The 60,948-nt window shown below is 34.1% G+C and overlaps 8 protein-coding genes and 3 pseudogenes across 12 annotated transcripts; 4 read left to right on the forward strand and 7 right to left on the reverse strand.

Annotated features, from left to right (window-relative positions):
- Nucleotides 1-14,825: 14,825 nt before the first annotated feature.
- Nucleotides 14,826-21,702, reverse strand: LOC120203558 (annotated as a pseudogene).
- Nucleotides 21,703-21,750: 48 nt separating this feature from the next.
- On the reverse strand, nucleotides 21,751-22,646 carry LOC120203500. The gene is made up of 3 exons (XM_039203781.1): nucleotides 22,359-22,646; nucleotides 21,953-22,042; nucleotides 21,751-21,853 (listed from the first exon to the last, which is right to left on the reverse strand). Exons 1-3 carry the CDS (start codon nucleotides 22,556-22,558, stop codon nucleotides 21,766-21,768), a joined length of 378 nt encoding a protein of 125 aa, XP_039059712.1. The 5' UTR covers nucleotides 22,559-22,646; the 3' UTR covers nucleotides 21,751-21,765.
- A 199-nt stretch (nucleotides 22,647-22,845) lies between these two features.
- LOC120203499 (protein WHAT'S THIS FACTOR 9, mitochondrial-like) lies at nucleotides 22,846-25,015 on the forward strand. Its single transcript, XM_039203780.1, has 2 exons — nucleotides 22,846-24,688; nucleotides 24,949-25,015. The coding sequence occupies exon 1, from the start codon at nucleotides 22,891-22,893 to the stop codon at nucleotides 24,166-24,168; it is 1,278 nt and encodes a 425-aa protein (XP_039059711.1). The 5' UTR covers nucleotides 22,846-22,890; the 3' UTR covers nucleotides 24,169-24,688; nucleotides 24,949-25,015.
- A 2,139-nt stretch (nucleotides 25,016-27,154) lies between these two features.
- LOC120203501 (gibberellin-regulated protein 12-like) lies at nucleotides 27,155-27,667 on the reverse strand. Its single transcript, XM_039203782.1, has 3 exons — nucleotides 27,559-27,667; nucleotides 27,444-27,474; nucleotides 27,155-27,348 (listed from the first exon to the last, which is right to left on the reverse strand). Exons 1-3 carry the CDS (start codon nucleotides 27,634-27,636, stop codon nucleotides 27,167-27,169), a joined length of 291 nt encoding a protein of 96 aa, XP_039059713.1. The 5' UTR covers nucleotides 27,637-27,667; the 3' UTR covers nucleotides 27,155-27,166.
- An 822-nt stretch (nucleotides 27,668-28,489) lies between these two features.
- Nucleotides 28,490-29,825, reverse strand: LOC120203559 (annotated as a pseudogene).
- Nucleotides 29,826-34,569: 4,744 nt separating this feature from the next.
- Nucleotides 34,570-34,887, reverse strand: LOC120203560 (protein PELPK1-like). Its single transcript, XM_039203825.1, has one exon. It carries the CDS (start codon nucleotides 34,885-34,887, stop codon nucleotides 34,570-34,572), a length of 318 nt encoding a protein of 105 aa, XP_039059756.1.
- An 861-nt stretch (nucleotides 34,888-35,748) lies between these two features.
- LOC120203502 (60S ribosomal protein L3-like) lies at nucleotides 35,749-38,486 on the forward strand. Its single transcript, XM_039203783.1, has 7 exons — nucleotides 35,749-35,819; nucleotides 36,424-36,527; nucleotides 36,837-36,947; nucleotides 37,116-37,420; nucleotides 37,532-37,941; nucleotides 38,042-38,331; nucleotides 38,399-38,486. The coding sequence occupies exons 2-6, from the start codon at nucleotides 36,443-36,445 to the stop codon at nucleotides 38,298-38,300; spliced, it is 1,170 nt and encodes a 389-aa protein (XP_039059714.1). The 5' UTR covers nucleotides 35,749-35,819; nucleotides 36,424-36,442; the 3' UTR covers nucleotides 38,301-38,331; nucleotides 38,399-38,486.
- A 5,393-nt stretch (nucleotides 38,487-43,879) lies between these two features.
- LOC120203388 lies at nucleotides 43,880-46,218 on the forward strand. Of its 5 annotated transcripts, XR_005523813.1 has the most exons (5): nucleotides 43,892-43,931; nucleotides 44,490-44,540; nucleotides 44,733-44,839; nucleotides 45,320-45,659; nucleotides 45,977-46,218. XR_005523813.1 is itself a non-coding variant. In XM_039203691.1 (4 exons), exons 3-4 carry the CDS (start codon nucleotides 45,378-45,380, stop codon nucleotides 46,118-46,120), a joined length of 426 nt encoding a protein of 141 aa, XP_039059622.1. In that variant the 5' UTR covers nucleotides 43,887-43,931; nucleotides 44,733-44,839; nucleotides 45,320-45,377; the 3' UTR covers nucleotides 46,121-46,212. The 5 variants fall into 5 exon arrangements, 4 of the variants coding, with proteins under 4 accessions (XP_039059621.1, XP_039059622.1, XP_039059623.1 ...); XM_039203691.1 differs by lacking the exon at nucleotides 44,490-44,540 and having other exon boundaries at nucleotides 43,887-43,931; nucleotides 45,977-46,212; XM_039203692.1 differs by lacking the exon at nucleotides 43,892-43,931 and having other exon boundaries at nucleotides 44,483-44,540; nucleotides 45,977-46,212.
- A 519-nt stretch (nucleotides 46,219-46,737) lies between these two features.
- Nucleotides 46,738-50,605, reverse strand: LOC120203504 (MACPF domain-containing protein At4g24290-like). Its single transcript, XM_039203784.1, has 7 exons — nucleotides 50,327-50,605; nucleotides 49,968-50,206; nucleotides 49,435-49,636; nucleotides 48,704-48,772; nucleotides 48,413-48,599; nucleotides 47,738-47,904; nucleotides 46,738-47,483 (listed from the first exon to the last, which is right to left on the reverse strand). The coding sequence occupies exons 1-7, from the start codon at nucleotides 50,588-50,590 to the stop codon at nucleotides 46,797-46,799; spliced, it is 1,815 nt and encodes a 604-aa protein (XP_039059715.1). The 5' UTR covers nucleotides 50,591-50,605; the 3' UTR covers nucleotides 46,738-46,796.
- A 2,202-nt stretch (nucleotides 50,606-52,807) lies between these two features.
- On the reverse strand, nucleotides 52,808-56,511 carry LOC120203561 (annotated as a pseudogene).
- Nucleotides 56,512-59,033: 2,522 nt separating this feature from the next.
- Nucleotides 59,034-59,618, forward strand: LOC120203390 (WASH complex subunit 3-like). Its single transcript, XM_039203696.1, has 2 exons — nucleotides 59,034-59,258; nucleotides 59,487-59,618. Exons 1-2 carry the CDS (start codon nucleotides 59,043-59,045, stop codon nucleotides 59,544-59,546), a joined length of 276 nt encoding a protein of 91 aa, XP_039059627.1. The 5' UTR covers nucleotides 59,034-59,042; the 3' UTR covers nucleotides 59,547-59,618.
- The last annotated feature ends 1,330 nt before the right edge of the window (nucleotides 59,619-60,948 follow it).

Below are 60,948 nucleotides of genomic sequence, written 5' to 3' on the forward strand. Positions count from 1 at the left end.
ATAAATATATTATAGTAGTATGATCGTAGTAATATTAATCGAGGATGAAATTTGGTGTCTACAATCGGTAGAAGGCTTTTTTTAACATGATGTACAACATCAGTCGACGCTAAATGCAAACACCATTGCTCACCAGCTTGGGATGGAAGCAAATCATAATCAAACACAAAGCACTCAACATCATTTGTATACTCACAAAAGTTGAAATTATGATATTTTCGGTTAGGGACGGAGTAAAATTAAAATTTTATATTAGGGTAGGAATTTATAGAATTTTAAGAAGGTATATACTTATAAAATTTTAGGGGTAAAAATAAACACACTTGATTGGTTGATTAAGTTGTTCATATTTGTTCATTAATATTCATATTCCAATCATGAGCTTTATGTTCACTAGAAGCACTAATTTTTCTTCCCCTAAAGTTCACTATTCACCGTTCTAGATAAGATTAAAATTAAATTTAAAATTTGTAAAAAAAATTGGGTAAAGTATACAAATGGTTCTCCGACTATAGAATATTGCTTTATTGATAGCTATGCCTATTAAAAGTTATCAAATGCCTTAACTAATGGATGTTGTTTTTTTAGTCTCCTGACTATTAAAAAGTACAAATGGTGACTAGACTATTTGTATTCCAAACTTGTCTTTTTTTGTTAAGATAGTGATTTAAGCTGTATTTTAACCTCCTGACTGAGATATGATAGTCTTCTGAGATTATGAGATCAAATTATATCATATATTAATGAGCATGTTAATATCCAACTCAAATTGCCATAATTTTTTAACGAAAAAAGGATAAGTTTGGAACACAATTAATAGTCGAGTGACCATTTTGTTACTTTTAATAGTAAGACGACTAAAAAAAACATATAGTTGAGGGACCATCTTATAACTTTTTGTAATCATCAATTTTATCCTAAAAATTAATTTAAAAAATTAATCAGCCATACCCTGCAGCCTGCATCCACCTTACCCGTCGGTCACTGACCGCCACCAACCTGCCAACAGTAGCCCATCCTTCTGCTGCAACATAGTCATGCCAACTGCACCAAGCAAAGGACATTTTTATTCATTTTATATCTGTAAAAGGGTTATTATAAAACCTAAGGGTCATTGATTGTAATAAAAAGAGGACTGGGGAAATTGAAAGAAAAGAATTCAAGTAGTAAAGATTTTATCTTTTCCATTTTTATTTTTACCAACATTATTTCTTTTCTAAAATAGTAAATAATAGAGCAATGGGAGAAATGTTTACCTTAGGGGTCGGTCTCCTAGTCGGAACCGTGACCATTGGTGAGCGTCGTGAGGAGGGAAAGCTATTTAGGGTCTTAGTTAGGCAGTTTGGGGAGAGCCTGACCATCGTAGGGTGGTGGTTAGTCGATTTGCTTTTGGGTTTTAGGGGTGAGACCTTAGGCCAAGAGGTTAGAGAGAGGAGTAAGCTTAGTTTAGATTTCGTCATCCTAGTCTAGGTTGGGTTTGGTTCGAGAGCGGTCGTCAGAGCGAGTGGTCACCGAAGTACGGTGGCTGACTTAGGCTTGAGTTTGGCCGACGGTTGCTAGGGTTGGAGAGGAGAAGGAGTTAGAGTTTAGAGGAAAATGGGGAAAGTTGTTTTTTTGTTCATCGTGTTTATGGCATGAAAAAAAGGGGTTTCATTTTATTTTTTTGGGTAAACCATGCGTCAGGTTCTCGATTTCTGGGAGCTTCCTCCTTTGTTCACATATTTTAGGGGGTTAATGGCCAAATGGTCCCCATAATTGTAGCGTATTTTTAGTTTTAGTCACTAGTTTAAGGGTTAATTATCCTTAAGTCCTCATAGTTTAGGCATCTATTTACATCCTGGTCACTAATCCTGGGTTAAATCACCTTTAGGTCCTCCATTGTTTAAAGTCTCTTTGCATTCTAGCCACTTAAAATAGGGAAAATCATGAAATAATTCCTCTATGTTTAGCTTGTTTTAGCATATTGGTCAGTGAAGTTCTTTTATTTTATTTTGTTTTGAATTTGGATGCACTGTTTCGTTTATTTTATTTGGTCATTAATTTATTTTTTTTATTTTAAATTAATTGCTGACTTTTATTTTCTTCCATTTTTTAATTTGGGCACCTTAGTTCCTTTTATTTACATTTGAGTACCTTTTATTCATTGTAATTTACTTCTGGCTCCTTATTATTTAGCACTTTAACTTTTGCAATATTTTATTTAGTATTTATTTCTTGTTTGCTAATATTTTGTGATGTATATACATTTGGCTTAATAATTTTTATTTTAGTCCCAAATGTTTTTTGTGATTTCAATACCTACTTTTATGTTATTTATGTTTTGATTTTGGGTACCTTGTCATATTAGCATTAATACCCTACTTAAAAATGTTTGTTTATTGTGTACATACACTTGCATTACCATATATTATATTATGTGTGTGTGTGTGTTCCATATTTTTATCATATTTAATGCCTTATTTTGCTACCTTACATTGTGGGCCTTATGTTATTTATGATTTCATTTATGATTGTGTTTTATTTAAGCACTTATATTTGTGTGATATTTATTTTTGGGTCTTTGCTATTTATTGTGTTTATATTTTTGTCATTCTAGTTTAAACTTTCATCATCTAGCATGATTAATATAACTTGGATTAACTGGCTTAATTTTTTATTTGGTCGAATAAAATTATTTTAATCTCGAATTCTTGGGATAAATTATTATATTCTTTTTATTTCAGTTGGAAAGAGAAATATTCTTCCTAAAGTATTTTAGTGATTATTTTCTCTTCGATTGGAAATATTGGAATATTTTTTATTTCTCCTTAGAATATTCCTTTAAATAAAAATTGTATGGTTGAATTTAGAAGAATAGGATCGTAACTTAAATTTATATTCGAATTTGTTGAAAACATTTTGATGTTTCGATATAACAAATTAAGTTAAATGAATTTTAAGATTTTACAAATGATTTTTCTAAGTATATTAGATTTAATTACTCGAATATCAAAATATTACTTCAAGTCTTTCAAAGTTCAATTTCAATCCTTACTAATGTGTAAAATTGTGTTTTATACTTAAAATATTTTTCAAACAATTTTCACAAAATATTTCGAACCAAAAACGAGCCAAAAATCAAAATTGTAAAGGGATGCACCGATGCACTCATTGATGCATCGTTGCATTCGGGTTTTAAGAAAACATCGAATGCATTATATGAAACGATGCACTACCATGCATCGATGCACTCAGGGTTTTATGAAAATATTGAATGCATTTTATGCATCGATGCACAGACCATACATCGATGCACTCAGGCTTGTTTGAAACATCGAATGCATTTTATGCATCGATGCACTCTTAGTGCACCGATGCACTAAGGGTCCAACGGTCGAAATATTTGAATTTTACACATAGTGTACCGATGCACTAGCCTTATGAATTGATGCACCAGACGCTCCCACTGTTTTATTAATTGTTTTTCACACTTTAACGGCTCTATTGACTCCACTAATCATTCCCAACGTTTAGAATCAATTGAAGGAGTATTTAAACAATCTTAGAAGCCATTGATCAAAAATAAGAAACAACAAGAAACAAGAATCAAGAGAGAATCAAAGAGAAAACATCAAACTCATTGTTTGAGCACTTCAAGCTTATTTTTCATTCAATATTCATTTTCTTTCAAGAACACTACTTGTACTCAATTGTATTCATTCTTGAGTGTTCTTTCTTTGTTCTAGAATTGTGCAAACAATATACCTTGGGAGGTTTTCCTTGTAAGTTTGAAAATTTGTGTTTTTCTCTTTGAAAAAGAGTGTTCTCAAGAATTAGAGTATATTCTTGAGGGAGTTGTAAGGTTATCTCTTTGGACTTAAAAGAAAGAACAAATTAGTGATTTTGTTGGAACATCCTTAGTGTGGATAGCTAAGGCAGTGGACGTAGACTTTGGTTGAGGAAGTCGAACCACTCTAAATCGTTGTGCAATTACTTTCAATTTTCTGCAAAAGCTTCCACCAAAATTTTAATTGCCAATTCACCCCCCTCTTGGCCTATTTCATCGATCGATTAACTCAACAATTGGTATCAGAGCCTCACTCATTTGAAGGTTTAATCACCTTTTGAGTCGATTCGGGAAGAGTTACATCGATAATCAAGTCATCAATGGCCTCTACTTTAAACTCTGACTTCGGTCTTGATTCAGTGTCCGTCAACAAGTCTCATTTCTTCAATGGAGCTAACTATGTCTATTGGAAGAATATAATAATTTATTTCATTTAGGCAAGTGACATGGGAGCATGGAATACCATAGAAGACGGATACATCAAACCTTCCACTCATCCAAGATTGTGGAGTGAAGAAGAGACAAGAATGTTCCAGCTCAACTCCAAAGCTATCCATATTATCTTTTGTGCTCTTGGACCGGATGAATACGAGAGAGTTTCATCTTACACAACCTCCAATGAGATATGGGACAAATTACAAGTCACTCATGAAGGCACAAACGAGGTAAAAGAATCTAAAATTAGTCTTCTAACTAATAGCTGTGAAAATTTCAGGATAAAACCAGATGAAGATGTTAAAGCTATGACGAATAGATTCTCGACAATTTTCAATAGTCTTTAATCATATGGAGAAATCATTCCAAATGACAAGCTTATAAGAAAGTTAGTTTACTCTCTTCCAAAAGCTTGGCAATCAAAGAAGACGGCGATCATCGAGGCTAAGAACTTAAAATCCTTGACCTTCGATGAACTTATTGGCTCTCTCCTCACGCATGAAATGATGCTTAAAGAAGAGAAAACCCTTGAGAAAAGAGACGAGCCAAAGAAGGAGACGGAGAAAAAGAAGAACGTGGGAGTTGCTCTCAAATCAACAAAAGATGAGAGTGATTCAAATGAAGATGACGATGACGAGGAGATGGCACTGTTTGTCAAATGGTTCAGAAAAATGATGAGGCCAAACCGAGGAAGAAAATTCAAACTAAATAAAGGCTTCAAAAATGAACCAAAAGAGAAGGACTCGATCATTTGTTATGAATGCAAAACGTTAGGGCATGTCAAATATGATTGCCCACAATTGAAGAGAAATGGTCAATCTAAGAATAAGCACAAGGCTCACGTGGCTACATGGAGCGATGAAGAAAGTTCTGATGATGAGGAACAAGAAGTAGCAAACTTGTGCTTGATGGCATTCGGAGAAGATTCTAAGGTAACCTCTAACTCATTTAAATTAGATGATTTATCTTATGATGAGTTATTAGATGAATATAATGGGTTGGCTTCGGATTATGAGAAATTGTTTTTAAAATATAAAAATGATATTTCAAAATTAAAAAATGAAAATAAGCTCATATCCAAGACCAACAATGATCTTGAAAGTAAAATCAAAAATTTGCAAATAAAACTAGAAGAGTTTGAAAAGAAAATTTTTGATTTGCATAATTTACTTTCAAATGTCAATGATGATCATCAAAAGAAAATTGATGATCTTAAAGCTTCTTTTGATAAAGTTGGAACAAAATGTTTTGAAAATGGAGAAAATTCAAAATCCAACTTTGTTAGAAAAAATTTTAAAAACTACAATCATAGAGGTCCCCGAAGAACCTCTAATGGAAAAATTGTTAGAAGTATATGGGTTCCTAAAGAACTCATTACTACTAAAGATAAGGATATCCTACACAAATGGATACCTAAGGGGACTAGGATTTTGGAAACTAATGAATATGGACCCAAAAGAATTTGTGTACCAAAAATTAGAAATTAATCTACGTTTGTAGGAAAAGGAGCATTGCTACAAGGCAAGAGAAATAAATTCAAATTCATGGTACCTTGATAGTGGATGCTCAAGACACATGACCGGAGACAAAAACCGGTTCACTTTTGGTGATAATTCAAAAGGTCACATTGAAGGTATAGGTACAATAGGTAATACCTCTTCCATACAAATTAAAAATGTTTTATATGTGAATGGATTAAAGCATAATCTTTTGAGTATTAGTCAATTATGTGATAAGGGATTCAATGTCATGTTTAAAACTAATGGTTGTAAAGTTATTACCATTGCATCTAATCAGAATATGCTTGTTGGTCATAGAATAGGAAACATTTACATGGTGCATTTAGATTCCATAGATATGACTAATTTATGCCTAGGTTCTAAGGATGAGCATGATAGTTGGTTATGGCATAGGAGATTAGGACAAGCTAGTATGAGTGTTTTGCAATGATTAATTCAAGGAGATTTAGCTTGAGGGTTGCCTAAACTAAAATTTGATAATGACAAAATCTGTGATGCTTGTGCTAAAGGAAAACAAAAGCGAATTTCTTTTAAATCCATTAATAACGTATCCACTAGTAGAGTATTACAATTGATCCATTTAGATCTTTTTGGGTCATCTAGAACTACTAGCTTGAGTGGAAAACAATATGCATTTGTATTGGTAGATGACTATTCTAGATATACTAGGGTTCTATTCTTAAGTACTAAAGATGAAGCTTTAGAAAAACTCATCACATTTTCAAAAGTAATCCAAAACAAAAAAGGTTACTCTATAACTAGTGTTAGGAGTGATCATGGAACTGAATTTGAAAATCTTGGATTTACTGAATTTTATAATTCTAATGATATTAGCCATAATTTTTCAGCACCTAGAACCCCTCAACAAAATGGAGTTTTTGAGAGGAAAAATCGAACTTTAGAATAAATGGCTAGAATCATGCTTTGTGAAAACAATTTGCCAAAATATTTTTGGGCGGAAGCCACAAATACCGCTTGTTATGTTATTAATCGAGCAATGATTTGGCCTATTTTGAAGAAAACTCCATATGAACTTTTTAAAAATAAAAAGCCTAACATTAGCTATTTGAATCCTTTTGGATGTAAATGTTTTGTTTTAAACAACGGTAAAGATAATCTTGGCAAATTTGATGCTAAAAGTGATGAAGGAATTTTTCTGGGTTATTCCTTAAATTCTAAAGCTTATTGAGTATTTAATAAAAGAACTTTAATTGTAGAAGAGTCTATACATGTTGTTTTCGATGATAATCCCCTTCCGAGGAAGGATTCTTGTGTGAATGATGATGTAGGCATTATAAATATAAATGACTTTGGACATGACGTTGGAGAACCATCATCAAAGGAAGAAACGAAAGAGGAGGAAACTCAAGATCCTCTCGAGAATCCAACCATTGAAGAAAGGGAAGTATCTTACCCAATAGAGTACAACTATGTCAATGATGGTGAGATTATAGGTGATCCATCAAAAGGGGTAACAACTCGATCTTCTCTTAGGAATATTTGTAATTATATTGCATTTATCTCATGCATAGAGCCTAATAATATTAAAGAAGCATTAAATGATGAACATTGGATTATGGCTATGCAAGAAGAGTTAAATCAATTTGATAGGAGTAAAGTATGGACATTAATTGAAATGCCTAGTAATAAGTCTATTGTAGGTACTAGATGGGTATTTAGAAATAAGCTTGATGAGAGTGGTAATATAGTGAGAAACAAGGCTAGACTTGTTGCTCAAGGGTATACTCAAGAAGAGGGCATAGACTATGATGAAACAAACACTCCCGTAGCTAGGATGGAAGCAATTAGAATGTTATTAGCATTTACATGTTTTCATGAATTTAAATTATATCAAATGGATGTTAAAAGTGCATTTTTAAATCGTTTTATAAAAGAAGAAATGTATGTGGAACAACCTCCTGGTTTTGAAGATTCAAAATTTCCAAATCATGTTCTTAAATTGACAAAAGCTCTTTATGGTTTAAAACAAGCTTCTAGAGCTTGGTATGAAAGATTGTCAAGTCTTTTAATTGAAAAAGGTTTTTCAAAAGGTAAGGTTGACACTACATTGTTTTTAAAGCATAAAGGTAAAGATTTATTAGTAGTTCAAAATTATGTTGATGATATAATATTTGGTTCTACTAATGATGTTCTTTGCCAAGAATTTTCTAAGATAATGCAAAGTGAATTCGAGATGAGCATGATGGGAGAGCTCTCATTTTTCTTGGGACTCCAAATCAAGCAAAGAAAAGATGGCATCTTCATCAATCAAGCTAAGTACATCAAATATATGCTCAAGAAGATTGGACTGGAAAATGGGAAACCTCAAGACACTCCAATGAGCTCATCAACAAGACTTGACATAGATGAAGGAGGTAAATGTGTGGATGTTAAATTGTATAGGTCAATGATTGGCTCTTTGCTTTATCTAACTGCAAGTAGACCGAACATTATGTTTAGTGTTTGCTTATGTGCTAGATTTCAATCATGCCCTAAGGAATCACATTTACTTGCTATTAAGAGAATCTTTAGATACCTTAAAGACACTCATAGTTTATGACTTTGGTATCCTAGAGACTCTAGCTTTAGCTTGCATGCCTTCTCAGATGCGGATTTTGGAGGATGCAAATTAGATAGGAAAAACACCTCCGATACTTGTCAATTCCTTGGAAATATGTTGATTTCTTGGTTTTCAAAGAAACAAAATTGTGTTGCATTATCTACCACTGAAGCGAAATACATTTCAACTGGTAGTTGTTGTGCATAAGTTTTATGGATTAAACAACAACTTTTTGATTATGTAATTGAAGTAGGTACCATTCCTATCAAGTGTGACAATACTAGTGTTATTTGTCTCACTAAAAATCCCATCCAACACTCTAGAACTAAGCATATTGAAATTAGACATCACTTCATTAGAGACCATGTCGCTAAGGAAGATATAGTTGTAGAATTTGTTAATACTTTGCAACAATTAGCGAATATCTTTACAAAATCTTTAGACAAAGAAAGATTTTGGACACTTAGGAGAGAATTAGGTTTAACTTGCCTATATTCACTTAGTGTTTAAAATAATTTTAGCACTTTCAAGAATAAATGAAAAATGCTTATAATAATAATTTTTGATTGCATTCTTTGCTATTAGTTAGGGGGAGTTTATGTTCTTTGGTGAAAATTAATTTTATGTTCAAATGTAGTTGAAGAATTAAATTGATTGATTGAACATGATTAATTTTCAATATATGAGTTGCCAATACCACTAGAGCTAATTAATTTAGCATTTTGAGTGTTTAAAACGGATTTTTGACATTTTTGTGCATAATGCATCGATACACTGAACAATGCATTGATGCATCCCTTTGAATGTGCATCGATACATCTTGAAGATGCACCGATGCACTCCTTGAATGTGCATCGATGCACACTGCCATGCATCGATACATACATCGGGTTTTGGGTTTAAAAGCCTGATTTCTTTTATTTTTCTCAAACCCTTAACCTCTCACTTTCTCTGCCGCCGCTCCTTCCCTCTCCTCACTCTCAAAATTGCTCCAAATCCTTCGTTTTTTGATCGAAAATCATTCATACTTCAACTCCTAATCCTGCTTTTATCATCAAATCGTGCAAAACAACATCACATTCCTCTCAATTCAAAATTTTCAAGGTAATATTTTAAAACCTCTGTTTTATTAATTTTTGAACTTAGAACTAGTTTTGATTAGTTCTAGGATGAATATTATATCGGGCATTGATTATATTAAAGTTTTAAACTAGATTTTACAATCAATTTCATCAAAAACAAACAATTTTTCAACATTGTCTTTGAATTTTCGAAATAAAAAAAATATTGCTATTTTCGAAAATTATTGTTTTTGATTTGATTGTATTGTTTTCATGAAAACTATATGAATTATGATATTTCTAATGTTATTTTCAAATAGTTTAAAAAACTTTGCACATTAGGATTTGGTTTAGAGAACCTTGAATTATTGCGGACTCAATTGAGTTTTGGGATTGATTATTTTGCATACATATGTTTCAAAATTGTAGGTTACATTCCTTATTCCGTTTCCTAAATCATGTCAAACCCTAAACTCCCTAAGACTTCTTCTAATAGTTCTAACCGACCTCTTAATTATATTCCTCCTCAAGCTCCAAATCCAAACGAGCCTAATATGACCATCCTCAACTCTTGTTTTAATATGCTTGAGCGTCGTAGAGATGAACTCTACCATAGGTACATAAATTCCTTCCAATCTTACAAAATCCGGGAAGAACATATTCCCTCTATTCAAGCCATGGTAGATATCAACTTTCAATACCTATCAACTCTCAAGTCCTGGAAGTTTGATAAATTATTTCATCTTAAACCTATTGTCTATCATCAGCTGGTCCGTATTTTCTACTCTAATGCGGTATGTATTCAAAACGAGAGTCAATGTAGGACTATAGGAATTAGATCCTATCTTTTAGGACAATATATTCATATTGACTCCGAAACCATAGCTAGACAATTTGGGTTAGATGACAATGGTTTATATAATGAGAAAGAAATTATGGCATATATTTATATTCCTAATGCTAGTGTTAGTACCCTACGTACTCATCATGATCGTTTTCTACATTTAATGATCTCTTGGTGGTTTCGACCATTCGGAGGTAGGTACTCCACTCTTCGTGTCAGGGATTTATGGTGGATGCATTGCATCCAACATAATAGAAAGATCAATTTGCCACATATTATCTTTAGTGAACTAGTAGATACCATAAATGTTGTCCCTTCTAAACATGTAGAAACTTTAGTTTATGGATGTCTACTTAGTAATCTTTTTATTAAACTCGGCCTTAGAGTTTCGCTAGAAAATCCAATCCCTCTTCAAAACCAAATCAATCTCAATTCCTTGAAGAAAGCTGATTGAAAATAGGATGAGGAAACTGGTCAATGGGTCTTTCGACCCAATAAGCAAACTCCGGGAGCCAGTTCTTCACGTTCTGCTCCTAGCTCTTCTCGTGCTCCTCCTCCTCCGGCACCGGTTGTAGACAATGATCCAGAACTTCAGCAGCTCATGCAAGATATTGATGAGGAAGTACCTGACAATAATCCTCCGGCACCGGAACCAGCACAACAAGAAGATCAAACGCCACCATATTTTCGATCTTTCTTAGAGTCGTTTGATCTGAGGTTTGCTTCCATGGAGTCTTAGATAACTGAGTTTCAACGGGAGATGTGTGAATGTATGGACGCTCTCACTCTTGACGTACGAGCTCATTATCCTCCTCCTCCCGATCCTCTGATGGAGTAGCTCTCTTTCCATGCTTTCTTGAACTTAAACTTGGATTGATAAACATTTTGATGTTTTTGGATTGTTTTAATTTGGTTGTTGAATGTTTGAATTTGTTTGGATTTATAATTTGGATGATTGGATGTTTGAACTTCGTATATATATATTTGGTTTGGTTTTAACTTTCTTTTTGAGCTTAATGTTTATTAATTTTTGCATCATTTACATATTAGTTGCATTCTAACCAATTACATCATTTCACATTTGTTTATGAATATTGATTATGCAACTAATGGCTAACCTTTCTCTTGATCTTTGATCTTAGCAGCTTAAGCTATATTTATAATCAATTGGCTATGCTTTTCAAAACCTTGTTTAAAACGTTTTAGAGTCTTTTTTTATTTAAAAAAAAGGGAGAAGTGTTAATGTGTTAAAGGGGGAGAAATGTTAAAGTAAGGGGGAGTAATTTTTCAAAATTGATTTCAAAAAATCTTAAAATTACTAAAATGTTTTGTTATATCAAAAAGGGGAGATTGTTGAAAACATTTTGATGTTTCGATATAACAAATTAAGTTAAATGAATTTTAAGATTTTACAAATGATTTTTCTAAGTATATTCGATTTAATTACTCGAATATCAAAATATTACTCCAAGTCTTTCAAAGTTCAATTTCAATCCTTACTAATGTGTAAAATTGTGTTTTATACTTAAAATATTTTTGAAACAATTTTCACAAAGTATTTCGAACAAAAATAAAAATTGTGAAGGGATGCACCGATGCACTCATTGATGCATCGATGCACTTGGGTTTTAAGAAAACATCGAATGCATTATATGCATCAATGCACTACCATGCATCGATGCAGTCAGGGTTTTATGAAAACATTGAATGTATTTTATGCATCGATGCACATACCATGCATCGATGCACTCAAGCTTGTTTGAAACATCGAATGCATTTTATGCATCGATGCACTCTTAGTGCACCGATGCACTGAGGGTCCAACGGTCGAAATATTTGAATTTTACACATAGTGTACCGATGCACTAGCCTTATGCATCGATGCACCAGACGCTCCCACTGTTTTATTAATTGTTTTTGACACTTAAATGACTCTATTGACTCCACTAATCATTCCCAACGTTTAGAATCAATTGAAGGAGTATTTAAACAAGCTTAGAAGCCATTGATCAAAAACAAGAAATAAGAATCAAGAGAGAATCAAAGAGAAAGCATCAAACTCATTGTTTGAGCACTTCAAGACTATTTTTCATTCAATATTCATTTTGCTTTCAAGAACACTACTTGTACTCAATTGTATTCATTCTTGAGTGTTCTTTCTTTGTTCTAGAATTGTGCAAACAATCTACCTTGGGAGGTTTTCCTTGTAAGTTTGCAAATTTTTGTTTTTCTCTTTGAAAAAGAGTGTTCTCAAGAATTGGGGTATATTCTTGAGGGAGATGTAATGTTATCTCTTTGGCCTTAAAAGAAAGAACAAATTAGTGAATTTGTTGGAAAATCCTTAGTGTGGATAGCTAAGGTAGTGGACGTAGACTTTGGTTGAGAAAGTCGAACCACTCTAAATCGCTGTGCAATTACTTTCAATTTTCTGCAAAAGCTTCCACCAAAATTTTAATTGCCAATTCACCCCCCTCTTGGCCTATTCCATCGATCGATTAACTCAGCAGGATTATTAGATTTCCACTATTAATGACAATTTATAATTGATGGGGTGCCAATTTTGGGCGTTGTGGGGTGTTTATCCTTACCCACTCATAAATGATGTTTTATTACTAAAAGAATTAATTTCTGGTTACACGTAGATTGGTGCATCCTTTAAAATGATGTTTTCTTAAAAACTCTTTTAAAAGGAGGTTTATAGGTATTCGACCTACCTAACCCAAAAGGTTGATGGCAACTCCAAAACATTTCTTTTACAAAAATCGAATTTTTCACAAAATAAGTCAAGACACATTGTATTGCCGAAAATCGGTTACGAAAGCTTGGCGACTCCGCTGGAGACTTAGTGGATCAAGCCCTAAATCGATTATATATTATCTTTATAGTTGAAATTTGAGAATTCAATTTTATTTAATTTACGATTCTTTTGATTACTTTTAATTTTATTTATTTTATTTTATATCCTTGTATATTAATGTTTGTATTTGATTGATTTTCTGATATTGAAATTTTGGATTCGTTTTAGTTCGATTTTTGTGTGGTTGTTTGTCAAAGGTTTGAGAATTTCTCCTCACACACGACACTTGCAGTGCATAACATAAGCTTTATACTCGAGCTTTTTCCCATTTAAGTGAGAGTGAAAGTGACGTCTTCGTGAGAATTTATTCTCCGTGTCAAACCTAGCTAGTAGCATCTGTGGTTCATATGCCCTATGTCTTCATGAGGATTTATTCTTTGTGTCAGACATAGGGAAATGTGCCATCTCGAATTGAACTCGATCCGCTTAAGCCTATAATAGGTGAGGATTGAAGGTCTGGCTTACCTAAGGGGGCACCAACAAGGACAATTCGAGTACCTTTACTCCTATAACCGAAACTCTGCATAAAATAAACTGTAGAAACCCACACGATCTAAGACCATGTCGAAATTGTCCATAGATACCCAAATAAGTATACACAAAGGAGAAATGAACTCTAATCTTCGTCTTTTAATTTATTTGATAGATTATTTTTTAATAAATGCATGTAAACTAGAAATTATGTGGTTAAGGTATTTCCTTTATGTGTTTTATTCATTGTATTTTATGGTTCAGTTACCATTTGAATTTAATCTTTTCATATTTCACTAACATACATTTCCTTTCTTTGATTATTATTTTTACTAACATATTTTCCTTGTCTTATTGCTTCATTTTGTGCATAAACCTGGTGTTAATTCCCAGGTAATTATCAAATTAGAAGGCTTTTAAAACAACAATGCCACACAAATGGGTAGATATTTTTTATCTGCTTTGACATATTGGGACGTTGTGAGTTCTTTGAAAGTTGTTCTAAGATAATTACCTTAAAATTAACACATGTTTCATACATATCATTATCATCAAATATATTGATCCCTAAAATAGTTGTTAGCATTAGAAGGTACTCAAAATGACAATGTCTCCCAATGAGTTAGATAGAATTTTAGAGATTGATCAGTGGTCAGAATATAAGCAATTTCAATCAAGCAACAGTCTATCTACTAAAGAAACTGTCTGAGCTCAACATGATTCAATGCTAAGGGGAGAAGCTGAAGACCGCGAGCTTGCTTAATTAATCTGTGATATGGATTTTAATGATGCCAAAGCTTAATGAAGAATGATGTGTTATCCGACTACTCACAAGAGTTGAAAAGATAGAAGATAGAGCTAGATTTCTTTCCATAAATCTTTTGTTTTCGTTTTGCCACTATATATAGACATTGTCAGTTCTTTAAGAATTGTTTTATGAACAATTATTTTTGGGATCAATGTCTTTTGCATACATTCATTTTGCATTACATTTGTATTGCTTAATACATTTCCAAAACATGCATTAAAACATTTATTCATTAAAATAATAATAATAATAAGATAAGGCTTCCGATTGCAGTGATTCTGGATCCTTCTAGTAGCAAGAATACACAGCACCTGCACGACACAAGAAAATGCCTAAAGAAACAGAGGATAGGCTAGTCGAAATTGAGAAAAAGCATAAAGATATGCAAGAAGAAGTGAGAAGCAAGCTAGCTAAAATTGAGACTGATATAGAAAACTCTAATCTTAATCTACTGAACAAGATGGAAGAAATGTTTAGGAGGCATATGATTGCTGGAAAGAGTTTTGTTGAAGACCCCAGGCATCCTCTGAGTTTTGCACCCGTTCACATTCCTAAGCACATCTCTGCACATCAGGAAATCTGACCACCAGTTTGCTTCACTGTTGAGAACACACAATATCAGGCTGGAGCTTCATTCCCCACTGACTGTCTTGCTACTTCTAGGTTGAAGTCAGGTGATTTCTGTACTATTAATGATGTCACTGGCCTGAATGAATTAGTTGAGAAGAAAAAATTCACCTAACGACTGAAAAGTATGGAATAGATGATAAAATCTTGGGAGAGTCGAGTCATTCTATGGGTTTGGCGCCAAAGAGCTAAGTTTGGTCCCCGACCTGGTTCTCTCACCAAAGTTCAAGGTTCCAGATTTCGAGAAGTATAATGGGACCACATGCTCTTCATCCCATATCACCATGTACTATCGCCGGATGGTTGACTATGTGGAGAATGAGAAGTTGTTGATCCGCTGTTTTCAAGGCAGTTTATCTAGACCTGCTTCCAAATGGTATAACCAACTAAAACGTACTCAAATCCGTTCTTGGAAAGACTTAGCTCAAGCCCTTTTGGGTCAAAACAATCACATCACTGGTGCACATTGGATCATCCAACGTACTTACACAGAGGAGAGGCACTGTCACATTCTCTACATAATTAGTACCGCTAGATCGCCTATAAAACGTATCAATAGTCTGGAACACATGTTGGCCTTTATTAGATTGGAAGTATGGAAAGCAAATAGAATAATAATTTTTTTACCTCAAATTTTCCAAGAATTCGAGTAGCATGGTTGTCAAAGTCCCTAAGAGAACTTGACTGTGAAAACACAATCAGAACAGAATTACAAGATTTTTCATTAGGGAAAATAGCAAATTGAATGTTTCTTTCAAACAGTTGGAACTAAAAAAATATGAAATAATATGAGATGAGACATTTGATTTGGTGCAAGAGATTATCACCATTTGAGGATCTAATAAATCTATTTTCAAATCAGAGCTACTGTGCCAAAGAAGGTATCTATTTCGCTCCAACTTATTGTATTATCCCTCTAAAATGCTTCACCTATGTGATTGGCATGCTTGCTTTCACATACAGCAGGAAACGATTACCTTTTCAACTCCTTCCCAATTTACAAGTGGGACAAGATAGACCGATGCCTGCATGAAAGCATAAAGTATATTATGTAAAAGTAACTTTTTTAAGTAAATATACTGATTCTGCATAATGAAGTAAAGAAGACATACAATTGTGCATAACCTTGCAGGCCGACTGTTAGCACTCTGTCATATACTTTGTGGATAGGTCGACGGTTGATGAACCTATCACATACCTGCAAGAAAAAGATTACATAACGTTACTAAAACAGGAAGAAGTGGCAGCACTTTGTCCAGAGTTTGTGAGAGAGACAGAGACACAGAGTAAGTGAGATTGATTTTAAGCAGAAAGTGATCCTACTGCTGCCACTACAACCATTGGCCACCCATGACCGGCTTGGGATTCGCAATGGTGGCAGTAACAGAACCACGGAAGATGTTCTCAGTTTATATCTGCATTAGAAATGCAGACACATTTAAACGCAAACAATAGAGCATGTTTTCAACTGATATAACTACTGTGAGACAAGGAATTACTTTGTTCCTTGGTTAGGTCATGTGGAACCAAATCTACACAAGGTCAGATAACTATCCATGTTTGTTCTTCTAACTTCAATGCTCGGGTGGTTTTAAAGAGCAATTAACTCGAAACAAAGTGAAGAAACTTTATTCTCAATAAGGATAGTTATTTTTTTGAGTGAGCTAAGGTGATTACAATGTAGTATCCGTTCTAAAAATAAGGATAGTTAAGTTTTCTTATTTATCCCCTTTTATCTCTATTTTCCTATTCCACTATTTTAGGGAAAAGTGGATGTATTATTATAGTGTGATAGAACCTTACAGAGAGTAGGAGCAAAAGAGGATATTTGAAAATGCAGATGATATAGAGATCGGAGACTTGATTGTGTGATGGCAATAAAATACTAACCAAGAGGTCCCAATGAGAGCTATAGCCGCAGCCCCTACAACAGGAGCATTTTCGCCATCCTCTCCAAGATATTTTACCTGAAAATGGAAGAAGAAAGCATATGTTTGGGCTTGCAAACAATAGATTAAACAACTCAAGGTGGAAAAACAAAATATTAAGAATTTAGCAATATGGAAATCAATTGTCAAATAGAACAAGGACATTACTACATATACATTGAACTTTAACGGCGTGATCTAAACCACAGTTATCTTTTGTAGCAAATATTGTGCATTAGGAACAAATGGAAAATCAGTGTGTATTCATAATCCAAAATTAAGCTCAGTATTAGATTTGACATGTTTCTTTTACCTAAACTTTCATCTGAATAAAAAAATTTCAACTAAACAACATAGAGATCTTCACGAGTGATACGAATAAAAAAGAAAAATAGAAGCACTAACTCTTCCAAGGAAAAAATTCAAAACAAAATGCAAATCCTAATCCTTAATTACATTTATTACGCTCATAAACATAATCAGAACAATTCATATACCAGAATATTGGCACCAATACTAGTTCCAACAGCAAATAGAGGAGTTTCTGGATATTCACAGCGTATATGGTCAATGATTTTCCATACATATTCAGTCCATCCAGCATATAACAGCAATCAGACTGAAAATAAAATCATTTAGGTAGACTTTGTGAATTTGAAAATGGTCATTTCTCAAAAGACTAAGATGATTAAGAATCTAGGCCAAAAGAGTGCTGCATGAGAAACTCACCCAGCATTATAACAACTCCTAGACCACGATGATTGCATACAACAACACTCCAACCCTGTCTTGTCATGTTGAATGCAAGATGCTTCACATACTGCACACACAGCAACTGTAGGAATTATAGAGATGATTTGTTACCATTCCTATAGAGATATGATTTGTTACCATTCCTATAGAGATATGATTTTGCAAATAGATTTCTACAATCCCTTATTTTAAGGGATCATATCCTAGGATTATTATTTTTCCTTTCTTAGAGTTTTCTACTTTAGAGATATTTTGTATATAAATATGTAATCTGTCATATTGAAAAGAATAAGAAATTACAGAGAATTACTCTGAATTCTACATGGTATCAGCTTAGGTTACGGTTTCTTTCCAATCTAGATGATGTCCACAACTTCTTCTCCTACTCCGGAGATCACTTTAAATCCAGAAAATTTTTCTGGTTCTGCTGCTCAATCATAAGGTAATTTGGTCATAAAAGAACCAGAAGGTAAACCTCATGCTACAGTTTTTTTCTCCTCCCAGTCGTCCCCTAATTGGATCCTCGATTCTGGTGCTACGGATCATATGACTGGTAATAAAGATTTATTTTGCAATTTTTTTCCAAACTTTGGTAAAGCTGTCAAAACGGCTGATGGTTCTTTGTGCAAAATAGAAGGACATGGCACTGTTATTCTCAATGACCAGATTGTACTTAAAAATGTTCTCTTCGTACCAAATCTGGCTTGCAATCTCGTTTCCGTTAGTAAACTTTCCACCGACTTGCACTGCTCTGCAATTTTTAATGATATTGATTGTACTTTGCAGGCACTGAACTCGAAGAATATGATTGGTAAGGCCAGCTTGCAGAATGGTCTCTACATTCTTCCTGCCTCTACTAAAACCGAAATCTCGAAATCTTCCATCGCTTTAGAAAAAGTTGATAATGTTATGTTATGGCACTATCGTTTAGGTCATCCTAGTTTTCACTATCTTGCAAAAGTTTTTCCTGCTCTATTCATTCATAAAAGGCCAAATTCTTTTTCTTGCAAAGTTTGCTCTCTTGCCAAACATACTAAATCAACTTATTCTCCTTCTACATATAAGTCTTCTCACCCTTTTGCTTTGATCCACAGTGATATTTGGGGTCCTTCTCGGGTGAAAAATGCTGATAATTGTAAGTGGTTTATCACTTTCATTGATGATCACAGTAGGATAACTTGGACTTATTTGCTAAAAGATAAATCTGAAACTGCAGGTGTTTTTACCTAATTTTATAACATGGTTCTCACTCAATTTGGGTCTAAAATTCAGCTCTTTAAATCTGATAATGGCAGTGAATTTTTTGCTAAGTCTTTGGGTGTGTTTTTCAGGGAAAAGGGCATAGTTCAGATTAGTTCTTGTGTTGACACCCCACAACAAAACGGTATTGCCGAAAGAAAAAATAGACACCTCCTTGAAGTTATTCGTTCTCTTCTATTTACCACCAATATTCCAAAATATTTGTGGGGGGAAGCCTTATTAACTGCCACATATTTAATCAATCGAATGCCTAGTAAGGTTTTACAATTTCAAACACCTCAATCTATATTTCTGCAATATTTTCCCCATTTTAAACCTATCTCTTCCATTCTTCCACTTAAAATATTTGGTTGTACTGTTTTTATCCAAAACATTGCTCCTAATAAGTCCAAGTTAGATCCTAAATCATTAAAGTGTGTACTGGTTGGGTATTCTTCACTTAAGAAGGGTTATAAATGATATCATCCTCCTTCAAAACGATTTTTTACCACTATGGATATAACTATGAGAAGGATCCCTATTTCACTCATGCTGAAATTCAAGGGGAGACATGGAAGGATTTTCAGCCACATCAGGTATCTCCTCCTACTCTTCATTCTCAACCTTCAGAATTGCCACCAACTTTGTCCTTACCTACAGATTTGTCACCTGTAACTACTCCCATTGATCCACCGGTAGTACCTATCACTACTTCACCCATACCCACTTTAAATACCCTTCCTGAAAATACACATACTCACATTCAAAATATTCCACAAACAACACCAATCAAACAACTCCATTGCTATACAAGGAAAAGAAAACATATTCCTGAGGCTGTTTTGCAATCTGATGCTTGCCGATAATTGGATTTGGGTCCAGCTGTCGAAATAGAAGAAAAAATCAGTAAGTCCACTTCCCCTACTCTAGAGGACTTCCCTATTGCTATTAGAAAAGGGGTTAGACAGTGCACCAAGCATCCTATTGAAAAATTTGCTGGTTATAATTCATTGATGTAGTCTTTTCAAGCATTTACAGCAAATTTGGATAAAGAACAGGTTCCCACAAGCATAGCTGAAGCTCTAAAGGATTCAAAATGGAGAAGGGTTGTTGAAGAGGAAATTTGTGCACTGGAGAAAAATGCTACTTGGACTGTTACGGACCTTCCTCAAGAAAAAAAGGTTGTTGGCTGTAAATGGATATTTACTGTAAAGTATAACTCAAATGGTAGCATCCAACGATACAAAGCGAGACTAGTAGCCAGAGGCTTTACACAAACATATGGGATAGATTTCACATAAACTTTTGCACCTGTGGCGAAGCTGAATACTGTTCGAGTACTCCTAAGTTTGGTTGTAAATTGCGATTGGAAATTACATCAACTTGATGTAAAAAACGCTTTTCTTAATGGCAAGCTAGAAGAAGAAGTCTATATGAAGTTGCCACTTGGCTTAAAGTCTGTTGAAGGAAGTAACAAGGTGTGCAAGCTCAACAAGTCTCTATACGGGTTAAAACAATCACCCAGATCTTGGTTCGAGAGGTTCACTAAAGTCATTCTAAAAAACGGCTACAAGCAATCCCTCACCGATCACACTCTTTTCATCAAGGTAACTTCTACAAATAAGAAAGCTATCCTTATTGTGTACGTGGACGACATAATTCTTACCGGAGATGATGAAGAAGAGATTTGCAATTTGAAGAAGTTGTTAAATAAGGAATTTGAAACCAAGGACTTGGGAAAGCTAAGGTATTTCCTAGGAATGGAGGTGGCAAGGTCAAAAGAAGGACTTGTGATCAACCAAAGAAAATATGTACTTGATTTACTCAAAGAAACTGGTTTTCTTGGTTGTAAGCCGATTGATACACCAATGGAGGCAAGCTTGAAATTTAACAAAGAAGATGGGTCATTGGTAGACAAAGAGAAATTTCAAAGATTAGTTGGGAAACTAATTTATTTATCCTTGACAATGCCAGATATAGCATTTACTGTAAATGTGATAAGTCAACACATGACTAATCCTACTGAAGAGCATATGGCAACAACAAATAGAATTCTCAAGTACTTGAAGAAAACTCCAGGACACGGTTTAATGTTTAAAAAGACACAAGACAGAACTGTTAAGATCTTTACAGATTCTAGTTGGGCCGGAGACCTTACTGAAAGGAGATCCACTAGTGGCTACTGCACCTTTGTTTGGGGAAACCTTACAACTTGGAGAAGTAAGAAACAATCTGTCATTTCAAGAAGTAGTGCTGAAGCTGAATTTAGAGCACTAGCATTGGGAATATGCGAAGGAATTTGACTACTTAAACTACTGAAAGAACTTATCACTAATCAAGAGGATCACTTTGAAGTTTTGTGTGATAATCAATCTGTTATTCAAATTGCCAAGAACCCAATTCAACATGATCGGACAAAGCATGTTGAGATTGATAGGCATTTTATTGCTGATCAAGTTAACAAAAAGACAGCCACACTTTCATACATTCCTTCAGAAGAACAAGTTGCAGACATTCTTACCAAGGCTTTGCCAAAGCCTGTTTTCAATAAATTCCTATTCAAGCTGGGATTATACAATGTATATTCTCCAGCTTGAGGGGGAATCACTGGTCAAGCCAGGAATGACAATGACAATTGGAGTTTTATCACCTTTACGAGCAGCAGAACCATCAATAATGTGAGATGTACCCTCGACAACTGTTATTAGTTAAAGATTTATAATATTAAAACTGAAACCACATCTATCATTTTAAAGAGTGAATTCCCTCCCATTCTTTAAATTCGAATATCATACATAAATGTTCTAAAAACCAAGCTAACTAAAAATAAACAAAATCATGGGAAGATGAGTAAAATCTGACAATCCGAATAAGTTAGCCAGTCCAAAGCAATTGTTACACCATCAAAAGCACGGAATAAACGTCTAAGAATAATAAACACTTAGCACATTAATATCTATCCAAAAAGAAGAAGCTGAAAATGCAGATTAAAATGAAAAAGAAATAGAAAGAATTGAACTAACCGTCTATAAGTAACAGGAGGAGGCCGTCCGTGAAAACTCAAGAAGGCTGTCTGAAGATGAGGACTAGAAAGCCATGGAGTGACCAAGTACCTGCACAATTGTTGAACAAAATCACAAACAACTAGAAGATCAAATTCGAGTTTCTATAGATTTAGAGAGAAATGAGAAGTCAATCCTCTAATTTATCAGAATTTAATCCTCAAACTCCATGAAAACAGAAGAAAAAAAAAGTTCAGTTAACACTAAACCTTATTGGTAAATAGCAAATATGAAAATCAGCAGCTCAATAATGCAAAAAACTAACAAAAATTAGCAGTTCAGTTCAATAATTTATATGTATTGAGTAAACTGTTCAAATTAAATTTTAGGATTAATCTTTCCGTTTTTGTAAAAGTAATAATGTTACCTTTGTTGGAGTATCTTACAGTTGGCGGCGATGATCGGCCGAGGTCGGAGCAGGAGTTGTAAGTTAACGTAACTGGATCGCCTCTGAAAAGAGCGAGTAAATCGTGAAGAAAATGGATCTCCAAAAAGTTGTACCAAAAAACGAGGAATAGATAGAAAGCGGCGAGGAAATAATGTGAGACGGGGATTAAAGCAAGTCATCGGAAAAGAAGATCGTAGGGGAGATGGCGGGCTCGCAATACCTTCATTGATGTTTGGAAAGAAATGGAAAGCTAAGAGGAAAAGCTTTTGTTCCCCCCCCCCCCCCTCTCAGAAACAAGTGAAAAACGAAAACCAATTGTGTGGATACTAATTAAACATTAAAGGTTCAGCCAGGTGAATCGAACCCACGACCATGAGATTAAAAACTACGTGTTCAACCGGCTGAGCTATACTACTATATGGGCAGATTCATATGAGCAAAAATCCCACTATTGCCATACCTAGATTTACTTGGATCAAAAATTGAAAATTCATACGCAGACTGCATCGAGATGACTACCATGGCGGTTCGCACCAGAGTCCCTCACCGGCTGGTTCTGGTCCGTAACTTCGTGGACGCCAGGATCAAATGGGTTCGTGACCCTTACCTCGACACCGCCGTCGAAAGGGAGAAAAACCTCAAAGAAATCCTTTCCCTCAAAAACCAAATCTTCTCTTCTCCCTCCAAATCCCTTCCCCTTTCCTCTCTCTCCCCTCTCAAATCCCACTTCAATCTCCCCACCTCTGCCTCCAAGCTTTTTCACAAGTATCCTTCCATTTTCTCCCAATTCCAGCCCTCTCCTTCTATTCCTCTCCACGTCAAGCTCGCCCCTCAAGCCGTGGCTCTGAACAAGGAGGAGCTAGCCATTCACACCTCTCCCTCCCACAGAAACGACACCGTAAACCGGTTGGCAAAGTTGTTGATGCTGACTAAAACAGGTAGGCTGCCTTTGCATATCGTAGACAAGTTCAAATTTGATCTCGGCCTTACCTCGAATTACATTACTTTTCTTCTCTCTGATTATCCTGAATATTTCCATGTTTGCGAATATAAAGACCCTTGTGATGGAAAAGAAACCCTTTTTTTAGAGCTTGTTTCTTGGAGGGATGAGCTTGCTATTTCTGAAATGGAAAAGAGAGCGTCGTTTTATGGCCAAGTGAAATTGAAAAAAGGGTTGCCCTTGAGGTTTTCGATGAAATTTCCCAATGGGTTTGATTTAGAGAAGAAGGTGAAGGATTGGGTTGAAACATGGCAGGATTTGCCTTACATTTCGCCTTATGAGAACGCGTTTCACTTAGGCCCCAAGAGTGACCAGGCGGAGAAATGGACCGTGGCTGTGCTTCACGAGTTGTTGTGGCTCTTGGTGTCGAAGAAGACTGAAGGGAAGAATGTGTATTCTTTGGGAGAGTATTTGGGGTTCGAGAATCGATTTGAGAAGGCGGTGAAGCATTTTCCGGGGATATTCTATATGTCAAATAAGATCAGGACACAGACCGTGGTGCTTAAGGAAGCTTATAGGAAAGATTTCTTGATGGAGAAGCATCCCTTGATGGGTATGCGGTTTAGGTATATTCATCTTATGAATAAGTCGGATAAGTTTCGAAAGGGAGATGGTGTTCGCTTGTTCAGGAGGAAAAGAAAGGTGATGCGGTATGCCGATGAAGGAGAAGTTATGAAAGAAGGCAGTAAGAGTTTGGAGGAAAATAAGGATTCAAATGTGTCATCTAGTTCAGAGTTTTACGATGGTTCCGATGACGAGAATTTTAAAACAAAGGTAATTGTTATTTAGTATGAAAAGGATACACCAAGATATGAAAAAAGATAAATATGATATTAGGGTCACAAGCTTGAGGCAAGGAAGTTCAGAATTCTGCTATAGCAAGCTTGACTGCATGTACTTTCTTCAACTATCGATGCGTTTGAACTGTGAGAGAAAGAAGCATAAACCTCGACATGTGCGTAGCAAAATATGTCGAGTTAATTTTTTTAATGATACAGTTGGCTTTGCTTTTTTTTTCTCTCTAAGAAAATCAAAATATTGAACATATTTTTCTCACAATAAAGCTTTAATCCTTTATAAAAGAGCTTATCATACATCCCATTTGGCAAAGCATACTTGTGCAGTTTGCATGGTTTCATTACAACATTCCAGACGAGAGAATTGTTGAGAAAGAAAGGAAGAGAAAGTATGGGAAATGTAGGAGAAATACAAGAGATGCAATGGCTGCCTTATTCAATGTCAACCTCACCAACAACAGTGTTGCCATTTTTGTCTCTGAACCATGTTTCTTTTGTCTGCAAATCAATGAGTAAGTCAGGTTTTATGAGCAAGTGTCGGGATTTGTTATATTTCAAACGCCTTCTTTCAACTTTGAAGGAGCTTGGCATGCGTCAGCCTTCTGGTTCATTCACTCTTCACATGTATTTTAGTTTCTGCATTTTATGTGCCTAAAAAATTGAGACCCTTTCTTTTGTTTCTTTCAATAAACCAAGGGGATCGACCCTTAATTGTTAGATGCAGGAATTGATTGTGTTTGATTTCATTGAATGATGACGATTACTATTTCAGCTTGTGCGACTATGGAATCGGCATCCGTTTGCTTGAATTTGTAAGTGTTCCGGCAGCAAAGAAAGAAGAAAATCAATCATAAAGACAACAATACTTCATTCCAAAATCCAATGCTCCGACATGAAGCTGGTGATGCCGAAATTCGAAGCAATTATAATGGTACATGGCGGCCATAGTGGAAGGATGAGGCATTCAAGTAGATCAGTTTTTCTTCCATAATCCAGATGGTTACATGGTTGAGATTTGCAACTGCCAAAACCTTCATGTTCTTCCACTCTACTCTTGCCCTCTCAGGTTACCTAATTCGATCAGGAACGATGCAGTTTCTTTGTTACATGGTAGGTTCTTTTATGCATTCACCCACTGCAACTGTAGTTTTATTCATGTAAAAATGCCTAAGGGTCCTTGTCCTTGAGTCCAGAATTTCGGTGAAAGTAGCTGCCAAGTCCCTCTATTATAGATATTATAACAGTTTAGTCCCTCTACTATTGAATGGATCAATTTAATCTATCTATTATTGAAAATTTTCAAATTAATCTCTCTACTATTAGATGGATCAATTTGGTCCCTATACTCTTAATAAGATTATCTTCTCATCATCTAAGGCAACCTTACTCCACAAGGAATTGCATCAAGAAATGAAATGAGCACATCGTCGAGCTGCATACCATTGAGCCCGTATATGTAGCATAATATAAAAGCTTAAAAAAATAGCATCACTAACGTTTATCTTTTTATTTTAAAATATTGATCGTTAAAAACTTAACAATGACGTTAAATTCTTGATGAAATCATATATATATATATATATGAAAACAACATAAATATGTTATGAGATTAGATATTTCAAAATTTCAATCTAAAAGAATAAATACTCAAAGGCCCACTTTTTAGTTACAAACACAAGAAAAATTTATTCACGTATTTATATGCCTAATAATATATAAAAATATATTTGGCAACCAAATAGAAGTTAAAAATATCTAGTGTAAACTATATATGTAGTACCTAAACTATCAATTTTTTTGTTTCGTTTTAGTACCTCGCCGTCAAAAACTTAACAATATATTCTACCTTTTTATGTGTAAATTATATCATTCACCACTTAACTATATTTTTACTCTTATTTTGATCACTAAAGTTTAATTTTTTTAATTTAATTACTTAACTTTTAAATTATTCCTATTTTAATCACTCTAACTTACAAATTTATTTTTTAATTATAATTATATATTGATAAAATTTCATGTCACAAAAATTATTAATAAAATAAATTAGAGTGATTAAAACATGAGTAATTTGAAAGTTGAGTAGTTAAACTAAATAAATTTTAAATTTTAGAGACCAAAATAGGAGTGAGAAGATAGTTGAGTGAAGAATGATATAATTTACCCATAAAAAATATAGTGCCGCTAAGTTTTTAACGACGGGTTACTAAAATGAAACAAAAAAATAAACATCACGTATGGTTTTGAAACAAATGAAAGTTTATGTATTAAAAACAATCAAAACAAATCTGATAGTTTAGGTACTAAATGTGTAGTTCACCCAAAAATCTATTAGGGTTTTTTTTTGTTAACCTCTCATTCTAAGGCTTTGTCTTGACTAATCTGAATCGATCCAGGTCGCACACTTGACTTTAGTGAATACGGTATATATGGCAAAAAAAAAACTGCTATGTAGAATGTAAGAAAATATTGTAATTCAAGTAAGCATGGTTGAGAACATTATTTTTGCTGATTATTTTGTCCGGCAGTGGTTGTATTTCATCATCATGAATATGTATTTTGATAATAATGTTCTTCGATAACATGATCTATTTAGTCCCCCTATTATAAGTATTATATCAGTTTAGTCTATCTATTATTGAAAATGTTCAAATTAATTTCTCTACTATCAAATGGATCAGTTTGGTCCGTGTGCTCTTGAAAAGAATCAAGTAAGGCCAATTATTGTTACAACTTTTATGGTTCCGCAAATGAAATTTTTTGTTTGGAGAATCAGTCATTTCTTAAACATCAATGCTAAACTAGTAAAAGCTTGACCTCGTTTGATTATTTTTATTAGTATAGGGACTATATTTTCTAAAATATAGCGACAAAACCATGTAATCGGAATTAAATGGTAGCATATTATTGCAAGATAAAATTTTCAACACCTCAAGTTATTGTAACGTCTTCAATTGAAAATTAATCATATTATTTCGTAATTAACAAAATCAAGGACATTTATTTTTGCCTTCCTTGGTCTTGATGTTGTCGTAGCATGGACATTCCCCGGTGTGGCCATAAAAGCCCGAAGGAACACACAAACACCTCTTACAACAGTAGTTGCAGAACTCCAAACACGCACTCTTATACTGTGTCTGCGAACACCGAACGTTGCATGCGTTCGGACAATCTACATGCATAATAAAACTTTCAGTGAATCGAATTGCTATGATCGAACGTGACAAGGTAATAGAAAATGGAAATTTGAATTATAATGCTTTGTACCTTGGAGGCGAAGTGATCCTTCCCCGCCAGCCTGTGGACATGAAACGAGTGGAGTTAGAGAGATGAAATTCATAGTTTATAAATCAACGTTCACCGAGAAGGATAAGAGCAATACATTTACTGTTTGGATGGCGAAAGTGAAAACAGCGAGGACGAAGAAGAAGGCAAAGGGAGCCCATGAAAACCTAGCCATCTTCGTGTGTTATATGGATTAGAAATCAGAACTGCAGATGATCAAGTGTGTGCCCTAAAACGTCCATGAATTCCTCTTTATATAGCCTAATAGCAATGTAAAATCCCATCCATTTGTGAATCTGTATTTAATGTAAAATCCCACTTAGTTTGTTAAATCTTTTTTTATGGAAAAATACAATACAAATTGGCTTGCAAAGAAATTTTGTATTTTCTATATATATGTACTTTCCTTTCTTATAATACATTCCTAAATTTGTCTTTAAACCCTAAAAAATATAATTAATTATATAAAAAGATGATACACAATTAAACACACTCGAATCAATAAAAAATATTTTTCACGTCGCTCAAATTTGATTTGCTATTTGTCGTTGGTCTTTCCATAGGTTTATCCCCTTTTGTGGTTCGTTTGCCGATGCGGTCAGGTCTGTTTGTATCTATCCTTTATATGAGTTTATTTGGTTAAGTTTTTTTTAACATTTTCTTTGTATGATCATTGTGATCTTAATTGACTAGTTTTATCGTTTAAAAAAATATCTTAAATATATGTACGATTGTAATTAATTGTAATTTAAATATTCTATATTTTTAATAAAATTAAATTCTTCAATAAAAAATATGTTCAATGGTTTCAATGATATCCATATATCTTGGTTTTTCTATTGATACATATCGTTTCAAACGTCAAGTGTCCGTCTTACGTGGAGTGCAACTTCAGCAAATTCTAAATGAATTTTTTTAAAAAAAAATTCACTGTTCGACATTAATCTATAGAATCCACAGATCAAGTCATGAAATCCCAAATTTCACTGTTCGAATTCGACGGTTTGATGAGCAAAATAAATTATCAACTATTTTCTTGTCGTGATTGGATAGCCAATTCCATGCCTTGTGGTCGGAAAAACCACGAACAATAAGCTGCAAATCAGCCAAACTCCGACCGGTGCAATGCTCAAAACCTCCTCGGTTTCATGTTCAGGTGTCGGATAGAAGCAGTTCAAGACATTCTTGTCTCTCAAAGCCTACTGCACCAAACACGAACACCGACAAAACAGAGTGAACTCCATCGATAAACTTGAGTCTATACTTGCTCAAATCGGCCAAACTCGAATCCTTAGGATCGGGGTAGTCAAACAAGGACAACCCTTTGAACGTCGCAAAACCGTAATAAACTCATCCGTCGTGTTAAAAATATAATATAATAGAATGTAATTAGTTGGTATTGGTTTAGTCAAAATTAACTGAGTTTGTTAATGGTTGGTTAGTTTGTTAGATCAAGTTGTTAAATTTGGTTAAGTGGTGCTATATAAGTACTGTTTATATTTATAATAGGTTAAAGACTCAAGCATTTTATAAATCATTTCTTTCACATTTAGTAAACAGAATTGCCTCTTTTACTGCTTCTCATCTCATTTACTTTTCGTTCATCTTCTAGTCACTATGTCTCCTTTCTCACACGTCGGATGCCTCCAAGCTCGGCCCAATATATGTGCCAGATAGGCCTTAGTCCAAGTCAGCATGTTTGAGGGGCATCAGTTTTCTAGTGCATAGTGTGTATATATATATTTGGCCCAAAAAAATTAGTCCAAAACACCTGATCGGTCGATGGAAGGTTTAGGGTAGGCGACGAAGATAAAAAAAAATTAATTCTCCCTTGAAAGTGCAGACACCAGATGTTGCTTAATCAATTATCCTTTGTAGGTTTTGGTTTGTATTAGTATTAATATTGTTTGACTATAATTTATATTACATTTTTGTTTTAAAAAAAATTATTTATGTTTTGTCTATTATACGGTATAAGTATAGGGGCATAAAATTATTATTTCGCCCAGGGCATTAAAACTTATTGAACCGGCCATGGATGCCTCGCTGTCGGTGAAGCAGGAGAGGAAACAGGAAAGGGCCAGGAGGAGGAGGACCGTCATGGCGCGTGGCGGGATCACACGACCCGTTGTTGGTGAAAACCGGCACCAGCAGTTGCAAAGCTAACAGCGTGCCTGTAGGGAGGATATTGGCCAAGTTTGCCGTCCCGTCAAGGTTTGCGAGAGTGCCCGTCGAGATAAATTAGGCTGCTGTGATTGAGAATGTTATGTTTCACGGCCATGCCCGCTGCCCGCTGCTGCCATCTATTGATTGAGATGTCTGCTTGGAAACCGCAGCTCTCGGTCGCATCGACGCTTCCGACATTGCAAAGTAGTGGTTGACGGTGGTTGTTATGACGGAGATACGGAGCAAAGTATTCGTCGATATTAAAGAAACTATTGGTGTTGACGGTTGAAATGTGGGAGTTGGATCTAGTTCTGCAAATGAAGAGGTGCTTAAGATGGCAGTGAAAAAAATGGAGGCCATGGAGGAAAAACATTCCCGTATGGAAAACCACATAGCTCGGTTGACTTCAAACATGGAAATGCTTCTCCAGAAGATTGGTGGATCTTCAAATATTTTGGGTTCTGATCTCCAGAAGATTGGTGCTTCTCCCATTGGATCTTGTGAATCAAGCTTAGAATGTTACATTATCAATCGGTCTTGTGACACCCAACTAATTTAAATAGAAATTAAATCGAAGGTGTTTTCATATTTAATTTGGGTTCTGATCTCCAGAAGATTGGTGCTTCTCCCATTGGATCTTGTGAATCAAGCTTAGAATGTTACATTATCAATCGGTCTTGTGACACCCTCACTAATTTAAATAGAAATTAAATCGAAGGTGTTTTCATAATTTAATCTCCAGAAGATTGGTGCTTCTCCCATTGGATCTTGTGAATCAAGCTTAGAATGTTACATTATCAATCGGTCTTGTGACACCCTCAACTAGATTTAAATAGAAATTAAATCGAAGGTGTTTTCATAATTTAATTGGAATCAAACATGAATAGAAATCATGGGTTGACTCTCAACCTTGAAGCATATTTCAATTACTCTTATTAACCAATTATTAAGGAATTTCAACTTGAAATTATGGTTGAGGACTAAATTGAAATATTCTAAAAGTTCACAAACCTAATTGTAATGAATAAAACTTATTAATTTTCATTGGAAAAACAACATTAAAACCATATATATTAGGAATAAAATTATCTCACCTCGACTAGTCATCATGCTATTTTTACAATTTCTTAATTTAGAACATAGCAATCAATCAAGTTAGGACTAAATTGAATTCCTATCAAAATAATGATAGGAATTTTATCATATAATAATAATAATAATAATAATAATAATAATAATAATAATTTCTTATTATTAAAACTTTTAAAATAGGGTAAAACTTGTAAATAGTCTTCTAGTTATAGATTTTTTTTTTGTTAATCCCTTGATTACGAAAAATTATATAATGATCAATTGATTTAAAAATAATGATAAATTAGTCAATCTCTATTAAAAATTTAACAGAATATGATGTAATAATTAATAAAATTGATATAATAACAAATATAACTTTCAACTTCTACATTTATTATAATTCGATCCTAATTCTAAAAATTTAACTTTAACATTTTAGTATCGTTTCAATTTAGTCCATGTGTTCTATCTTCCCGCAGTCCACCATTCAACCTTCACACAATAGATTGCCAACATCATTATCCCTTCTTTTACTTTCACAAAAATTCAATATCTTACCGAATTTCGGTTTCAAGAAGCAAACCAAAGAATTTCCATTCCTCACACTTATTCCCATTAAAATCATAATTTGAGAAATTTAAGGAGAAACTTTATCCCTATTGTTACAGATGATTTCTAACATAAACATAACTCGTATTCTCTTATAAACTACTCGGAACCGAATTCTGAATTGATTGATACTTTTATTGCCCTCTCGGTTTTAGAGTTTCGTCTTAATTAATTTGAACTGACTTGCGTCACACACTTGACTTTGGCGAGTTAGTCTTATCGCGTGGATTTTCTATATATACAAGGATCCGAATTTGAGACATGTTTAAGCCATATCAAATTTCTTACCACTTGAACCAACCACGGTTGGTTTGGTTTGAATTGCCTGATTTTGATTTCTAGTATCATTGTTATTGAAATTAATATTTGTTAAACTACACCAATAGTTACTAAAATTTGAGTGAATTTTCGTTTTCTTTATTGAAGTTTATAAATTGATCACTAATGTTATCGATTTGTAACAGAATTGTCACTCTAAAATCATCCCGTTAAATTGATGATGTGGCAACGTTAACAAAAAGATTAATATTTAATTCTACCCCATAAATTAGTACTAAAACATCAAATAGATCATTAAACAATAATTTTATATCTAATTTATCCCCAAAATTTTTAATTTCTATTTTTTTTCAAATACCCACGACCACTACTACCATCTTATTCCTCCCCTCCTCTCCTCTCCCGCCTCAACAGTTTTAAATGTATTTTTTCCACTGAACCTTGATGACTACAAGTTATCATCTGTTCGACAGAGTCTCAACCATTTTAACAATGAACTCTCGTATATTGATACACATTTACATACGTCATGCTCAAACATAAGACTTTAAATGATAATAATTCCTTAATCACCGAAGTCGGTTAGTTCGTACAGTCCTCCTCTAATCTAAATATTCAACCTTATATATATATATATATATATATATATATATATATCAAAACGTTACGTTAAAGAATTGGCAATGGCAAGAATATTGCCGTCGTCGTTGAGGAGAAACATGTACGGAAATCTCCCCGTAATTGCCAAGGGGATCAAAATCAACAAAGCGAATCCACTTGGAAAACACGTCCATGGGAACCCACCAATATTTTTGATTCATAAATAGCGGAGCGGAGGAACACCCTCCCTCCGACAGCGGCAGGCAGCAACAGACAACCGCAACAACGCCTTTTACGCCGGCCTTCAATGGCGCCAATCATCTCGAAGTTGCTTAGTAGGACTGATATCCAGATACGAATGAACCTCCCGAACAAGTCCCTTGAGTCTTTCCCTCCTTTAAGTGGAGATAAGCATGCGGTGGATTTTCGTGCAAGAGACGAGCGCCGCCGTGTTTGGAAGTTCCGAATTTACACTCGTACGAACAAAAAGTACCGGAAGCCTGTTCTTACCAAGGGATGGCTAGAGTTCGTTCGCACCAAACAGCTTTGTATCGGCGACAGAGTTGCGTTTTACACGGACAAAGAAGAAGCCGACGGTGTTCGGTACCGTGTCAGAGCGGAGAAAGCAGTTAAAATATTTGGTGTCGTATTTGGTCATCTACCAATTCACTGCTAGCATAATTTTGTAAATTTAGTACTATATTATCTTCATATATTGTGAGTTTTATAATCCGGAACAAAAATAAATAGGTATAATCTAAAATGAATTTCAGGTACTTAAAAGAATTTTTGTTGTTGCTTGAATCGTTGAAATCATCACTCTTAATCAAAATTCACAACGGGCGGTCGCGAGACATCAAGATTTCAACCCGAATGGTAATAGCGGCAAGTGGTGGTAAGAAGATTGAAATTAGGATTTTTCGAGATTTTGAGTTTTATTTAAATAATAACTTTAAGTGTTTTTTAGTAAAAGATTAAAATTCTATATGACTAACTAGAGAATGATCATATTTAACGATTATTACAGTTCAAACACCTGAAAGTATAACATTGAAAACGTTAGACATCAATTTTAAACAATTTTTTTATCCACATAAACAATTACATAGTTTGAACACCTACTTTTACGTGAGTCATAAAAATACTGCGAGTCTTAAATTTGAACGGAACCTATATTATAAAACTCAAATAGTAAAAAAAGTTTAAGCAAGTAGTCTTCCTTCCCATCGGGAAGTTCTGTCGTACGACAGTCTTAATATACAGTTAAGAAAATACGCTTTAATATTAAATTAAGACTCAGATTTCTCTCTTTATTATATACAATAAATCAAAGCTTCACTAACAATCTTGCTTGATATTCTTTTTAAAGATTGTAATAAAGAAAAAAATTGGGTTTTTGTTTATTATTTAAAGTTTGACAAAATTTTAGTAACATTTTTATAATATCCAAGAAATTATTTAGTAGATGCAGGGTTGAAATCTGGTTCTCATTCTTATTTTCTTTGTTGTCATAATGTGATTAGGGATGAATAAAATTCAAGAATATATATATATATATATATATATATATATATATATATATATTTTAAATTAATCAAATATTTTTTGAATAAATAAGTAATTTATTTTTATATTTAAGTAGAATTGAATTCTTATAATTTAAATAAATTATAAAATTTTATTTTATATAAAAATTAAGACTTTAAATAAGTAGATTATCAAATTACTACAGCAAAATAGGGTTTTAGCAGCGTTTTTTAGTTCTATAACGGCGTTTTTAAGCGCCGTTAAAAACTTTCCTGGCGTATGTAAAAACGCCGCAAAAAGCGCTGCTAAAACTAACGCCGCAAAAGGTAACGTTGTTATTTTTATATCGTTGTCTCTCTCTCTTTTTTTAAATATACACGTGTTTAAATTTAATTTGATTCGATTCAAAATTTATTTTTGTTATTTTAAACTAGGATATTTTACGAGGGAAGAATAACTAATATTGTTAGAAATTAAAGAAGTAATCTTTGGGTTAATGGTTAGTTGTAAATGGTTGCAGTGTGTAAGAAAAAAAAACCAAATTTTGCTTACACAAATAAGCAGAAAAATCTAAAATTTTGTAAATTCATTTCTCTTAAAATTTTAAACGTTCATCACATATAACGTAAAATTTTCTCTCTTAAAATTGTAAACGTTCATCACACGCAACATAAATTTTTGTGTTCGTTCGTGATGTATTCAAACACTAAACATAATTCATATAATAGAAATCACAAGGTACAAGAAATAGGAATATAAGATGATAGAAGCAATGTCAAACATAAAAACAATAGGACTCTTATCACCATAGTAAAAGGAAGTACGTCGAAGCACTGACAATAAGCATACATTCTCAAGGACTGGTTGTCGATGGCGGTGGAGAGAGGAACGGAATTGAGGGAATAGTAGTCGGAATCGTGGGAATCGAAGGGAAGCTCGGCAACGGTGGCAGGGTAACCCTCGGGACAGTAGGCAAATTGGGAATGCTAGGAAGTGTTGGTAGTGAGCCGGGTTTCGGCAGTGTCGGTAAAGCCGGTATCGTAGGCTGCGGCAGCCCCGTTGTCGGCATGGGCGGTAATTGCTGAAGACGGCGAGCTGCTAGGCCGACGTCGATGCCGGAAAACATCAGTGCCGCAAACAAGGCCAAGATGAAACAATTGAAAGATGCCATTACTAGAAATTCTTTCCAATGTATGAAACAAAGAGTGATCGGAAGTGAGGAAAACATTGCTGGTGCTTGGTTTATATACCAAAATTCGAGAGGAAAACAAGGCCAAAACGTATATGGATCGATTTTGGCTTTGTTAGTTCACCTGCTAACCTATTTTCAGCGCTGCTATTGCAAAATGTAGTTGTGGTTGGGTGGCCATTTTAATTATTTATATTATTATTACTGTTAGCATACCAAGTGACACAGATCCTTTGGGTTATAGGTTATCGGTGGGTGGTCTACCACAAATATATTTGGTAATATATAAATTCGACTTCATTAAATTTATATTGATCAAAGATTATTTTAAACTCGTTAGGTGGTTTTAAGGGTAAAAAAGAATATTATTATTTATAGAGATATCGAGTTCAAACAATTGTATTTGCAGGGCGTGTGAAAGTTGTCCCAAGGATAATAAAGTTCTGAACATATATTATCTTATAATCACCGAAGACTATTGAAAAATGTTACCATGAATTTTATAAATTTTAAAAAAAATATTACTTTTTTATTATATATAAAAATCCAAAAGTAATTTAAAAGCCTTAGAGTTTGGTCCCATTGATGGGCTGGATTCTAGAATAAAAGGACCATCCATCTATATATTGGGCGAAGCCCGTATTTTAATACTGGACAGACGGCGGCCCTTCGTCCGGCCCACCGCCGTTGCCGCAGAAGAGTTACAATTTCATTTCGAAACACAAAAAAACAATAATAGCCCTAGACGTGGGGATCTAACGGTCGATATCCAACGTATGAAGGTTGATCATGGCCGTCTTTAAATATTATAAATACACTAGCAAAACCAAGGTAGGGTTTCTATACATTGAAGAAGCTGATTGCCGCTCTCGAGCTTCTTTAATTCTCTATTTGCCTCTCTTTCAGATCTCGAGGTATTAGCGTTTCAATTTTCGTTGCGAATTTCATTTCAAGCTTATTGAATCCTGTTGCTGAATTTTTTTTCCGTTTAGCCCTTTACGTGATTTACTGTTTGGTAATGCTCTTGGTGTATGAAAACATATTGATTAATTTCAGTTTCTGGCGATGATTGGGATGGATTTCCCCATGAAAAGACATTGTTGAGTAAATCAAGGCTGGAGTCTCGAAAAGGGCTCTTCTCGCCAAAACCCTGAAAATTGGGTTTTGGGAAGAAATACCAAAGGAGCCCGAGAATTGGTGTGCTTAAAGTTCATGCCATAGGCCTTTGGTCTTGGGATCCATTTACTTTCGATTTGCTAGATCTGTTGTTCTTCATGTTTTTATACATCTGGGTTTAAATCTTTATTATACTGTTTTGATTTACAGTTGTGTAATTGGATTTTCGAAAAAAAAAACTCTAGGATATTGATTTGCTTCCATCCAGATTCAAAACTTCATATTTTCTCGTTTTGATCTAATGGTCTACCTAAAAAAATCACTTCCCCCCATTATGCTTTTAGCTTGAATTATGCTTATGCTGAAGGTAAAAATGGAACTGAATTATTTTTAATTTTGCAGAGTATTTATTATTGAAAAAATGTCTCATCGCAAGTTTGAGCATCCAAGGCATGGCTCTTTGGGATTTCTTCCAAGGAAAAGAGCCTCACGCCATAGAGGAAAAGGTTTTTTTTCCTGTATTTCCCATTTAATTGTTAGGAACATTTGATATTTACTTTGTGATATTGTTGAGTTTCCCTCTTATTCAATTGTCTCATTGCACTAGATGTTGCTGAGCAGAACTCCATTTATTTTAATTGTTTGTCTTTTAATCCCACATATTTGTGAAGTTGTAATTGCCAACACTATCCCTTATTATGTTCAACATGTCAAATTATTTAGTGAACATTTTAGGTTCTAGCTATCATAACTTCCTCTATGGTTGTTTTAAATAAAATTTTATGATTTCTCTTTCTCCTTTTGTGGTTGTTCAGTGAAGGCATTCCCAAAGGATGATCCAACTAAGCCATGCAGTTTAACTGCATTCTTGGGATATAAAGCTGGGATGACCCATATAGTGAGGGAAGTTGAAAAACCTGGATCGAGTAATTCTTCTTTCTCTAGCTCATGATTTTTAAATTGTGGGATTCAAGATAGTCTTTTCCATATTTACTGCTTTAAGAAATTATAGTGTTCTATTTATATTCTTTCTTGCATGGTTGATTCTCCATGTTTAGCTGGTTAGTTTAATATATTTATGTTCTTTCCTCCAGAACTTCACAAGAAGGAGACTTGTGAAGCCGTTACTATCATTGAGACGCCACCTATGGTTGTTGTTGGAGTTGTTGGATATGTCAAAACTCCTCGTGGTCTCCGTACTCTCGGCACCGTGTGGGCTCAGTATCTGAGTGAAGAGGTGAAACGAAGGTATTATAAACACTGGTGCAAGTCTAAGAAGAAAGCTTTCACCAAGTACTCAAAGAAGTTTAAAACTGAGGATGGTAAAAAAGACATTCAATTGCAGGTGGAAAAATTGAAAAAATATTGCACTGTAATTCGTGTTTTGGCCCACACTCAGGTATATTCCTCTCAAGCAGTTCTAGAATGTGTAATTATGTTTTAGTTCTTCCAATTATTTATGATTGTTTTCTGATTTCCTTGGTGTCTTCCATTTCATATATATCTATAGATTAGAAAAATGAAGGGTTTGAAGCAGAAGAAGGCCCATTTAATGGAAATTCAAGTCAATGGTGGAACTGTTGCCCAGAAAGTTGACTTTGCTTACAATTTCTTTGAGAAACCTATTCCCGTTGATGCTGTGTTTCAGAAGGATGAGATGATAGATATCATTGGGGTGACCAAGGGTAAAGGCTATGAGGGCGTGGTGACCAGATGGGGTGTCACCCGTCTCCCACGTAAGACCCATCGTGGTCTTCGCAAGGTTGCTTGTATTGGTGCATGGCATCCAGCTAGGGTTTCTTTTACTGTTGCTAGGGCTGGGCAAAACGGCTACCATCACCGCACTGAGATGAATAAGAAAGTGTATAAGCTTGGAAAGGCTGGACATGAGTCACATGCGGCCATGACGGAATATGACGGGTTAGCCAAGCGCCTCTTTTCCAGCATGTTATCTACATCTTATGCTAAATGTTGCAACCAAGTAATTTTTTTAATTCCCTTCATTTTCTCCAAATTTCAGGACTGAAAAGGATATTACCCCAATGGGTGGATTCCCCCATTATGGTGTGGTGAAAGAGGATTATTTGATGATCAAAGGCGGCTGTGTTGGGCCGAAGAAACGTGTTGTGACTTTGAGGCAATCCCTCTTGCATCAAACCTCTAGGGTTGCTCTGGAGGAGATCAAGCTCAAGTTCATTGATACATCATCCAAGTTTGGTCATGGTCGCTTCCAGACAACACAGGAGAAGGCCAAGTTCTATGGGAAGCTCAAGGCTTGACTGGCATATTATTAGTTAATCTACAACTTCATTTACCATTGGTTCTTTGCTTTTCTGTTTGGTACAATATTGGTACTTATATTATGGTTGCCCACAACTTTAAATTTTGTTTATGTTGGACCCATTTAACTAAATATTCTAGTTTAGTACCTTGGTTTTGGCAATATACTCGAGTTCACTTCTCATACGACCACTTGGTACTTGAAAGTCCTCTTGGTGTTGGACAATGAAAGAGCTGCCTTACTCAGGGATATGAATAGGGGTGGAGCTGTATGATATAATATGCAATGGGATGGGTTATGTGATTGGGATTTTTAGAAGGTATAATTGGACAGCCTGGTCGGATTTAAATTTAGAGTGAACAATAATTAATTTGATTCGAGATAATGTAATTATTCTTTATATATTTAGAGTTTTATCTAAACCAAATCTGACCCGGCTCATTCCTTTATGCTCCTTGACATTAGCCTTTTGTTATTTGTTTTTGTTTTCAAAGACCTGCTTTAGTGTGCTTTCCTTATCAAAGGTGACCCCCTCTTCTTTTAGAAATATGTCTTATATGGGAATGGGAAACATCATCTTTTAGAAATTTGTCTATGAGTTATGATTTGGCTTTTCATATTTTATGAACTGCTTGTCAAATAAATAATTGAGGGGATTTAATTTACATTGGATATTTATATATTTAATATTAGAATGTTTTATATTTTTAAAACTATTTTGGAGTTAATTGAATCGTATATTCTCAAATTATGATCTTCTTTCTAAATTGGTTTCTAAACTTTTGAAGATTCTAATTTCATTCTTAAATTATAATTTTTTTTTCTAAATTGATTATCAATTTTTTCAGTATTTCAAATTCATCTATAAATTATGACTCGATTTGAATTGGTCTCCAAACTAGTGAACGTATCCCCAAAATTATTCAAAAGCTTACCCTATATTAATACTACAAGATCATAACTTGGGTTATCATATTAAAAAACTTTATGATATTAATGGTTAAGGTCTTAGATAGTATGATATTATTGGTTAAGGTCTTAGATAGGCTTTCACATCAGTCTCGGACATTTTTGATTATATTGTTTGACAAAGAGCTCACACTCAATGCATCTTTCGGCAGAAGAGCCTATTTCTTTCTCGAGGGTCCTCACCTCTGATTGTTGCTTTTATGTTGTTAACATGAATTCTTGGCTTTATGGAGGATAACGAAACCAACTAACATGGATGTGTAAAACTCAACTCCACTCGAAAAATCATTCTTTTGAATCGAAAAATTTTGATTTGAATTGATTTTGAGTTGTAATTTAATAAACTCTAATCGACTCGAAAAATTCCAAGTTCAAATTGAGTTGTAAATTACAACTCGATTAATAACTCACATGAATTTTTTAGTAATTAATTAATTGATTTTCAAGTATGAGTCAAGTCTCTTAACTCTGTATGATATACGTACATTACATATGAAAAAATATGAAGATATATATATATATATATATATATATCGTTATAAAAAATTATTTAAAGTGAAGTAAAATAATATCATAATATTATAAACATTTACAATTAAATTCAAACAAAAAAATTGAAAATTTGACTCGACTCAAATTTTATACTCGACTCAACTCAACTCGAAAAAGTTTTAAGTAAACATCAAGTTGTAAAATATAACTCGTCAACTTGAATAATTCGAATTTTTTTTACTCGACTCGATCAAACACTTACCACTAGCAAGTAATGATTGTTTGTTTAAGATGAAAAGAACCCCCATAGTTTATATATTTATTTATTTAAATACTCTTAACCATTTGATAATAAATATTTGTATCTCTACAGTATTCAAACACGAAACTTCAAGAGATAGCAAGAAATCATTTTAACCACTAAAGTCAATTGATTCGTACTATTAATTTGAATATAAAGATTCTTTCAATTTTATTATTAAAAAATGGGATTATACGGGTCCAATGGCGGATCTAGAATTTTTTTAGGGTGGATATACATATATTAATAATATAAATTTTTTTGATACGATAAAATTTTAGGATGAGCTCCATAGAATTTCAAGGTTGGCACATACATTAATAAAGAAAATTTTAATTTTTAAAGAAGAAAATTTGAATTCCATTAAAATTTCAGGATGGACACGTGACTATCGTAATACCAACGTGGATCCGCCACTGTATGAGACAACAACAGTAAATTATTGATTATATAATATAAAATACATAAATTTTACGTGAAAATTTTAAAAGAGAAAAACTATAGTTAAAGAAGTAGAAGTTCACTAATATTGAAAAAAAAAATACAAAAAATTGAAACTATAGAAAACTTTCAAACTTTATCAGACAAATCTATAATAACTTTAATTTTTAATATCTATTATATGATGATGATGATTATTATTATTATTATTTTATAAGTTTCATATATATTATCCAAAGAAAAATCAGGTAAACCTACTACAAGTAACAGAGCATTCCAAAAAAAAAAAACAAATAATACTCCAAAGAATAACTCCCCAACTATCACAAAGATCCCTATTAACAATATCAGCACTATCAATTTTCCAATCAACAAGCATATTCCTCACTATCCCAACAACATTCCCAAGTAGGTGAGTAAAACTCAATTCGACTCGAAAAATTGAATTTTTGACTCGAATTGACTTCGGATTATAGTTTCATAAACTCGACTCGAAATTTTTTTAAGTTCAAATCGAGTTTTAAAATTCAACTCGAATAACTCGAAATTTTTAGTAACTAGTGTATTTATTTTCAAGAGTGAGTATAGTCCTTGGACTTTGTATGATATATGAATATCACATATGGAAAAAAAATGAAGAAATATATTTGTATTATATATGTGGTTTTAGAAAGACATTTAAATTGGAATTAAATAATATTATAAATATTTATAATTAAATTTAAATAAAAACTCGAAAAATCAACTCGACTAGATTTGACTCGAAAAATTTTAAATTAAATATGAGTTGTAAAATAGGACTCGTCAACTCGAATAACTCAAATTTTTTTAACTCGAGTTGATCGAACTCTCACCCCTACCGAGGACCACCTCCCATTCTTTAGCAGAGTTTTGAAACTGTCTCCCGTTACGCTCCTCCCAAACACAGTAATATTATATGAAAATTATTTGATTAGAAAGATAACTTACACAACAATGAATTTATTCAAACTAAGGGGTTGTTTGTTTACCTCTTAATAAAATCATTCAGCGCTGAAAGTTGAACCGTTTAGTATTCAGCGCGTTTGTTTCAAATATCTGAATGATTCAGTGCTGACTGATTCAGCACAGAAGTACATTCTGAATGATTCAGAGCCAGTAAACAAACATCATGTCACATTCAGAGCTAATTCATCAATAGCCTCTGAATCATTCAGCATTTGAATCATTCAACACTTGATCATTCTGAAGTAAACAAACAACCCCTAAATTATAAAATCTAACATAAAATGTTTAGGGTAAACTATACCATTGACCATTCAAATATTTAGCCCTTTTACTTTTATCATCGATCTTTGAATTTTATCAATCACACCACTAAACTATTTAATTGTTCTCAACACAGCCATTTGTCGTTAACATCTAATATATTATGTGACGTGACAGTTAAATATTTTAGTATAATCACACATTTGGTCAATGTTATTTACATATTCTCTCGATATAGTCATATTTTTAATAAATTAAAATAAATTTAATAATTGAATCAAATGGTGCCACGTGTCACCATTCAATTAAAGAATTGAATTTATTATAATTTAGTATATTTATTTTCCACCAATTATAGGGTGACACATGTCACTCTCTTATTGAAAGAAAATAAAACAAAGTAGATTTTTGGATGAGGGGACTAATATGAAAGCAACCTGACACCAAACCACTAAGCTAGGCCATTGCTTGGTTCAAGATTGACAACATTATTTATATATCATGTATGTTAGTGTCACCCTTTGGTTTAAAGAAATTAGACCATACAACATTGTTTATATATTTTATACATTATTTTAACCCTAAAAATATATTTTATTCTTACTTTAACTTATTAAATATATGTTAAAAATATTTTTAAATTAAGAATATATATATATATATTAAGTTAAATCAATAATAAAATATATTTAATAATTTAAAATAATAATATAATATAATTAATAAATTAAGATAAAATATATAAATTCAAAATTGAAAATAATAATAAAATATATTTTAGATTTAAAATATTTTTTTGAAGTTAATATATAAAAAATGTTATGATTATTCTCTTCCCTTTTTTTCTTTACAATTTGTGCCCAATTTTATTGATTAATCCAACTTTTTATTCTTTAATTTTATTTAATCGGTGGAGGCACCGATTTTGATGTTGGTTGCCACCCACCGCTTTGTCTTTTTTCTTTGTTTTTTTTTTAGTTTTTTAAATAAGAATACTTATGTTTGTCTTTATGGCACATTTATCTCTGACTTTGTGGCACATTTTTCTCTGACTTTTGGTAGCTTACGATTTTATTGTCGTTGTTTTCGTTTATCTTTTTTCTCAGGGTTGGATTTGACTTTGCTACGACTGATCAAGATGGCGTTTATTTGTTATTATGCTGATCTTCCCTGCTATGGACCTTCGTATTGATTTGTATACGCATTTTGTGTTTGAAGAAAGTTTTCTTACATCGCTTGACTTTGATTTGCGATTTGTCGGTAGTTTTTAGTAGCTTCATCCCCTTTTGTAGATTGTTTGCCGATGTAATCAGATTTGTTCTTATCTTTATTTTGTTCGAACATTGGTTAGATTTTTTTAATCTTTTCCTTTTTTTTGGTCTTTGTGTGATATAGGTGGTTTATTTTTCTGTTGATAGTTATAAGAAAATGTCATAATTATAATTTATTTTTATGTTTACCATTATACTTGTAAATCTTTATTATAATTCTAGATATTTTCTATTTTTAACAAAACTAACGACTTTCTATAAAAAAAAATGTTAGGAGTACTTATACACAAAAGTTCAAGTTATATAACACATTTTGTCAATCTCAAACCAAACATTTACCTTGGTTTGTGGTTGGGCACGTGGCTATTTTTCCCATTTTCTTAGGTTTAATTCCCTTCTTTCCCAAATTTTTCATTGCTTTCTTTTGTCTTCAATTTGAGGGATGAGTGACACATGACACCATCTAATTCAATTATTAAATTTATTTTAATTTATTAAAAACATGTTAAATTGAGAAAATATGTAAATATCATGTATCAAATGTGTGATTATACTAAAATATCTAACCATCATATCACCTAACCCGTTAAATGTTAATGCAAGTGGCTTGATCGAGAATAATTAAATAGTTTAGTAGTCTGATTGATAAAATTAAAAGATCGATGGTAAAAATTAAAAGGGATAAATAATTGAGTGGTCAATGATATAATTTACCCAAAATATTTATAATGAGTTTTTTTTAAGGACCAAATCAAATAAAAATAAAGTTACAAAAATCTTACGCAAAAAATTGAAAATTTTGCAAAATAATAGTAGTTTATATGTAAGCTTGTAGTAGTAGCTTTGGTGTTTCTGGCAAAAGGGATGGATCTATCTTCATGGGTACCTCTGCACAGTCACCCACCAGGTTTGCTTTTAGACTTTAAACAAAAATACAAGGAACATAGTTCTGGTTTCTGAACTCTAATCGATCACCCCCTTTTTTCTCAAGCTCTTTGCTTTAAGCCACAGTCCATTTTCTCATTCTTCTATTGAATCATTACATTTATAGCACCGCATATGCATAGCTGTCGGGTCTCTCCCTCTCTCTCTCTCTCTCTCATTCACCCCTTTTTCTTCCTAAACTTTCAAGTCAATTTTCATTCTGTTCTTTTGCATGTGCTTTCTATCCTGTTGTTGTTGTTGTTCTTGTGTTTACTTTAAATCAAATACCCAATTTTTTTTTATATATAAAACAATCATATTATAACTGTGTATAGTTCATCTTTTTAAACTTTTATTTGATTTAGTTGGAGATTATGTTAATGATACATGGAAGGTTTTTCCATAAGTAAATTTCATTAACTTTAATGATGGTTATAATCATCTCTTTCATGTGGAAATTTTATAATCTTTGGGTTTTAACTTTAGAAAATGCAGTTATAATCATGTCTATTTTATATAATTTTTTGTTTCTTGTCTCCAGACAGCAAGGCCCATGCTTTTGATTCCTTTAGGTTTGCTTCTTGAGACAAGGGTATAGTATTAATCAAGCCATCAGGATTATGTAAACATCATTCTCATTCAACAAAATCAAAAGCAATGTGCACACTGCTGGGAATTGTCCTATAACTTTGTCTCTGCATTTTTAATTTAGGGTATATAAAAGCCAGGCTGCTCTCAGCCCTTAAGAAATGGTGCTTGTCTTTGTTTTTTTGTTTTTTTACAGGGCAGGGTTAGAGCCATAGGATCAAAGGATTAAGTTCATTTTTTTTATGCTCATAAGTCATAATTCCCAGGACCCCAAGTTCATTATCTTGTGATTTTCCTCTCTTGGTAAGTAATGATTCTGGTTTATTTTCATTTGTGATGATGCCATGAAGCATTTACATTAGGTGATATGGTGCTTTGCTACTTTGGGTCAGTGTTTTCCCCCCGTTTTTGGTCATTCATCTATGATTCAGTGATTCGGTATGTGATTTAGGATAGTCTGAAAGTGCCACTTTCATATCTTTTAGTTCGAACAGAATGACTGAACTCGCCCGAAAATGTCGGTGTTGTCGATATTCATATTCGAATATGTGAAGGGTCTACAATGTCTGAAAATGATTCATTGTTGAGCTGATCATATGGTGTAGCTACTGCTGATGTTTATATCATTCACACTGTCATTGACAACATCCTTGTTAATTTTACTTGTGAATTTCAACTTTCTCATGTAATAATCGCTATGTCGACAATTTCGAGACATGTTGCCCTTGAAATGTGGATGAATGTTCCTGGATTTTGATGATTACCTTTGTTGATCATTTTCAGAAACAATGGCAACTCATGAATGAGGAAGTTCATGTTACTAGAGTAAAAACTTGAAACTATGAATGAGTTTGGAACTGGAAGATCAATGCCATGGAACATGTACCCAAGTTCCGATCCGAGTCCGTCTCAACCTGTATTCGATAAGGAACCACCGTTGAAAAACTTGGGGACATCTATGAATGCCATTTCTTTCGGCTTTGTTGCTACAGCCATCTTGATATCGATGTTTGTTATCTTGGCCATCTTCGAACACCTTTTTCAGCCAAATTCTTCTTTCTCTTCAACCGATCAAGAAGGACTAGGATCCGGAGCTGCCGAAAAACTCGGGAATCCGCAAAGAGTAAGCTTCTATCTCATCAGGCTGTTGAGTCAATGCACCCTGCATATTCTGCTGTTCTTTCTCTTTTGACAGCATCTCTTTAAGAACAAAGAAACTTCAACCAGCTAATCGATCACGAATTTCGACTCTTCAGCCACTAAGCTAAAAACCCTTCGTCCCTTGGCAATGATTTACCAATTTCTCTTATTGTTCTTCATGTAGAATCAAGTAAATTCTGATCATATATATACAAGTAAAACATGTAGTTTATTTCTGACATATGCTTTATTTCGATAGGATCTTGAAACTGATGTTCGATGAATCTGTCGTGATGGCAGGTATCGACGCCGTATGTGACTGATTTGACAGTGGTGATGCCGGGAGAACAAAATCCTACCTACATAGCTCAGCTTGCTCCTCTCCCTTGTCCAAGGGAAGGCATCCATTGGCCTCCCCATGAACATAGTTTTGTATATCCTTAAGCATACAGCATCATCTATGATGTTTTGGAATACATTTACCTACTTGTCTTCCATTACTATTTTCCAATGAAATATTATAATCTTGACAGATTGAAAAGAAAAGAAAAAGAAAATCAGAAAATTGTTAATCTAGGGTATGTTTGATGTAAAAGGATTAAGCGTAATATATGTAATTAATCACCCATTTATTCTCGCAATTCTATCTTGATCACCGACTATTTCTTAAATTATATCTAACTTTACGTTTTGATCACTTGTCGATAATGACATCATCAGAAGAAACAAAATAAAAAGAAACTATCATCACCAACAGTTCGTTTCTATTTATACAACACTTTCACCCAAAGAAAACAATCACTTGAGAATCAAAACCGCCATTGTGCATAGAAACTTGAAGAATTTATATTACAAACAAACAAACAAATTTACAATACAAGATAAAATTTGCAAGCAATTGAATCCCCAACACTCCCAATCATATCCCCCACAGCTCTTTTTCCTCTCTTCCATTCACCCATCCCCATGAAGTTCATCTCTTTAAATCTGACTATTCTCAAGTTTCCACTCATCTCTCTCTATATTTTCGGATTCTCTGATCTTCGGTAATTTTTTCCTACTAGTATTTGGTTCCATGGTGGATAAAGAATCAAAAGTGACAAGTGGAAGGGAAAATCGTCTAGTTCTCATCGATGCCATCTTCATCGGGTAATATTGCAGTCAATAAAGAATACTTTACCAGGAGAGAGATCTTTCCCTTCTTGACAACTAATCTTGCCCCCGAAACAACCCAATATCCAGGGCTTTCCTGTGGCCCTCGTGTAATTTCGGTTGTATCAATGAATTTCAAAAGCTTGGGAGCTTGAACAGGCACGGGAGGGCCTCCAGGGTAAACGGCGGAGTTAATATTCACATCAGCTGGCCTTGGAGGCGGCTTCTGAACTTGTGTGAAGTGATGACTGATTAGTGTGGATATGAGTCCAGACTTGGCAACTGACCCGGGTGATCCTTCCCATTCTGGCTGCTTAACGGAAATAGCTCCCAAGACAGTCGAGAAGCGTAGTCGTAAAAAGAGAATATTTTTAAAACCATGATTCTCAACCTGCAATTGGGCTCCAGTTACAATCGAAAGATCCTCATCGGACTCAATGGGAGCAGTGCATACATGAGAGTAGTTCTTCCAATAAACTTTCTCGTAGTAATTACGATCATGAGACTCTTGGCGGAAGTTCCCTTTTGGATCATCTACAAGTTGGAAGATTTTTGGGAGGGAGGAAAGGTGCTGCAAGTGGATGGCCAAGTGGTTGCTCCTTTTACCTTCTAGATATAGTCTGAGGCCGGTCACGGGCCTCCTACCCACATCAACCTGTAATGGAATTATGTAATTAAAAATCAGATATATTTTCTTTTGATATGAACAAAGACTTCCAGAAAAGGCGGTAGCTCAACAACCGAAGCACTAGTGGTCATCTATAAATTCAACACCAGCATTGAACATGGTCCGATTTTTTATCGACTTGGTGGGCTGATAAAAACTACACAAAGCCAGACATGGATGAAATCTACAAGGAAACACTTGATGCAGAAAGCCAGAAAGTTTCAAATTAAATTTTTTTTTACCGGAGTAGTGTTCACGAAAAGCTTGGGCCCCATAAAGCTGAATTGCAAAGATGCAGTGCTCTGTTGCTTTCGTTGCGGACCAAGAGGAAGTTCACCGAAAACCGGTGCCCACTGTCTTGGAAGCTGAAATTCCAAAAACTGGTGGAGCTCTTCAATTGGTGGTTTATCTGTAAGAGCAATAGCTTGCAGATGAAATATGTGCACACTGTTTGCTATAAAATAAAGTATCATTTGCAACAAATTCATGTTGTTTCATGACACAGATTATGTTAAGCTAGAAATACCTATCAATTATTCAGTTCCGAAACTCTCGCAGAGTTAAACACTGCTAGTTAAGGATTTCATGATAGAAAACGTGATCAAGGATCAAGTCCTATTGATGTAGTTTGGTACTTACTGTCGACTTACAATCATTTACAAAAGGTTTAATCAAAATAAGCTCATAACTCGTGTTTGATTGCCTTCGAATTACATAATAGTAAGACGGTTAGTGAACTTGTGATATATTTGACAAATTATAAAGTGGAAAAAATGCGAGGCATACTTCTTCAAGAGAATAATAAAGGCATTCCATGTTTGGTAAGAGAAAAATGGAGATACAATAATTTGAAGCAGGCGGTAGAAGAAAATAAAAATGCATTAGGTAGACAGGCAGAAACCATAGGTCTTGCTTACATCGCAAATATAGATTTATGGCATGGCTCAGAAATCCACATCCCGGCACTCCATTCAACAGAGAAGTAATAGGAATAAAGGACATTGAGATTACGTCAGGCTCTAACTGAACCGTTTGTAACCAGTCAATATGAGAAAGGTTTCTATTATCACTTCCACCTCTCCTTTTGTAAATGGTTACAATATCCTGCAATTTTTAGGTAATTATTAACATTGATATCGGGAAAGAAGCCTAAACCCTTACCAAGGAGCTTTAACTACTATGCAAACAACCCATGGAAGAAAACCAACCTCTTTATGTGCATATGAACTTGATGGACTGTTACTAGCAAACCTTAGCCGCTGCTCCCTGATTTCAAACTGAAACAGAAATAATTATATTAGATACCCCAGGAAAAAGGGGAAACACGCACTATGCCAATGTTTCACTTGTAAGGATGATTGACAGACAAGTTAAAACAAAAGAAGTTTTACCACCAAAAGTGACGGCAAACCAGATATAAGTAGACAAATACCCATAATGTATTTATTCTATAGAGATTAATTAAACTAATATTGGGAGGCTAGCAGTCAAAGTAATAAAATCCACCAACCAAGTTGAAAGACCTATAAAATAACAGTATCCTCATAAAACAAGCGGCAAAGCAAAAAAAATGACAGATCCAGATCTTGGTTAAAAAACCTGAACATTTAAAACAATAGCAGACATGTAGCATACTCTGGGAACTATTTAACTGGAATATCGTTAGCAATCATACAATATTTAGTGTGAAACTGGGTTGTAGTGTTACTATGTGAGAAAACTCTCTCAAAACAAATTTTGGCGTCAATACGCAACATCCTGCAACACTTCCCAATAACACCCTGCTTGGCAGGTTAAATCAGGGATATTGTATCCCTGTTGTAAAAAAAAAAATACTGATCTAGGAATATTGATTTCATTCCATCCAAACAAGGAGCATGATTTATGTATATATACAGCTATAGATTAGAAGATGTATCGTCACAGTTCTACAGCAAACCTTGTCACTCGGGTAGACTTGCTCAGGCAGCATGCTGTATTGTTCACTGACATCTATAAACCTCTTATCAGCCATATCCTTCAGTCTTTTCTGAATATCAGCAGGTTGAAGAGTAGAGGAATGCTGCTGTTTTATGTAAATAACATCCTTCCCACCCATCTTCACGCCAACAATTATGTGGGTGCCATAAGTTTCAATAAACCTGAGATGTCAATATTATATATCAACCTCAAATACTATATAGCAGAGAGTAAATAACATTATATAAAGCAGGCAGCAAGCAGAAGGCAGCAGAAAATTTATTGTTATCAACACAACAGCATTCTTCATATGTTCATTAAGAATATGCATGCTGAACCAGTAAAAGAGAAACAAAAAAGTTAATAATTGAATTGTTCACCACACAACAAACGAACTCAAAAAGAGAGGGAGCCAGAAACACAGATTGGCCGAAGCCCAAGTCAATACATGACAAGGTCTTATTTAAGAACTCATCAACAGCATTCAATGATCAAATTTGCATCAAAATTCACCTCGCCAATGCTGCAGGTTCCCATGTAGATGGGACTGCTTTCCTGACATGATCTCGTAGCACCATTTGGGATTTCTCCAGTGCGACTGAGTATAGTGTGATGAACACCCCATCAAAAGCAAGGGTCTTGGTATTAGCAGCATCTTTTTGCCAGCAACTAGAGAATTCAAACGTGGAATTGAAGTGGCCTGAAGGTATTTTTCCAGTCAAAGATATATCTTGGTTGAATTGCTCTGACATCTGGAGAAAATAAAAGAAAAGAAATGAGAAAATGCATACTCTTGTATATCTCTCACAGGATTTAACTCATGTCACAACAATTTAACTACTAATAGCATTGAACAAACGATGAATCATTACCTGTTGGAAAGAGAGAACATCGGACCTGAACCGTGTGCGCTCTCCTTTATCACATTTTATTGATTTGGGCACGTCAAGTATCGAAATTCCACCAGGTAAAACAATTTCATGGCCTTCATCTTCATCTATCTCGATAAGACATGGATCTTTCGAATTACCCCCTTTACAGTACTTCAGACGAAGATCCATTCCAATATCATATCCACATCCAATGGACCTTATGGCAATCTCAGCCGCCTCCGGTGCTGGCATCTTAAGCGCCATTGCTCAGCGCATCACTCTTTTTTCACCAAAACTGGAACCAAGTTCACACGTGATTCAATTATTCAAACCAAACATAGTACAATCCAAGTAAAGCAAAAGCAACACCGTTTCATTCATTTACAAAAATAAAGCTAATCCAAATCATACACACAGCTCAACGTGTAAAAACGGACCAAAAAACACCATACAAAATTTTCCTTTTAAGCATATATTACTAAAACAGAACATATCAGAATTCCATATATAGCTCAAATATTCAAATTCATATCAAACAAAATCAGTTTTCATACTCTTTTCCAGTAACAATTACAAGTAAAACCAAAATACCTCAATTTTAAGAAGAAAATTAGCCGATTTTCACAAATTAACAACACCCCAAATCCAAATATAGCTCCGATTGAACAAGCATCCCTAAAACACTAGATCCTTAAAATAAAAATAGACCCAAAATAAGTTTTCTAAAGAAGGTTAGCTCGTATTAGGCAGAAAAAAGGAGTTCGTACATTTTACGCTGCTCAAGAACTAAAGTGGGGAATCTTTGGTGGGGTTTTTAGAGCATATTTTGGAGCTCGAAAAAAATCCCAATACAAGTAAAGCTCACTCAAATTGAAGCCGGGACCCCAATCCGTTCGATTTGGAAGTGTTTTGAAACTGCAAGATTTCCAGGTTGGGAAATTCCAAGAACAAAACTTGAACGGAAAGAAAGATCAAGGAAAAAGTGGCTGAGTAGAGAGATGTAAATAACAATAACAATGAAATTTAAAAAAAAAAAAGATAGAAAGAGAGAGAAACCCTAAGAAAGGGGAAGGTTGCTGAGCTGAGACACGGACGAAAGTAGTAAAATGTGTTTGACTGGAAATAAAGAAAAATTCCTTTGTAGTGACATGAGTTGTGAGTGAGTCAGACTCATGCCATTTTAACTCCGAGTCGAGTATTGATTGATTAACAGTAGGACAAGAAAAAAAAAGGAAAGTCAAAGGTGTTGCTTTCAATGAATGGCCTTGGGTAAGGAGGGTCTTCAATTGGTTAAAATGGTGACCGATGGAACTAATTGAATTTTTTTCTTTAATTATTAAGTGAATTGATTTTTTTAAAATATTAACTGAAATTAATAAAAAAATCGGTTATTTCGGTGGTTTATCTGAATTAATTAATTTTTATAATTTTTTAATTAAATTAATTTATTTAAGTTAAAATTTAATTAGGTATTAATAATTTAACAAGTCTAGGGTGGTTAAAAAATAATAGGTCTTAATTTTTAATGATTTTGAACTTAAATTATATAATTAATATAAATAATATATTTAATATTTAATAATTTACATTAATAAGATTAATTAATTGATTTTGAACTGAATTAATCGTTAATCGAATATTAAAAAAATTAACCGATCGAATTAAAACCTATCAGGTTTGGCTCCCATGCCCATCCTACTTTTCTGTGTTTTTTATTTTGTTTATTAATAGGTTTGATTATATTCTACGCGTATTGAAGATGTCGTTTTATCTTTGATTTAGGGTTTTCATTTTTCTACTATTTTGACTTAATATTGAAGTCCTTTGTTTGTACCATGTAATGTTTAAAAGAAAAATTGCCCACTTGGCCAAATAAAAAAATAAATGCGAGACTGTAAGTTATCAGTTACTTTTTTTAATTCAAATTTATTATATTTATTAATAAAATTATATTAAAATATTTTGTATTAATATCTATTTTTAGAGTTAATTGTCTGTTTAGTACATATATTATATCAAATTACTTAATATCATTAAAATATTTTTTTATTTCAATTTCATACATAAAATTTGATGTTGCCAACCACTTCGGTACTTCGAACCTAATTTGCTTTCTCGCCTTCCTTGTGTGATAAGTAGGTAACCCACGGCGGAGGACGTGACGATTCAGTAATATCCATATTAATTTCTGTCTAGCAAGGACAGAGAGTGGAGATTATTTTTCATTTAACTAATGTAAGAGTGAAACTGCAAAATGTAAATCTTTGGGGATTGGTATTTCATCTTTGCTCTAAGATTGAAAGGAATGAAAATATTAATAATAAAATCAAAACTATTATGAAAAGGGACCAGATATAAACATTAAAAAGAAGAAAGGACCTAAGAGTGAAATATCTCAAAAAATAAAATATGTGGATCCATGAAAAGGGCCTAAACATGTTATCTGTTGGTAATATTTATATGACAATATGGCAACGCTCCTCAGACAGTTGGTAAGGAAAATTTTACCCCTAGAGCAATCTTGCCTTTCTCCACAGCCAGTCTTGCACCGGAAACAACCCAATACCCCGGAGGTTGTTGTGGCCCTCTTGTAATCTCAGCCGTATCGACCAATTTCTTGAGTTTCGGAGGATAATTTGGCTTAGGAGGGCCACCATGGTAACTGCAGAGCCTATATACGTCTGAGGTTGTGATTCATCAGACTGGGTTACAGCCACAGGGACCATGGGCTCAGGTTCAAATTCCCCCTCTGGACGCCTTACGATCACCGCTCCCAAAACCGTAGAGAAATGAAGTCGTAAAAAGAGAACATTTCGGAATCCATGTTTCCCTACCACCAGCTCAGCTCTAGTAACTATGCATTGTCCATTGGAAGACTCTACAGGAGCTGTACAAACTCGAGAGTAGTTCTTCCATCGAACATTTTCAATGTATCTTTTCTCATGGGACTCTTGATCAGGGAAGGTACCATCAGGTTCATCCACAAGTTGGAAGTATGCCGGTCGAGAACTAAGGTGCTGCATGCAGATAGCCAACCAATTACTTCTTTTACCCTCCAGATAGAGCCGAAGACCAGTAACCGGTCTCATCCCCACATCAACCTGCCATGAAAATGATAATAATGTTAACTTATGATCTTAACAGAAACAGAATGAAAACAATTGATAGAAGTTCCCCATGCTGATATCTAAGATCTGAATGAAATCACCTCCCATGGGACTTTCTTGTAGCTCCTATCAACTAGAGTAACTCCCTTGTATTGGATTTCTAGTATAAAACAGCAGAGATTTAAGAGGATGAAGAAAACTTAACTGTAATGGCTCTAACATAAAGCTTTGGCCCCATGAAGCTGAACTGCAAAGATTCAGTGTTCTGTTGCTTCTGTTGCCGACCAAGAGGAAGTTCACTGTAAGTCGGAGCCCACTGTCTCGGAAGTTGAAGTTCCAAAAACGGGTGTAGCTCGTCAATTGGTGGTTTATCGGTATCATTTGCAGCAGTGAGCAAAATTAAGGAAAATGAAGTAGACAGACAGAATAGGTCTTGCTTACATCGCAAGTATAGGTTTATGGCATGGCTCAGAAATCCGGTACCCGAACTCCATTCAACAGAGAAGTAATAGAGATGAAGGACATTGAGATTACATCGGGTTCCGACTAAACCGTTTCTAACCAGTCATTGTGAGAAAGGTTTGTATCATCACTTCCACCCTTCCTTTTGCAAATGCTTATAATATCCTGCAAACTTTAGGTAATTATTAACAACATTGATCATAAAGAAACTTAAACCTTTGCCAAGGAGCTTTGACTAAACACCATAAGAAAGAAATCAAACCTCGGAAAAGAACACATCATGCAAATGATTCACTTGTAAGGAAGATTGACAGAAAGATTAAAACCCATAAACAATCAAAGCATACAGTGTCAAAGTAAATAAACCAAAAACAAAACTGCCAACATAAACATTAACATCTTCTCTGGCAGCTATCTAGTTGGCATCATACTAGCAATCATTTGTTATTAATGTGATACTGGGCTGTGGTGTTCCTTTGTTAAGAGAGAGTGAGAAACTCTTCCTTTTAAAAAGTGCTTCTCACCACACATTTTGGCTCCAATATACAACTTCCATAATAACACCCTGCTTGCCTGGTCAGTCACGGAGATCGAACACCGCTGTAAAATAATATTGAACTAGGGACATCGATTTCATTCCATCCAAACAAGAAGCATGATTTATCTAGACATACAGCTATATATTAGAAGATCATCATTGAAGTTGTATTGCAAACCTTGTCACCCTGGAAGACTTGCTCAGACGTATCCTTCGATCCGTTAGCATCTACAAACCTCTTATCAGCCATATCATTCAATCTTTTCTGGATATCAGCAGGTTGAAGAGTAAAGGGGTGTTGCTGTTTTGTGTAAATGACATCCTTCCCTCCCATCTAACACCAACAATTATATGGGTGCCATAAGTGCCAATAAACCAGAGATTATACAGCAGAGAGTAGATAACATGACATAAAGTATAGTAGGCATCAGAAAATTCATGGTCACCAACAGAGCAGGCATCAGCATTCTTCATATTTTCATTAAGAATATGCATGTTGAGTTACATTTAAATGAACTCATTCTAAGAACTAAATGATCATTTTTTTATCGAAAATCATCTTGCCAGTGCTGCAGGTTCCCATGTAGATGGAACCGCTTTCTTGACATGATCCCGTAGCTTCACTTGATAATACTCCATTGCAACCGAGTAGAGGATGCTGTGGATGTGGCGTTGCCGTTAAAGACCTACTCAAAAGATCAAATAGGACTCCATACTGAGGTGCGAATCCGAACGATCCGTCCCACTCTGAATGCCTCATGATTATCGCTCCCAAAACAGTAGAGAAATAAAGTCGTAAAAAGAGGATGCTTTTGAATCCATATTTCTCTACCTGTAGGTGAGCTCCGGTTACTATGGAATGATCGTTGTCCGCCTCTACAGGAGACGTACAAACTCGAGAGAAGTTCTTCCACCGGACTTTGTCAAAGTATCTTTTATCATATGACTCTTGATGAGAAAATGTATCGACGGGCTCATCGACAAGTTGAAAGTACGTCGGTAGAAAAGGAAGGTGTTGCATGTAGATAGCCAACCGGTTGCTTCTTTTACCCTTGAGATATAGCCGAAGACCTGTAACTGGTCTCGTACCTACATCAACCTGTCATGGAATTGGTAACAATGGTAAGTATTGATTTTAACATGAACAAAATGAATACCACCTCCAACAAAAGGACTGGACTTTCTTGTAGCACAAGAAACAAGAAAAATGCTCATCTAATAGTGATGTGTAAAAAATGTTCATTTAATGCTCAAGCTAACTGGTAAAATATACTAGTGAGTATACTCGTATACTGCACTCTCTTCTCTATGGTAGATATCATGGTGCGGTTGAGGATTTTACATCTTGGAGCTCACGCACCCCTCTAGTTTACCAAGGATGAGGCCCGGAATCTCTACATCGGACACAACACCCTCGACTAACCCACGTCTTACGAGTGTCGGACCTTGCACCCTTGTTAGTCAGTTTAAAGTGCCTCGTGCGCTACCTAAGGATATCCGGATTGATTCTATACTTCAACATCATCATATTTACTAAGGAACTCGGATGTCCTGGTCGTTTCTCGATCATCAATCAAGGCTAGTTTTATATCACCCTAATTGATCTCGTTTCTAGGTGAATTAAGCATTATTATTGTTCTAACTTATATAGTCTTATATGAAAGTAATTAGAACTTTTGGGAGTCCTCGATTACCTTTTAGAATCTCTTGGTTATTAAAACCCAAAACAATGCACTGGTACTGGCCTTACAGTATCGATACCCTAGTGTTATTTCTTCTTGAAATAAAAGGGTAAATATCGATGCTCACATGAGAAGTATTGATACTTGAGTCTCGATATCGATACTTCCCTAGAATACCGATACTAAAATTGTATTTTGGAAAACGGGTTTCGATACCAAACATCTCAATCTCGATAGCAAACCCCCAGTATCGATACTCTTTCAAGGGGTATCGATATTGCTCTAATAAACTCTATGAATTTTATGCCTGAAATAAGAACAATATTAATATTGTTCCTCTAGTACCGATACTCACCCTTGAAAAAGTACTATTTGGGCGCTCAAACTCACCCACATTGCTATTTTGAGGCTCCTAATTATTATTAGTGTCTTAGGTTGACCTGAGCTACTAACGTGAGATTTGAGGCGTTACATTTGGTCAATTTTTTTAATTTTGACTCGTTATTATTTAAAATTTATAATTGATAAAATTATAAAAATATATTTTAAAAACCTTAAATCAAATAATTTTTAATTGTATATTTTATAAAATTTAATTATTTTAAATAGTTAAAATAATCCTAGTCAAAGTTTAAAATTTTTGACATTTAAAAAATTAATAATAAACACTTTTAGTGGGATGAAAATAATACATCTTAACTAAACTTATACATACAAAAACTCATGTATTAACCATTGCAAATTTAAACCACAATCACACTATCGAACTATGGTCTCATCAGCATGAACTAAGCGACCTCAATATTAAAGGAATTGTTGTTATTTCTTGAGGTCTCGGGTTCAAGCACCAGAAATGTCAGGAGTGTGAGCGTTCAACATCAAATGATTGAGAGTTATCTTCGAACAAATACTACATTTTACATACCTTAGAAATAAATAAATAAACTATGGTCTCATCAGCAAATTTATGTATTACATTAGATATTATTAGGGTAAATTGTATCATTTCTCACTGAATTGTACTCTCTCTCCTATTTTATTCACTGTACTTTTAATTTTTCTAATTTACTCATTGAACTTTCGAATTACTCCTGTTTTGATCACTATAAATTATTTTATTTGTAATTTCTGTATGACATGGAATTTTTTATTATTTAATATAAAATAATTAAAAATACAAAAGTAAAAATAAAAGGTGGTTGTTCAGTCCCAAATTTCATGGGTTGATTCGTATCGACCCATGAGTTCGAATCTAGTGATTGTTTCACCGAAAAATATCCCAAAACCCGTGAATCTCGACTGAAATGTTTTGACTTCCTCACTTTTAATCTCCAATTCTTAGACTTTGGAGCAACTTTCGACAAAATTGAGGTCAAATTCGGACTCAATGTGTCAAGGCGAAGCGACTCGTGAAATTTGGGACCGAACAACTACAATCAACGACAGTGACATCTGACCACCTTTTCAATTATAAAATAATTCAAAATGATCAAAGCAAAAACAATTCGAAAGTTCAGTGAGTAACTTAGAAAAATTAAAAGTACAATGAAAAAAAGAAGAGAAAGAATATAGTTCAGCGATAATTGATGTAATTTATAGGGGTGTTCAAATCCGGGTACCCCTTCAGGTAGTTGATTGGTCGGTCGGTTCCCGACTCTGATATTGTGGATACCCGAATTTTACGAGTACCTGTAATTCGGGTAATCGGATACTTGATTTGTTTATTATTTTCAAATTATTAATTTTTAAAAATAACATATAGCTTATATTATTAAGCAAAGGATTATATTAATTATTAAACATACAACTACTAGGTGGGATAGTTTTTGTTTTAATTTTATTAGTTTAATTTAATATATAAATTATTAATAATTAAATATATAATATTATTTTATATATAAAAATAAATGTTAGGGACCACGTGGCCGCTGATGAAGACATGTTGACAAAAATGACACGACAGATGGGAGGATCTGGCGCATTTACTCGAAGATGCAGCGTTTAGTCAACATATATGTTCACAGCTTTCAAGCCTTTTTTATTTATGCATATTTTATTAACAATAATTCATTGTAGTGCGACACACCATTATAGTTGAATGATTAGAAGTTTAATATATTTCCAGTTAAATGCTTGGTGTATCACGATCATGTGGTGATATATATAATCTCTTAATTAAAAGAAGTTAATTTATTAAATTAAAATTAAAATTAAAATTAAATTAGTAGAATATATAGATATTAAAGATCAAATGTGTAATTGTACTTATTATATTAGCTGTCACATCAATATTTTCATTAAATGTTAACGATAAATTATTTAATTGACATATTTAAATAATTAAATGATATGATTGACAAAATTTAAAATTTAATAATTAAAATAAAAAGAAAAAAAATAATCAAGTGGTCATACAAATAGTTTAATCTAAATATATTTAAGAGTGAATTGCATCATACGTATAATTTGGGATAAAATTAGAGTGTTCAAAAAGTTTAGAGACTAATTTAAAATAAATGTCATAATTTGGGGATAAAATTGAAATGTTTAAAAGTTAAAGGATTAATTTAATGATAATCATAATTTAGGGATGAAATTAAAACATTTAAAAGTTTAGAAACTAATTTAAAATGAGGAATATATTTTGAGGACATGTGATGCAATTCACTCTATATTTAAAATCAAAGTTTAAACTAGACTTGTAAAAGTTCACCGGCCGGAGTCGATGATATATACGGCAACTGTGAAAAGTGCAGAGCCTTTACTTCCCGAATCTACCTTCAGTAAAATATAATATGAATCTTTCTCTCTCACACACACACACGTCTATAACTTGCGTCTGCCATTTTCTAACCTTGTTTCCATTTCATTATTTGATATATATATATCATCTCCTAGCTCAAACCAATCTAGCAAAGTACCCTACAATGAATGGAAATCCATACTCAAAGATCATAGGCGAAGTCGGAGGCAATGAAAGCTCCATATCCATGGAGTCTTCTTCTTCTTCCCCAGATCTTATGCCTGGAACCCCCAAACCCACTTCTAACCCTACCCCAAACCCCATGAAGAACTCGGACCCCAACACCCAATGCTCATCGGAGCAAGAAGATGATCCAGCCGAAGGCAACAACAACAACAAAGTGGGGGAGAAGATGTTTGTCGTTGATCCCACACTGAGAAGAAACATCTCAGTTTCTTCGGCTTTTGCACTCCAGCACCAGGCCGCCGTGAAGAGAGCTTTCTCGATGCGAAGATCTTGCTCGGTAAATGAAAGTTATTGCAGGATCCATGACCAGCATGTGACTTTAACACCTCCCTTGGATGAAGATGAAGTATTGGACGTAACTGGGACTAAAACATCCGTGAAGAAGAAGAAGAACACGAGAGACAAGATCCTTAAAGCATGGAAGAAGATTTTTAGGCTGTAGTATGTCTTTTAATTACCGTAAACAACATTTTATATAGCTTGCCTTTGAATCTGATTTGCACTTCTCTTTATTCCTTTCTTTTATCAAAACAACTCCTTTTTTTTTGGTTTAATACAGGTGAAGCCCGTTTTATCGGCTCTAATTATCTCCACAGCTTCCTTAGGGTAAATGTGCAGAAAAACAAAATCTTCTCATTGGTTCCTCATTTGCTTGGTGATGATGTATGCGACTCGGTTAGCCTCCCTCGGTATGTTCTGAATCTTTACTTCCCAATTCCTTTTGAGCAGATTGTCTATATGTTGAAGTATTGTTAGTTGTCTGTGTTTGGTCGATCTATTGTTTATAAGTTTTACTGCTTCCTTGTTATCCGATTCCAGTATAACTTTTCTTTCTCCTTTTATCCATGCCAATTTTAAACCTTCATGAATTCCCCAGAGTTCTTCTTCCAATAAGGTACAAATACCTATTTTCCTGCCAAATCCCCAGAGCCAATTACCTTCGTAGTCTCTAGCTACTATTCCACATGCTGCATCTCCATCATTCTGGTTTCTTGTTCCTTGTTCCATCAGTGTTTATTTTACAGTAGCTAATCTCTGGTTTTTGCCATCCATATTGAACATTCTTCCTAGTTTGATTAATTCCAATCTTTAGGGTTTCTGAATTTTCAACCTCATGAGTAAGTCTCAATGCTTGTTGGATGATTGAATCTCTCTCAACCATTTCAGAGTCGAAAACTACATGATTTCTTCTTTTTCAGATTAACTAAATAACCGGCCAATTCTCTGTTCTAGTATTTGGGGATTGAGTTGTCTCAAGATTTTCGATAACCCATTCCTCCATACTCTTGCTTAGGAATCTATCCATTTTTCTATGATCGATCAATTCTGCCCATATAGTTAAGGCTTTAGGACAAAGTCTCAAAGTGTGGTTGATGTCTTCGGTTTCGTATCCACACATAGGGAAGCTCTCATCCAATGTCACGTGTCTTCGTTTTCTTTCTGAATTGGTCAGGATCTTATTTCCTCCAATCAGCCATAAAAATGTTTTAATCCTGGGTATATCAAAAAACTCCTTTGATTATTGCATTTTCCTCAATTTTTTTGTATTTTAAATAGTGTGTCCTCTATTTCACATGACGAGTACTTATATATAATAAAGTAAAAATTATTATTTATTTATATATTTTAGACCTCCTTTTTCCACTAGTTAAATTAAATTTCAATTAGATTGGAGTTAAATTAAATTTAACATACTTTTTTTCAATATCCAGATTGCGAGGAGATTAAACTAAGTCTAAGGGGGTGTTTGGTTCAGGTAATCTAGGATTATCGGGGGAATGGAATGTCATTCCCCCATTTGGTTGGCAAACATTCCCAACTTCCGGTAATCCTTTATTTCTAAC

This window comes from Hibiscus syriacus, unplaced genomic scaffold, assembly GCF_006381635.1.
Source record: "Hibiscus syriacus cultivar Baekdansim isolate YM2019G1 unplaced genomic scaffold, ASM638163v2 tig00009942_pilon, whole genome shotgun sequence".
Taxonomy (NCBI): domain Eukaryota; kingdom Viridiplantae; phylum Streptophyta; class Magnoliopsida; order Malvales; family Malvaceae; genus Hibiscus; species Hibiscus syriacus.

Bases quoted from the DNA above. Each gene is read 5' to 3' on its own strand.
- LOC120203502 (XM_039203783.1), top strand. From the start codon at position 36,443: ATGTCTCATCGCAAGTTTGAGCATCCAAGGCATGGCTCTTTGGGATTT. The intron at 37,421-37,531 runs GTATATTCCTCT...ATATATCTATAG, and splicing joins GTGTTTTGGCCCACACTCAG to ATTAGAAAAATGAAGGGTTT. The intron at 37,942-38,041 runs GTTAGCCAAGCG...TCCAAATTTCAG, and splicing joins GCCATGACGGAATATGACGG to GACTGAAAAGGATATTACCC.
- LOC120203501 (XM_039203782.1), bottom strand. From the start codon at position 27,636: ATGGCTAGGTTTTCATGGGCTCCCTTTGCCTTCTTCTTCGTCCTCGCT. The intron at 27,475-27,558 runs GTATTGCTCTTA...TCATGTCCACAG, and splicing joins TCGCCATCCAAACAGTAAAT to GCTGGCGGGGAAGGATCACT. The intron at 27,349-27,443 runs GTACAAAGCATT...TTATGCATGTAG, and splicing joins AGGATCACTTCGCCTCCAAG to ATTGTCCGAACGCATGCAAC.
- LOC120203390 (XM_039203696.1), top strand. From the start codon at position 59,043: ATGAATGGAAATCCATACTCAAAGATCATAGGCGAAGTCGGAGGCAAT. The intron at 59,259-59,486 runs GTGGGGGAGAAG...ACATCCGTGAAG, and splicing joins AAGGCAACAACAACAACAAA to AAGAAGAAGAACACGAGAGA.
- LOC120203500 (XM_039203781.1), bottom strand. From the start codon at position 22,558: ATGACTTGCTTTAATCCCCGTCTCACATTATTTCCTCGCCGCTTTCTA. The intron at 22,043-22,358 runs GTAACATTATTA...ACAATTGTGCAG, and splicing joins TGTAAGATACTCCAACAAAG to GTACTTGGTCACTCCATGGC. The intron at 21,854-21,952 runs GTTAGTTCAATT...TATTATTCTTAG, and splicing joins CCTCCTGTTACTTATAGACG to ACGTTTATTCCGTGCTTTTG.
- LOC120203560 (XM_039203825.1), bottom strand. From the start codon at position 34,887: ATGGCATCTTTCAATTGTTTCATCTTGGCCTTGTTTGCGGCACTGATG.
- LOC120203504 (XM_039203784.1), bottom strand. From the start codon at position 50,590: ATGGCGCTTAAGATGCCAGCACCGGAGGCGGCTGAGATTGCCATAAGG. The intron at 49,637-49,967 runs GTGAATTTTGAT...TTGACATCTCAG, and splicing joins GAACCTGCAGCATTGGCGAG to GTTTATTGAAACTTATGGCA. The intron at 47,905-48,412 runs GTAAGCAAGACC...TTGCTCTTACAG, and splicing joins CATAAATCTATATTTGCGAT to ATAAACCACCAATTGAAGAG.
- LOC120203388 (XM_039203690.1), top strand. From the start codon at position 45,378: ATGAATGAGTTTGGAACTGGAAGATCAATGCCATGGAACATGTACCCA. The intron at 45,660-45,976 runs GTAAGCTTCTAT...TCGTGATGGCAG, and splicing joins AACTCGGGAATCCGCAAAGA to GTATCGACGCCGTATGTGAC.
- LOC120203499 (XM_039203780.1), top strand. From the start codon at position 22,891: ATGACTACCATGGCGGTTCGCACCAGAGTCCCTCACCGGCTGGTTCTG.